The sequence below is a fragment of the Natator depressus genome, chromosome 3 (assembly GCF_965152275.1).
Source record: "Natator depressus isolate rNatDep1 chromosome 3, rNatDep2.hap1, whole genome shotgun sequence".
NCBI classification, from domain to species: domain Eukaryota; kingdom Metazoa; phylum Chordata; order Testudines; family Cheloniidae; genus Natator; species Natator depressus.
Window position 1 is genome coordinate 6,569,519 of NC_134236.1, and position 72,089 is coordinate 6,641,607.

Consider the following 72,089-nt stretch of genomic DNA (forward strand, 5'->3'; position numbering starts at 1 on the left):
AAGACTAACAGATTGAATTGGGCACAAGCTTTCGTGGGTAGGCTTTTCGTGGGGGTTTCTACCCACGAAAGCTTATGCCCAAAATAATGCTGCTTTCCCAAGCCCCCAACCTGACCGTTGGGTCCCAAAAACGAAGCGGTTTCAGGTGTGGGGCCTGTTTGCTTCATCAACAAGCTGGGAGTTGGTCAAAGAGGTATTTTTCATCCACCCCCCCACAAGTTACAATTTTAAAATTCTCCCCCATGTGTGCTCTGCACCCCTGGGTGCCCCTGGATTATTCCTGAGCCGTAGCAGGGGGTTTCACCCTCACACCTGCTCCCCGAGAGGCCAGAAGCAGTTTCCTCCAGGAGCAGATCCTTACCATCCTGCTGGTTTCACTGAGGTCTGGTCTCTGACCAAAGCAGGGCACCTGGGCTGTGGCTCCAGGTGAAGGGGGGCTGTGGTGTGTGGGGGGCTGTGCCCAGATGGGGCAGAAGAAGACGAGCAGTAGCGGGGCGTGGGGAGACCGTTCTCCTGACCTGCAAGAGCAGCGGAGAGCAGCCGCTGAGTCAGCCTGGCTGGGTGCAGTACCTGTTTGGGGAAATTTGTGTCTCTAAGATGCCACAAGTACTCCTGTTCCTTTTGCGGATACAGACGAACACGGCTGCGACTCTGAAACCTGTTTGGGGAAGTGTCTGGCCAGCAAAGCACCTCCCTCCTCCAGGCGAAGAAGGGCTAATGAGAAACCGCTCTCGCCTTGTCTCTGCAACCTGCCCCCTGCCCTCCTCTGAGCAAGCCAGACCCCAGGACACAGGGGGAACCATGGCAGATCTGATCTCTCAGACCCGGTGCCCCCCGGGCCAGCTGGAACCAAAGAGGGTGGACCAGCCACGCGCGGGGCCTCCCCAGGTGGCCGGCGTGTTAGCTCCAGGTCTGGCAGGAAGCAGATTGGCACCAGGCTCACGCCTCCTGCTGCCTCCAGGAGCCACCTAGGAAAGATACAGGACACGGACAGCTTGGGATCAGCCCACTGAATGGCTCAGTCCTGGAGTTCTGCTCATCCAATCAGGGAACAGAAGTCAAGTCATATGACCCGAGTGTCCAATCCACACACTGTGAGTTTTAACGAGCAAACTGATTCCTGAATAAGAATTATTCATTGAACTCACCCCGTGATGATGTTTGAAATGGGGATAAATTTGCGTACCTTGTAAGCTTCTTACGGAGAATTTCTGAAGAGGAAAACGGGACGGATTCACAGCCTAAATTATCCCCCAGGAATTATTTGCTTGGCTGTAAAGAGAAGTGTTTCCAAACCCCCCAGACATCGCCAAGTAAAGCCGACCCAATTCATTCCAGCATCACAAGTCAGGCCTCCCAAATCAGGAGATTTTAAAATGATCTGGGGGATTCTCTTTATTTGCCTTCTACTTTTTGAACCTTGCGGGGGGGGGTCACATTTTCAAGCATGACGGGCGAGATATTTCCTATTTTTCAAATGAAAGTGGAGATTCTTGTCGGCTCGGGGGCGGCCCCACTCTGGGGTGCTCCCTCCGCACCGGCCCTTCCCTGAGCCCTGGTCAGTGCATTGAGTTCACACCAAAGACAATGTATTAAACAGCAACGGTGAGGAGAATAAGGAAAAATGGAAGAGGGTGAAGAGGAACAAGGGACCCGCCCTGTGGCCTCGGGGGCACCACCACCGGCGTCTCCGGGACGTAGGGAAAGTTCACCGGCTCTTCCTCACACCCCCAGCCTCCCTCCCAGGCCCGGGCTGGGCGCGGTGACACCGCGGGTGGCACCCGGCTCTGGCGCTGGCCACGGGCCCTCAGGCGCGAGCTGGCCGGGCCCCCCGACGGCGCGGCTGGTCTGCACGGCCCCAGCCCCCGGCTGCCCCGGCTCCCCAGCTCTGGCCCCGCTCCGGCTGCTGCTCTGCCCTTAGCTCGGCCCCACTCGCCCCCGCAGCTCCCCTCACACGCAGGACGGGACCCCGGGCTCCGGCTCCCTCGTGGGCTGGCCTGCCCTGTCAGTCGGGCTGAGCTGGAGCGTTGGCATCTCCCCATTGGCCCTGGGGACTGTCAGTCTCAGGACCCTGATTTCTCTTCCTCCATTCCCCTTTCTTTGGGGACTGGGAGAGGCCAGCCAGAAACCCCTCTGAGGGTCAGTGGGGGCCAGCAGCCCCCTCCCGCCGGCCTAGAGCCGATCTCCAGAGCAGGCCCCGTGGACTGAACCGGAAATCGGGTTCAAAACTCACACAGGGAGCCCCTGACGCTTGGAGCTCCAAACAGTCCTTAGATCTGGCGGAGGTTCCCCCCTTCCAAGCTCTTCATCCACCCACCCTCCAGTCCCTCTTCCAACTGCACGGGAAGCCCGGGGCTGCCCTGACAAAACCTTCAGCACATCTGCCAGGGACCGGGTTGGAACGGTTCCCATCCCATACAGCTTGATATCAGTCTGTTTGCCCCGGGGGCCTCGGTCTGTGTGGTGGTTTTGCTTCACTGTGGAAACCAATGCAGATTGCCCCAGCGCCTCCTGTCTGCAGCTCAGGCTCCCCTGGGACATGGGGTTTACTGCAGGCGAAGGGGGGATGCCCCTCGATCACACAGTGGCCCAGACTCCCTGACTGGACGCCTAGGCACTACCACAGTGGGCTCTATCCAGAGCTAGAGCTGGGCACATAATGGATATTTCCGTTCAGTGGCACTTATGAGAAATACATTCTTTTGTTTGGGGTCAAACTGAATGTGAAGCTTTTCAGTGACTCAAGGACAGGCTGTGGTGGGTCTATTCCAGAGCAGAGATTTGAACTGCTGTCTTTTACAGCGAGGGGAAATGCACCCGAACCACTGGACTAAAGACAGAGCAGTTGCAACAACACCAGGAGCACCACCTTTCTCCTTCTCTCCTGGCCCTTTTGGGACTGGCCAAAACTGTGTGTGTCAAATGCGCTATTCATTTCAGGTCACTCAGAAGTGCGTTTTTCATGTAATAATCCTCCTCATCCAAAGAATGTCACCCAGTTTTACACAGAACACCAAAAGCTAAATTCACAACGGACTGAGGTGCGGTGACACTGAACGTCACCATGCCGATCTTTTGGATGATTCACAAACCCTGCGTTGGTGCCTGGGCTCCCTGTAGAACAAGTGGGGAGAGACAGACACCTGAGAAAGGGAATCACAAAAGCTGGCAATGGAGAAGACTCCAGGTTCAAGTCCCACCCTCTAGCTGAGGGGAGAAGAATTTGAATGGGGATCTGCCACCTGTCAGGTGAACACAGTGGGCTTTGGGACAGCCTGACAGGGGCTCCCTCAATCACTCCCTGTCAAGGTTCCTTCCCCACTCTGAACTCTAGGGTACAGATGTGGGGACCTGCATGAAAACATCCTAAGCTTACTTTTACCAGCTTAGGTTAAAACTTCCCCAACGTACAAACTAATTTTACCCTTTGCCCTTGGACTTCCACTGCCACCACCAAACTTTATCTGGGTTCCTGAAAAAAACGTAGTTTGTAAACGTCTTTCCCCCCCAAAATCCTCCCAACCCTTGCACCCCACTTCCTGGGGAAGGTTTGGTAAAAATCCTCACCAATTTGCGTAGGTGACCACAGACCCAAACCCTTGGATCTTAGAACAATGAAAAAAGCATTCAGTTTTCCTACAAGAAGACTTTTAATAGAAGTAAAAAAGTATCACCTCTGTAAAATCAGGATGGTAAATACCTTACAGGGTAGTTAGATTCAAAACATAGAGAATCCCGCTAGGCAAAACCTTAAGTTACAAAAAAAACACACACACAGGAATATTCATTCTATTCAGCACAGCTATTTTCTCAGCCATTTAAAGAAATCATAATCTAACACATACCTAGCTAGATTACTTACTAAGTTCTAAGACTCCATTCCTATTCTATCCCCGACCAAAGCATCATACAGACAGACACAGACCCTTTGTTTTTCTCCCTCCTCCCAGCTTTTGAAAATATCTTGTCTCCTCATTGGTCATTTTGGTCACGAGGTTACCTTTAGCTTCTTAACCCTTTCCAGGTGAGAGGATTTTTCCTCTGGCCAAGAGGGATTTTAAAGGGGTTTACCCTTCCCTTTATATTTATGACACTCCCGCTGAAGCTATTCTATCGTGGGGGAAATAACTACAAAAAACCATTGGTGCAGGGAGATTGGACATTGGGTCTTCCACCTCCCCATCCTTCCTTCAACCTATGTAAGCTCCCTTAGAGGAGCCTGATTGGGTCCCACAGCCAAGTTAGGTGGCAAACTCCTACCATCCCTGGTGTGGGGGCTGCAGGGTGCATGCTCAGAAACACAGATGCCCTGTGAACTTTTACTACAAAAAATGTTTAGGACGCTGCAATAGTGAGCAGCAGCTGAGCGGGGGGTTGGAAATCCCAGTGGGGCCTGATTCTGGCAGTTAGGTGCCTAAACGAAAAGTTAGGCACTTAAGCCCTTTGGTGAATCTGGCCCCAAGAAGGAGGCAGAGCTGGGAAGAGATATGAGCTCATCGGAAGAAGAAATCACAACTGGGATGGGCTCAAGAAGGTTAGGGGCTTACTACCCGGTATCCCCTCGGAGCCATTCCCATCTTTTGGAAAGCAAAGAAGTTCCTCCTAGACTTTAAGGCCAGGAGGGACCATTGTGATCATTTAGTCTGACCTCCTTCACCATGCAAGCCAAAGAACCTCACCCATCCCCTCCTTTAATAGACCCATAACCTGCCCGGGCCCTTATGTCTTGGGGCAAACCAACCAGGACTTGGTTTTGTCATCAGTTGATCTCATCAGGTTCCTTGGGCTAGATACCACAATAATTCCCAGGCTTGAGAAGCTCCTTGTAGAGGTATCAGCTACAAGCTACAAGCTCCTTGTAGAGGTATCACCTTCCCTGGGCCCTAGTGCCACCCCATCCAGCCTCTCCCCACGCCCACTGATGCTGAGGATTGCTAGCCACTGGGTTTCTTGTACTTGAGGTTTGTATCCCTTTAAGACCGGAGAGTCCTGCTGTAATAGTACCTGCCTCTCTCAGAGGGTTAGCAGAACCTTATCTCCAGCCACTTGTCTGCTCCCAGATACCAGGTAGATGGCCCACGTTCAGCTCTCCAAACCTTGGCCTTGCTATGTCCCTGTGTTGCAGGTAATTGAGCCCAGGAAGCTCAGCTAACATGTGCAATGCAGGCACAGTTGCAGGGCACCTCATTTATCCAAGCCTCAGCTCTTGAGATCTCTGTTTTCCACAGCTTGGCCGTGGCCATTCATTATGCTCAAGCTCCCTTTAATTATTGGTATCTATCTCCCCCGCTCCGACACCCCAGGCCCATGACATCTCAGCTCTTGGAAGGTGTGATGTAGAGAGGGGAAATGGGGGTTGGTCATCACTCCAGGTGGATGGCAGTCCCCTCAGGTCTGTGGCCGATCTCTCCTTCTTTCTCTCTTTGGTTCAAGGACCTCACTTCCTGCCTACCCCAGTCCCTCCCTTGGGTTTTGGGTCTGCCACCTTGGAAATTCCAAACTCTGTCTTTCCATCACCCCAGGAAAGACCTGCCCTTTATCACCCAGTAAGTTTCTCTTCTGAGCCCTGTGCAATCTAAGTGCCCCATGGAGTCCCCTGCTTTCCACGAGTAAAACATCTCTGGGGCTTTTCCCCCCACTGCCACCACCCTTCCATGTCTAGCACCAGGTCAGTTTCTTAAAACTTGGAGGGTTTGCTCTTATCCTCCTCCATGGATTGTTGGCTTTTCTTCACACTTGTGGCCAAAACATCTGAAAGGACAAGACTTATCCCATGAATCTGCAAAGGAATGATTTATTCTCAAACTAAATGAGGTAAAGTAACAAATCCAGTGAGCTATTCACACCCTCAGTCTCATCCAACCCCAGGCCTGCCTTTCACCTTGGAATCTGGGGTTAAACGTCATACCCCAAGGACAGTCTCTTATACACCGGTCTCTGTGTCCCAGGACAACATGCAATTGTTCTCAGCCACTTTGGTCCATGCTTACCAGGCCCGCTGGATGCGAGGGAGATGGTGGAATTTGTGGGCCCCTTCTGTGAGTGGGAATGCTGGCAGGGTGGGATTCAGTAATATGGAAACTGGAAGTAGTAGAAGGGCCCTACTGTCAAACAAACCCTAACCCCGCCCCTTGTCCCCTGAAACCCCGCCCCTTAACCCCTTAAGCCCCGACCACCTGTCACTGGAAGTCCCACCAATGGGGAATATTACTACCGGGATGAAGGCGGACATATGACCGGATGCAAAATGTGTCATGTGACCCCTCTAAGAACTCCTCCCACTGCCCTCTACCAGTCAGGATGGGTTTCACCCCGATACGCCCGCTGCAAGAGGAGATTTGACCAATCAGTGGTGTTCCAGGGCAGGGTGACCCATCTGGAAGTGGTTCGTGTGACCCCTCTAAGACCTCCTCCCACCGCCCTCTACCAGTCGCGATAGGTTTCAGCCGCATAGGACCACCCCGAGAGCAGATGTGACCAATCAGGGGTGTACAGGGGCGGGTGACCCGCACCGAAGAGGGCCACGTGACCCTTCAAAGAACTCATCCCAGCGCGCTCTGCCAATCAGAGCACAGCACCATCACCCCATAAGTCCCAGCGCAGGGGCAGAAGAGGGCACCTTTTACCAAGAATGCGTGCTTTAGAAATCGTGGAAAGATGGACTCCTTCAGCACCCCCGTGAGAACTTTGGAGTTTGTTTTAGCCTCGAGGGCCTTTGGACCTATGTGGAGAAAGCACTACATCAGGGACAGGTCCGACGACGGCCCTTTGACTCACCCGTTGATGGATACGCCAGAACCTGAAACCCAAACTCTTCTGAGGCACCCCGAGGATCATGATGGTCTCTCATTGTCAGCCCCCCGAGAGGTGGAAGGCAAACGTAGCTCGGGGGAGTCACCGGAGGACAAGGTGAATGGAAAAGACGTCGCTCAGGAAATGAATGATTAAGAAGTGATGGCTGATGATGGGGTGTAATGGGGTTAGGAACCGGGGGGCTGTGTAAATCTAAAAACAAGCAGTGGGGTGCTTACACTGTTTCTTTTCTGAAAATCTCTCAACAGCTCGACGATGCCTTTCTAGAGGCCTTTGAGAACTTCTACAGCGGTTGCCCCGTGGGAGTAAATATTTCATGCATCCACTGGTTTTGCTCATGTCTGAGACACAGATCTCAAGAGGAAAATCCAGAAAAGGACAAAATGGAAGAATCACTCCCTTATGGTAGGGGTCATGGTGTCCATTTTTACAGGGGGCTGTAAAAGGTCATGTTAAACCAGGCGATTAATAACACTTTGTTAAATGTGTCAATATGAATGTGTTCCCCTTCATATTTGTGTGAGTAAAAGACGGTACCAGTAAGAGTCATGTCTACACAAGCAGCTCTGTGTAAGAAAATATATTTGACCCCCCCGGGGAAGTTGGGAGCTTCGGCAGGGTGAACCCTCTTTTTCAAGTGGCCAAAAAGCAGAGTAAAACTTTAAATGAAGACGGGTAAGAGCTTGGCTTTCAGACCAGGATGCTTACACTTGACACAAACCGGCTCGAATATGTTTTAAAAGAAATAAGACCATTGTTTCAGGTGTGGATGTGTAATGGCAGGCAGATTTGATGGATATGCACCGGTCCTCCAAACGCAACAGTGGTTTTAAGTCCATCTTAACAGTCGTAGACATTCTATCCAAATATGCCTGGGCCTTCGGCCTAAAAGACAAGATGAGCGGTGAGGTATCCAAGGCCTTTAAAGCTATTTTCAACAAAGGTCGCGTGCCTCAAAAATTAGATTCCAATCGGGGGAAAGAATTTTTAAACAAACCTTGAAGGAGACTGTTAAAGCGGCATGGAGTTCACCATATTGTTACTAATACTGAAGTCAAAGCAGGGGTTGTAGAGCGATTGAAGAAAACTTGAAAAACTAGGATGTGGAGATATTTTACGAGGGTGAGACAGTTACTGGATCTTTTTACCCTGAAGAATTACAAAAAGTAAACCCCAAACGAGACAGGATTTACAGGGTTGAAAAAGTGCGAGCGGCGAAAGGAAAAGGGAGAAAAAAGCAGCTACTGGTGAAATGGTTGGGGTGGCCCGATGAGTTTAACAGCTAGGTGAAAGCTTTCCAACTCTGTGACATTTAGAGCCAAACAGAGAGAGAGAGAGGGAGAGAGAGAGAGAAATGAGGGATGGCGGGTTTTACATTACTTTGCCCAGCAATGCCAGCTCTGCAGCTTTTCCTCAAAACACCAGCTCCAAGGTTACAATAGGACTAATTAAGCCCTTGGATCTCCCGGGTGCCTGGGAGGTGGGGTTAGTGGAAAGACAGTACCCGCACAGCTGGAACACTATCCATGAAGACACCCCTTTCAAAATCACCTTTGGAGATATGAGGTGGAATTTCATCCTACGACGAGGTTATTACTCGACCATACCCGAATTACTGGATCATATGAACAGCACCGTGGCTCGTCATTCTGCACCACCTGAGGTGGTCATGAACTACGACCCTGTGGGTATGAAATTGAGACTTAAATCTGCCAATTTTACGTCCATGTTTTCTACCAGCGGGGAGCTAGCTAACATTCTGGGTTTGGGCCCCAAGCGCAGCGCCCCAAAATTTCCCATCACGGCAGACATCACAGGGGGTTTCAACTCCTTGTATCTGTACACAGATATCATACAACACCAGTTTGTGGGGGACTTTTCTGTTGCCCTGTTATGCTGCGTCCCCGTCCGAGGAAGGAACAACGAGTTTCTCACCATCACTTATGATAAACCTCACTACGTCGCTGTCAGTAAAGACCACATTGACACCATCACCACTGAACTAAAGACAGATCAGAACAGACGCGTCTCATTTTGCTTCGGCAAGGTGATCGTGAATCTGCGTCCGCGGAGAGAGCGAGGTTTCTAAAAAGCAAACTACTATTTTGGCGATCCTAAAAAATTACGGTGACCCCGCAATCAACAGGAACTATTACAAAGCCCAGGCTGGATACGCCCTTCCTGGATGTCATGGGGCCCCCGTGATATACGGGGTTGGTGTGGGTGGAAGATTTCGTAGCCTCTTTTGAAAAGCTGTACCACTTTTGAGGAGGGGGCTAGAGATTATTAAAGTCCACGTAAAAACCGTCGCTCAAAACATAGCTACAGACGTGGTAGGTCATGTCTCCCACGCTGTTCTGGAGAAAGTGGGGAATACAGTTTCACAGGAAGGATTGGGGCTGATGTACATTAAAAGGAGCAAGAGCACGAGAAATGTGTCATACCCGCAATGCTCAGGTCCCCCAAAACCCTTTAAAAGAAGGTCTTTGACCCGCAGGGCCAGCCACAAGTGAAAGTCCAAGAGGAAGCCTGGGTGAAAGAGGAGATGCTATCTGCCTGGTGAAAGAGATATATTTGAATTAACATGGCTTTTGTTCACTGCGGGTCTGAAGAGTGGACCACATCCGAACTAGACTTGTTCCAAATAGCCCCTACGCAGACCAGCATTGAGAAAAGCATCTACATCGAGGTGCCGCCTCTGTCGGTCATTATGGAGTCTGCCCCCATTGACTTTTTTATAGCAGGGAATGGTGTAGATTGTATGGATTTAAACAACCCGCTGCTGGAGCTGTGTTGCAAGATTGTAAAAGGAGACGAAACTGAACTCACCGTGGATGCCAAGTTGGGCCTGGTGAATTACCCCATGGCCTCTATTTTTAGTCAGTGCGATGTCACGCTGGGAGACCGCCTTGTAAGCCAAAGCAACAACTGTTACCCTTACAGGGCCTTTATAGAATTCGTGCTCAATTACAGTGACAAAACCCTCGCCACGCAGTTTTCCACCGGCCTGTTTTACAAAGACACTGCCGGACAACAGGAAGAAACTCGAGTTGGACCGAGGGAATCTAGGGTTTGTGAGGTGCGCAGAGCTGATGGCCCAGAGCAGGACAGTAGAGCTGCTGGGTCATCTGCACAGCGACCTGTTTTTTCAAGAAAAACTTTTGTTGAACAGAGTGGATGTGAAAATTAAACTGACGCGCAGTAAAGACGCTTTCTGTTTAATGGGCAGTGCTGCTGAAGGCTTTAAACTGTGCATTGTATCACTGTATCATTGTATCAGTGTCCCTTTTTGAAGGAAGTACGGGTGTCCCCGAGTGTCGCATTTGCCGAGCGAGTGTCGAGATTTGTAATTTATCCCTGGGGTTTTTGAACAGAACCATGTACTTTGTGTTTAGGTTAATCTTGCGACTCTTTTTCCCCTGACAAAATAGGCTTTGAACTGCTAACATAATGCTCTGGTTTCTGTGATGCACGTACTTGGTAAAGCCTTTCTCGATTTCAGCGCTTTCACAAGCAGAGTTCATCAGATGGTTCATCAGACAATCATCTTTACTTTACTGGTAGGAAACAAACGGTCATCGTCACAAGCATCAGGCAGCCCCTCCACAAAATTGATAAAGGGATATTTACAGAGCAATTCTGTATACAGAGGTTGCCAACAACTGTAACACCACACGATATTCTCAGGCACAACAGACAGCGTTTGTTGGGCATTATCCAACATATTTTTTATAAAGTAACTTTTCTGGCAGTTGCTAGGCCCCGTGAGAATTGCAGAAAAGGGGTGTTTCGAAATTATCCATTTTTAAAAACCATGGGGCAGGGTTTTAAACCCTCTCCTTGACCTTCTTGTTGTAAACGACTTTCTGTGTTTGTTTTCTGAAGGGTTTTTGTCGCTATTTGCCACTGATTTTTGTTCCTTACGACAGAGGGCTGCTGCACCTCTGTCTTTTTTGAGGTGCTTTCTCGCAGGCCCGTGCAATAGTCCAGAACTCGATCTTTCATACTGTCAAAGTTGATCTTTTCACAGTTTGCTACGTTCAGGGTAATACCTTTGACTTTCCTAAGGCCTTTCCTCCCGACAGCTTATACCCATATGTTTTTGGGCCTTCCGACACAAAGTCGGTGATGTGTGGATCAGGCGGGATCTTGCTTGTGAGGTCCCCTAAATAACCCCCCAGAGAGGGATTCTAGTCACGCTCCCTTTTCACAAATGTCACCAAGTCAGTGTCGTGGTACAGACACCGCTCTTGCAACCTGTCTAGGAGGTTGTATAGTTCTAAGTGGGCATAAGCGGTGGTGAAACAGGCTATGAAGACTGGTATTGCCAGAGACAGAGTGCAGGTCTTTTGCGTGCTTCCAAGACACACACGCGGTTTCATCCTCGATAAACTCGCAGGATGAAACCTCGTAATTGGGGGAAAACAGGTTCTGAAAGAGTTTGTCAGGATCTCTCACGATGCTGGTGTTGGGTAGGTTTGTTCTTTGTCCAAACTGACCCCACAGAGATTTTAAAAACAGTTTAGTGATTTGGCATTTAGCGGAGTTTTAGACAGGCATTTGACTCGCTTTTTCGATGCACAGTCGACGTGTCTGTCTAAACGACAATACAGTCTAGAGCTAGGACACCTCAGCAGCACGCCCACGCTGTCCAAGCACGTTACGCTCAAAAGGAGCCGGCAACGATACCTGCAAGAGTGGTCCTGACTGTACCCTGTGTGGCAAAACTCACAATAATTTTTCTCACCAAACAACTTTTTCACGTCCAGAACCCCATAGTAATGTTCATCGTGCAAGAGGATGAAAAAAGTCTTGGGGTACATGGCCCCCACCCCGCCCATTTTAAAGAAGCCCCGTCCGCCTTTCGCCGCAGACAGCACCACCTGTATGGTGACTCCTCAACGCTCTTCCAACGTTGCTACGGCACTGAGCAGAACCGTTTTTCGATCTGACCACCCCAGTTTCCCATGCAACTTTCTCGCCCCCGCTAACGATTCCGCGTCCGTAGGTTTACGGTCGGACAAAACGGCCAAGAGCCCACCCGCAAAACCGGTGTAAGTCAGGACTACTAAGCATTGTCTCTTTATATGCATGATTTGACTACTGAGGATAGAATTTAAAACTCTATGAGCGCCGCCACCCCTGTTTGTTCCAATTGTCACAACGTCCCATCAAGATGCAACTCTCTCTTGCTCTGTAGCAGCTTTGAGGCCTGATTTAAAAAATCCTTAGCAGACAGCTCATCCCTAGTTCTTCTGACCGCAAACAAAGGGTTAGTTAAATTTCGCCTCTCTAAATGTAACTGAACAGAATCATCAGGGCCTACCCTACCATTAACCTCATCCAGAACTAACTCTATTCCACTGTGTATGGCTTCAACAACCTGCTGAGCTGAATTTATTCACTCAAGATTGACAAAACTTGAGTGAAACAAAATATTCCTCACAATATACTGACCCCTCAAATCTGGGTAATTCACGTTGCCAACTTCTCACTCTCTCCATCTACACCTCTGCATTTTCAGGGTTACTTGGGGGCTTCCTCTACGGGACCATCAGCGGTATCTTCTACATCAGAGGCTATTTGAGAGTCAGACTCCGAGGAGCCTCCGGGAGGGTCATCAGGATAGACGGGGACCCTTCTAGAGAGCCCTCTGGGGAATTTTCTAAATCAGACTCTGCCTGAGAGTCGGGTTCTGCCTCCCCATTTTCAGACAAGCCAGTTTGAGAGCCTCCAGGAGGGGGCATCTCTTTCTGGTTCTTTTTCCTCATTACCTCTTTAGCCTTTTTAAAACATTTTACAGTGACCGTGGCCTGGAACTCTTTGGCAGCCATTTGTTTGTCCACCAAGAGCGGGCCCCCTTTTTCTGAACACCTGAGCTGATGTGTACCCTTGAGGGTGCCCTTTTTACCCAGGCCCCTTTCCACAGCTACTCACAACTGCTCAGAGCCACCTTTTGGAAAAATTGAAGTATTTTTCAAAAAGTCACCATCGCCAGAGCTTTTGCATTTTGATGTCGTTTCCAGCCCTCCTTTCTTTTAGGCCCCCGAGGATAGAGCAGCCACCAGTATTCTGAACAAAGCCTCATATTTCCCCCAAATCTTCATCATTTTTTGAATGTAGCATCATACTTTTCCCAAATACTAGAATATGGGGGAGGTGTGATGAGCTTATGGTGTTGGGAGAATGGTTTGTCAGTCCCGAGTTTTTATTCACAACCCTTAGAGCGCGTGCTCCGGGTTTGTGAATGTGGACGTTTTCGCTCACAGTTTTCTCAGGGCTTGGTGTGGTGGTGGCCTCTGAGGAACTGGAGGGGTGTTTGCGTGGTTGGTTTTTGTTTTGTCCTTGGGTTTGACGTCTAGGAGGTTTCGACTGCCCTGATGCTTCATCTGCACCCTTGTGCTGTTTTGCGTTAGCCTTCTTAAAGGTCTCAAAGCAGATTCCTGGTTCTTTGGCCGTTCTGGTGGACGTGTCCCTGTCGCTTCGACTACAGCATTGCCAGGAAAGCTGCCCATGCCTATGTGGCGGGGAAAGACATTTTACAAAACCGAACGTTACCATCTTTCTCACCCACACCTATGTATATACTTCAAATACAAAACCTCATAAAACAACCAAACCAATAAGCAAAATATATTTACTGGGCTTCATCCATCCTTCAGTCACTGACGCTGGTCAATTTTCCTTTTCAGCTGGCTCTTTTCCTTTGTCTTTTCTGCTTGTTTACCCTCTCATGTTTTGACCGCACTGTGAAGCAAACAACATTATAATAAAACACATGGAACTGTCTTGTAAACTTAAACAAATAAAATATTCATTCGGATGTTTTTCTATTTAAAAAGTCACAGCTTTAAAGCAAAATAATCCCTTTCAGGCTGTACAACAAACACAGGTTTAGAGTTGATTTCTACCAATTGAAACAACTAACCCACAAACATTTTTTTAAAATACATCTCATTTTGCAAAATAAAAATCAAACTGCTTTTAAAATCCATTCTAAAACCCATTTTGCACAAAAACCCTTGTTAGTTTTAAAAACACCATTACCATCAGTTTGCAACCAAATACTTTTGAAAAAAACTACCCCATCTCTCTCTCTCACACACACACACACACACACACACACACAGCAGCTTCATAAACACATCAAACCAGGTTTGCAACCAAAAACTCAGACACACACACACACACACTCCAGCAGTTGAAAAACACCAACAGTTTGCAATCAAATACTTTTCAGTAAACCCACATGCATTTAAAAGGCACATGGTTGTTCTGTTTCCCCGCCCCGCCCCGATGTGTGTTTGGGCCTTCAGGTTAAAGAACAAGCAAAAATGTTAAGTTAGGATTACTCTCTATACAACCTGTGTAATACCTGAAGTTTGTTTTTTGTCTGTTTGTTTTTTCTGTTTTTTTAATATAACAGTATTAAGCACAACTATAGTTAAAATGGTTTTTACCTTGGCCTGGTGGTGAAATGCAGCTTAAAGTTACCGGTTCCACGCTAAACAGATCACACTGCAAGAGAGATAGGCACCATTATTTACGAAGACAGCATGGCCAAAGAATGGCCTTATAGAATATATTTTTTTCAGAGTTAAAAACAGGGAGCATACCTCCTCTTGCAGTCCAGCAGCAATTCAAGAGAGTTTCTGTTGAAAGAGACAGTCTCCAAGCTACCTGAGGCTTTTATACCATCCTAACTCTTTGTTTCAAAATAACTAGCAGGGTGATTGGATCCCCCCTCCCTAGCATTCCCTTTTGTGATCTGGGGTGGGGGAATAAGTTGTCTGCACAACTGGGCTGCTTTTCTTTTCTTTTCTTTTCTTTTCTTTTCTTTTCTTTTCTTTTCTTTTCTTTAAAAGACATACAGCTCCGTGAAAAGAAACCAAGGGCCAGAGACCTTCTAACAGAAACACAGATAGTCACAAAGCCCTTTTTTTCTTTTTTTTTTTCAATTTACAGCTACCAAGTTTTATGTTGCTGTTTGACCCCTCACCATTTTCTAACTTAATCCTTTTTGATTTCTTACAACTGGTCTTTTTCTGAAGCAGGGTTCTGTAACTTTTTGTGCAGACCAGACGGTCAATGTAACGCTGGAAGCAGCATCTTCCGGTTTGCTCATTTTCTTTCAAACACGGTCAGGGTCTGCACTAAATTGCACAGCATTTATCAAGGTCACCCCGTGCGCTAAATGGTCACCCCGTGCGCTAAATGGGTGAGGCACAGACATTGCACAGCATTTATCAAGGTCACCTCGTGCGCTAAATGGTCACCCCGTGCGCTAAATGGGTGAGGCACAGACATTGCACAGCTTAACCTATGGCAAGAACAGTGTTTAATAGGCTTTCCAAACACAGCTCAGCACACCGGCCCCGGAGCTGGCAGTTTATATCCACTGAAGTCCAAATCACACAGCCATGGTGACGTTGGGCTGGCGCATCCATGACACAGCCCTCACATCTTCAAACAGCTTTTCCCGAAGGCAGCGATTGAGGACAGCAGAAACAGCAACCCGTACAATAGTCCGCATGACTTTTTTACACTCACGACGTGGCACTGGCTCAGTCGGTTCCATGCCAAACCTCCTCCTAAACGCCTCCTATCCGTCATCCTCGGAGTCCTCTTCAACAATTTGGATCAGCGCTGAGCAAAAACAAGGTGGGCCTTGTTCATCTTCGATGCTTGATGCGACGCTGTCTGGGGCCTCCGGGGCCTCTGGAAAGACATCGTCGAGCTGTCGAGAGATTTTCAGAAAAGAAACAGTGTAAGTTCCCACTGCTTGTTTTTAAATTTACAAAACTCCCCTGCCCCTCCGGTTCCTAACCCCATTTCACCCCATCATCAACCGCCACTTCTTAATCATTCATTTACCTGAGCCATGTCTTTTCCGTTCACCTTGTTCTCTGGTGACTCTCCCAAGCTTCGTTCGCCTTCCTCCTCCAGGGGGGTGGACAACAAGAGGCCACCACGCTCATCGGGGTGTCTCCACACAAGTCCAAAGGCCTTTGGGGCTAAAACAAAGTCCCAAGTTCTCACGGGGGTGGTGAAGGAGTCCATGTTTCCACGATTTCTAAAGCACGCGTTCTTGGTAAAAGATGGCCTCTTCTGCTCCGGTGCTGGGACTTATGGGGTGATGGTGCTGCACTCTGACTGGCAGAGGGCACTGCGAGTAGTTCTTAGAGGGGTAACACAACCCTCTTCTGGGCGGGTCACCCCACCACGGAACACCCCCGAAAGGTCAAATCTGCTCTCAGGGAGGTCCTATGCAGCCAAAACCCATTGCGATTGGTAGAGGATGGTGGGAGGAGGTCTTAGTGGGGTCACACGAACCACTTCCGGATGGGTCACCCTGCTCTGGAACACACCCAATTGGTCAAATCTCCTCTCGGGGTGGTCCTATGCGCCTGAAACCCCTCCTGATTTGTAGAGAGCGGTGGGATGAGTTCTTAGTGGGGTCACACGAACCACTTCCGGATTGGTCAGCCCGCCCTGGAACACCCCCAATTGGTCAAATCTGCTCTCAGGGCAGTTCTATGAGGCTGAAACCTCTCCTGATTGGTCGAGGGCAGTGGGAAGTTTCTTTGAGTGGTCACACAAACTACTTCCGGGTGGGACACACCACCCTGGAACACCCCCGATTGCTCAAATCTCCTCTCGGAGAGGCCTATAGGGGCAAAACTGAGCCTCATTGCTAGAGGGCATTGGGAGGAGTTCTTCAAGGGGGTCACATGAGACACTTTGCTTCCAGTCATGTGTCCGCCTTGACTCCGGAAGTAATACCCCCCATGGGTGGGACTTCTGGTGACAGGGGTCGGGGTTTAAGGGCTCAAGGGGCAGAGTTTAAGGGGTAAAGAGGCGGGCTTAGGGTTTCCTTGACGGTAGGTCCCTTATACTACTACCAGACACCCTTAGAGGCCCTTGCCTTTCAAAAGGGTGGCTTTGTAAATTTAGGATCAGGTGTTCTTGAACGAGAGTCCTTGGACATTTGGGACTTCACTTTCTTTTGAAGCTTGGAGAAGGTTTCCTTCAGGCACACTAAGATCCGTTTGAGAACTGGAACTTTGTTCCTTGAAGGGGATGATGTCCTAGCTCTGGAGGCCTTTGGTGGCTTTGGAGGAGAAGCGTCAGGACTCCCAGTTGCTTTCTCCCCTGCTTGCGAAAGCCCTGTTGTACTTGTCGCAATGGACACCATCTTCAGTTGCTTGGGGGGAGCCCTTTTCCCCATTCCATCCTGCCTCTTGCTCCTGTCTGCTAGAAGGAGCCACACCACTGGCATCTTGTTGTGGTTGGATGATGCCGTAGAGTCCCCTGGAGTCCATCGCTGGGGAATTCCATGGGACGTTCTGGGCAAGTCTGCACCTGCAGAGCCAGCTGGTCTCTTCTGTAGAACCTTTCCACACTTCTTGCAGACTCTGATAGGCTGCTGGTCCCTGAAGAGCTTTGAATTCACAGTTCCATCGAACCCATGTGGAGCCGGGATGTCTCGAAGACCATGCAGCTCAGCAGATTCTTGTGTCTCCTCCTGAGTTTTCTTACCCTTCATCTTTCCTCGAAGTGCCTTGCGGCACAGCTGGCAGACTGAGACATGGCCCGCCAAGGGGCGGGAGCTGCTCAACATTTCCATCAGGTGCTTGATCTTCAGGTCGTGTGCAGCCTGCCCAGCAATGAGAGAGTCAAGAATGGATCTTGGTAGCTGCCCAGAGCCTGGTGCCTCTGGGGCAACCTGATGGCATTGGGTCCTGGGAAGATCTGTCCTGCTCTCACCAGCCTGTGCCTCTGGCCTCAGGCAGGAGCCTTCTCTGGAGATAACCTTCCCCTCCATGTGCAGCTCCAGCTTCTCTTCAGTCCCTTTGGTGTCACTCAAACTGGGAAGGGGCTTTCTCAACTCACTCCTATCAACATAGAGTATCGCAGCGAGCGTCTCTCTTAATGCGGTTCCTGGAGGCGGCGATGTCAGATCCACCCCTGCTGGCAGAGTGCAGCGATCAGGGTTAGTCTGGTTTCCTGCCGTGCCATCACTGCTGCCCGTCTCCATGGTGGTATCTTCCACTGGCGTTGGAGGACGTGTGGAACAAGAGGAGCTTGTGCTTTGCTTCCCTGTCTGCAATGCGCTGTGATGGTCTGGGCTCCCTTTTGATGCTACTGCCACAGGATGCTTCCAGGAGTAAGACCTGGCCATTTGCTGCCTTCTGTCAGTGGGTAGAGCATGTCCATCCTCCAGCCATCTCTTACTGGGGGCCCTTAGAGGCAACTGAATAGATGGAGCCTTCTTGGAGCACAGCTGAAACGGTGACAGGTAGGGAGTCGCTGTGCCCCCACACGTAGGGTGAGAGATCCGGCCTCTCTCCTCTGGGGAAGGAGACATGAAACTCCTTCGGGAATCCTGGATCCTCATGGGCAGTCCCCATCTTTGCTGCACTTGCATCTTTATAATGTGGAACGCCAGCTGCTTCTTAACGTCCCCTCCAAGGAAGGGCAGCTCCCCAAGGATGGGAACCACCTCAACCTCGGGCATTGCCTTCAGGGAGGACAGCTTGGGAACCGGGGGTAGGAAAGCCCTCAGGGATTGACACACGGCATCCGGCAAACCCCACTCCTGCTGCAGCTTCTTCCGCTGCAAATGCCAGCCCAAGTTCTCCCTGACCTCATCAAGCAGGAAATAAGTCTGCATCTCGCTGAACTCTACACCAGCTCCCATGGCTGGGATGGCATGAGGCAGGTTTTCCGGGGACTCTGGGTCCAGGGTGAGCAGCCCCCACTGCATGACGAGATGCTTAGGGCTCAGGTGGAGTTCCATGGGGTGGGCAGGTTGTTGTCCCAGTGTTGGGAATGCCGCTGGCCTGTGCTTCCCTGGCTCCCCAGGGGGGCAGAGTGGCCCAGGCAGGGCAGTCTCTCTCAGGAGGGGAGCATTTCTGGGTGACTCTCTCACGATCTTAGGAAATGCCTTCATTTGCATCTCCAAGCATTTCTGAGCCACATGATCCTGCAGCTTGACCACCGCTGTGGGCACAAGCCTGGCCAGGATGGCATCAGGGGATTTTCTGATGCTAGGGGCATTTTGGGGCAGGGATCCCGAGGGGCACACACATGGCTCCTGGATCTCCTCTGCACACTGAGGGCTGGCATCAGATCTCATGGGCTTTGGGACCTTTGCTGGAAATCCACATCTGGGCTGATCTGGGCTTAATTCCCATTGCTGCTTGGTCTCATGCTCACCCAGCAATGGCTCCCCCGGGATGCGGATTTGTGGAGTTGGAGGCAGAAGAGCTGTGTGAGGTTTCTGGGGGGTGAGGGGTAAGCCCTGCTCATGCTGGAGTCTCTTTGTGTGGCAGTGACAGTAAAGCTCCTCCCGGACTTCAAGGCTTCGGAAAGGGACCCTGCTCACATTGAACTTCACCCTGGGGCCTCTGTCTGGTGGGCGCAGAGCAGTGGCATTAGGGATCGCCCTGGCCAGCCACTCTGTGTATGCGGTAGGTGCCCCCAGTTGACTCTGCAGATGATTCTGTCTAATGTTGAAGTCTAAGGCATGGGCTGACGTCTGGTCCAGACCCGTGATTCGCTCTCGCCGGTCTCGTCTGCTGTGGACAGCAGGCCTGGGGAGAGGCTGGTCTTGGATGGGATGAGTGGATCCTTCCCAGCTCGTGACAGCCATGATCTCCCTTGTGTGGTAGAGGGGCTCAGACCGAGCCACGGAGGCTTCTCTCAGGGAAAAGGAGGTGGAGATCCGGAGGAAAGAGGTGATGGAATCCACAGAGGAATAGGAGAACTGGCTCACGGAAAATGTCATCACACATGGCCTGTGGGAGAGAGCAGACAGGGACAGATGGGACATGGCCCTGCTGAGCAAAGGCAAGCCTTGGGAACAGCCTTCCAACTGTACTGCAATGGGGCAGTGTCTAGGCATGCATGGCACACCACGCTCTGACACAAGGACATCAACTGGAGAATGAAGGACTGCGAGGGGGAGCTGGCACTCATTTTATCGACAACAATTACCCCTTCATCGCACGCACAGGTGCAGCACCTAGCACAATGGGGCTTGAGCATGATTGGGGACCGAGTGCTCTTTTAATAGAAAGATTAGCTAAGAAAAATTGGTTTGGGTGAGGAAGATGTGAGCATGTGTATGTTACCCTTGCCAGAGGATGTTGTGAAGGCCAAGACCATAAACAGGGTTCAAAAAAGAACTAGATCAATTCCCCAATGGTTATTAGCCAGGATGGGCAGGGATGGTGTCCCTAGTCTCTCCCTGAAGCTGGGAATGGGTGAGAAGGGATGGATAACTTGATAATTACCTGTTCTGTTCATTCCCTCTGAAGCACTTGGCATTGGCCACTGTCGGAAGACAGGATACTGGGCTAGATGGATCTTTGATCTGATCCAGTATGGCCGTCCCTAAGTTCTTATGTTCTAACCCCCTGGAAAACTGTCCTCATCGAGTGGCTGATGCACTAGAGGATAACCACCTACTACTGATACCAGTTAATGGAGTTTCTTCTGTAGCTCCAGTGGTGAAGGTCTGTGCTATTGTCCTGAAAGTCCTGGGTTTGAACTTGATGACTCAAGTTTGGGGTGTGTCACTGGGTGCACCGCTCACTTCTTGTCTAGTACCTCCTCCTGGTCACTCCGGGGATTAGCGCTCGAGCTCAACGCCCCTCCCCATTGCCACACGTGATCACATCATCTCCCTCTCGGGTCTATAACCCCTCTCTCTTCCCCGACTGCAGTGTCTTCTTCTTGACTCAGCCACGTGACTTGGCCATTCAGCATTTCCCCCTCTTCCAGGGTACAGTCCTTCAATTGCCTCTCACTCCCACCGTGACCCAGACCGTCTTCCTTTTCACTGCCCCACCCATCTATGCCATGCCCTCGGTGGCTGGCAGGGAAACCTGGGCCCACACTTTTCACCTGGTTCCAGGCCAGGGACCCTCAACCCAGCAGTTCTGGGCTTTCCTCTCCCAGCCCTCACCACTTCTTCCCTGGACTGCTTCCTGTTACTCCTCATTCCCCTGCTGGGTGTACAAGCTCCAAACACTCCCCCCTCTTCCCAGGGAAGGACTGCCCTTTCCCAGGGGCAGCCCCTGTCTGTTGCCAGCTTCCTGGCTATATAGGCCTGGCCTATTCCTGCCCAGCTGAGCCTGCTTGCCATCAATTCCCTGCTCCCTGACTCTTCCTCCAGATGCAGCCTGTGGAGTTAATAGGGCTAGCTGCCCACCTTAACCCCTTCCAGTCCTATGTAGGGTGGACACCCCATCACAGGGTGTCATTTGATTGCTTTTTCTTTCAAACATAGCAGGGAAAGGTTCTAAACAGTCGTCTGCTGGGAGATATTGCCGTACAGAAGGCTTTTCCCTGTTATTTTAGGATCCTGGAGTGTCTGGTTTTCTCTGCTCCCTCCTCTCTACATTCATTATCCCCTCCCACCCAGCCCCCAGTCTGGTGCCCCCCGTTCAGTTGCCTTACGGTATCAGAACTTCATCCAGCTGTCTGGCCACGTACTGTATCCTCCTCTCAACCAGCCTGAGGCTGTCAGCCAAGGTGAGCCTCTCCAGGGGCACGGGGCAGCTGCGGAACAGAGAGAGCAGATAGTTGAGGGCAGGCCCTGCCCTCAGGCCCTCTTTCACCCAGGGGTGCGGCACTGACAGGCTCCCTGTCCCATTCTCCACTGAGGCAACCTCCTCCCATGCAATACCCAGGCCTTGGATGTTCTGGTTTGGGGTTAGCTGGATTGTTCGGTGATCCCTGTGCAGTGCTGAGACAGTGAGAGTGTGTCCTGCTGGCAGAGTGTGTGTCATGCACCTTCCGCAGAAGCTAATCAACATGGAGGATAACTGCCTGTGACAGCTACCAACTAATGCAGCTCCCTCTTGGACTCTAAGGGGTGCTTTATGCTGCAGGACTGAAGGTCCAAGGTTGAAGTCCAACTGGGAACCCATGCTGGGAGACTGGAGGTGGGGGTGGTGGAGGGGCCATTACAGAAGTGCTGCCGGATCCCTTTCACCCTACTCACCCTCCCAGAAAGGCCAGCCTTCCTCCCTGAACTCTCCATCTCACCTCCGAGGTGTGCACGGGGCTGCTCCCAGAAAGCATTTTCTCCCCCTCTTGGGAGGGGAGGATGGTCCACTCCAGTCAACACAATCTACCATCCCCCGCTCCCCCCCCCCCCAGATTAAATGAGCTTCATGATGCTAGAGAAAGGGAATGGCCCACTGTAGGATGCATGGGTGGCTTAGAGATGGCAACTTCTGCTGGGTGAGAATGAATTGCATGATTCTAAAGGAGAATAGGTTTTAGAGTCGCAGCCGTGTTAGTCTGTATTTGCAAAAAGAAAAGAAGTATCATAGAATCATAGAATACCAGGGTTGGAAGGGACCTCAGGAGGTCATCTAGTCCAACCCCCTGCTCAAAGCAGGACCAATCCCAATTTAAATCATCCCAGCCAGGGCTTTGTCAAGCCTGACCTTAAAAACTTCTAAGGAAGGAGATTCTACCACCTCCCTAGGTAACAGATTCCAGTGTTTCACCACCCTCTTGATGAAAAAGTTCCAGACCCCTAATCATTTTTGTTGCCCTTTGCTGGACTCTCTCTAATTTTTCCACATCCTTCTTGTAGTGTGGGGCCCAAAACTGGACACAGTACTCCAGATGAGGCCTCACCAATGTCGAATAGAGGGGAACGATCACGTCCCTCGATCTGCTGGCTATGCCCCTACTTATACATCCCAAAATGCCATTGGCCTTCTTGGCAACAAGGGCACACTGTTGACTCATATCCAGCTTCTCGTCCACTGTCACCCCAGGTCCCTTTCCGCAGAACTCCTGCCTAGCCATTCGGTCCCTAGTCTGTAGCGGTGCATTGGATTCTTCCGTCCTAAGTGCAGGACCCTTAGTACTTGTGGCACCTTAGAGACTAACAAATTTATTTGAACATAAGCTTTCCGTGAGCTACAGCTCACTTCATCGGATGCATTTCGATGCAGTGAGCTGTAGCTCACGAAAGCTTATGCTCAAATAAATTTGTAAGTCTCTAAGGTGCCACAAGTCCTCCTTTTCTTAAAGAAGAATAGTTACTTGCCTGGTATATAGGTTGGGGCAGGGGAGGGATTACTAGGGCTACTGCCCCAGGGTGGGTTATGAATCTATGAATGATTTTACACCTCTGGCATGTTCCCTCTTGAAGTAGTCCCAGTCTTTTCAATCTCTTTCTGTACAGAGGAGTCTTTCCAGGCCTTTCATCACTTTGGACCCTCCAATTTCAACACATGACAGGGTGCCCCACCCTTCCCCACTGCCCCCGGAAGAGGAGGTTAAAGTGCTTTGGAATGCAGGAAAAGTACCTTCCACAACCCAAAGGGATGGTCCCTGATGACAGCTGGGTCTGGGGAAGAAGCTTCTTAAAAGGAAGATTTTGAGCCAGGGGAGAAGTCCTTGCTCACAGAAAGGAGCACACTCAGTCTGGGCCTGGGTTGAGAATACTTGTCCTACAGAAAGGACCTAGAGCTGAGCAGACTGATGCTCTCTCATCTCAGGGTGTTTGGTCCTCTTAGCACTGTCATAACAGTCCCCGGTCAACCAGGGACACTTTGTTGTGAGTTAATGCCTCAAGAGGGTGAAATAAGACCTGCAGTGGGTATGTAGCGAAGTGGTTGAAGCCTGAAGTTGGCAGACCTTCATCAGCCCCATGGGGGCTGGCAGGTGTGGTGCCAAGAGTGGGATCTACAAGGCACCATATCCCAATGACTGCTGCTGTGGTGGGCAGAGAACCAGACCCAGCAACAGCACTGCTATTCCTTTGACAAATGGCATCTCGGCAGCCTCGGGGGGCATGGATCAATGTTCACATTGCACTCCCTGACCCCAGCAGTACCCAGGCCGGGCCGGGGAAGCCAATGATCCAACCAACAGACCAAATTCATTGATGAATCCTGGTCACGTGCCACTTGAGGCACGTTGTGCATACGCTAAGAAGAAGAAGCAGCAGCCTCAAATGTGAGATAGCAGCTTTCTCCAGCCTCCGGGTCAGACGCCACCCCTACCTGCAGGACTAGCCTAGGACTGGCCACCAGAACCAGCACCACTGACCCAAATGGTCCTGATCATGATCCTGAGGTCACCATCAAGAGCGCATCAGTGCTCAGCAGCTCCCAGGCAAGTGGGCTGAACTCACGCCAAACTGTTTTCTTTTGGTGTAAAACAGCTGCCGTTTCAGGATGATATCGGGGTTAAATGAGCACTTGTTTGGGAGGATTTCTATAACCCACTCCTGGCTTCACCACTCAGGAGTAGCATGGCCATCCCAAATGCATGCAGATGAAACCCCTATATCATGCATTCCCTAAATATGGAAACAGGAAACACTGTGGTCCAGATGTCGGATTTCTCCCCCAAGGTCTGAATTCGGGGACTGGTATCTGTGGTTCGTTGCATACCCTGCAGTCCTTAAATCTGCAGAGTTTTAGAAGCTCTGCAGGAGAGAAAACTTTGCAGGATCTCTCCTTCAATGCTGATAAACTCTGCAGGCTCCTACTACAAGCAATCCCTGTTTCTCCAACCCCTCGATGATTCCAGGGACCCCTGTTATGGGTTGTGCTGTGTTCCCTATATGGGCTGCATGATAGGAAAGCACAATGCCTACCCATGATTCCTCAGAGTGCAATACTCTCCCACAAGGAAAAACTTCCTCTGGCCCCACATGGCAATCCCCTCTGGCTCCTTGTTATCCCAGTTTTATTGAGGAGTTCTCTCTAACCCTGCTGCTTTTTCTGTGTGTGGCAGGCTTCTGAGAGGAAGACGAGGCACAGACACAAAAAGAAGGAACAGAAAGGTAAGCAGTCCCTGACCCCACAGCTGTGGTGGCAGACTCAGGCCCCATGCAAAGCAGAGAAATTGGGTCTCTTCCCCCACTTGCCTCCCCTCTTCCTGCGAAGGCACAGACAAGCCCAGAGTCCTGCAGAAGCACTGTCTGGGGCTCCGTTCACATGCTGCGCCTGAAATCTGGGGATCTGGGATGCTAGGAAGCAAAGGATGCCCAAGCAGCTCAATATCTCCTTTGCGTCTCACTTCTGGCAGATTTTGGACGCTGTGAGGAAGAGTTGGAGGAGGCTTCTGCATCCCAAGAGACATGCTCCCCTCTATAAATCTGCAGTGGGTCAGACCCCTCCTTTAGATTCAAAGTAACCCTTGCCACAGAATGGTGTGAAGGCCAAGACCATAAACAGGGTTCAAAAAAGAACTAGATCAATTCCTCAATTACTATTAGCCAAGATGGACAAGGATGGTGTCCCTAGTCTCTGCCTGAAGCTGGGAATGGGCGACAGGATGGATCACTTGATAATTACCTGTTCTGTTCATTCCCTCTGAAGCACCTGGCATTGGCCACTTTCGGAAGACAGGATACTGGGCTAAATGGATCTTTGGTCTGACCCAGTATGGCCGTCCTTAAATTCTGTGTTCTAACCCACTAGAAAACTGTCCTCGTCGAGTGGCTGATGCACTAGAGGATAACCACCTACTACGGTCTCCCACAGTATTCTTGTCAGCAAGTTAAAGAAGTATGGGCTGGATGAATGCACTATAAGGTGGGTAGAAAGCTGGCTAGATTGTCGGGCTCAACGGGTAGTGATAAATGGCTCCATGTCTAGTTGGCAGCCGGTGTCAAGTGGTCCTGGGGCCGGTTTTGTTCAATATCTTCATAAATGATCTGGAGGATGGTGTGGATTGCACTCTCAGCAAATTTGCAGATGATACTAAACTGGGAGGAGTGGTAGATACGCTGGAGGGGAGGGATAGGATACAGAAGGACCTAGACAAATTGGAGGATTGGGCCAAAAGAAATCTGATGAGGTTCAATAAGGATAAGTGCAGGGTCCTGCACTTAGGATGGAAGAATCCAATGCACCGCTACAGACTAGGGACCGAATGGCTAGGCAGCAGTTCTGCGGAAAAGGACCTAGGGGTGACAGTGGACGAGAAGCTGGATATGAGTCAACAGTGTGCCCTTGTTGCCAAGAAGGCCAATGGCATTTTGGGATGTATAAGTAGGGGCATAGCCAGCAGATCGAGGGATGTGATCGTTCCCCTCTATTCGACACTGGTGAGGCCTCATCTGGAGTACTGTGTCCAGTTTTGGGCCCCACACTACAAGAAGGATGTGGATAAATTGGAGAGAGTCCAGCGAAGGGCAACAAAAATGATTAGGGGTCTAGAGCACATGACTTATGAGGAGAGGCTGAGGGAGCTGGGATTGTTTAGTCTGCAGAAGAGAAGAATGAGGGGGGATTTGATAGCTGCTTTCAACTACCTGAAAGGGGGTTCCAAAGAGGATGGCTCTAGACTGTTCTCAATGGTAGCAGATGACAGAACGAGGAGTAATGGTCTCAAGTTGCAATGGGGGAGGTTTAGATTGGATATTAGGAAAAACTTTTTCACTAAGAGGGTGGTGAAACACTGGAATGCGTTACCTAGGGAGGTGGTAGAATCTCCTTCCTTAGAGGTTTTTAAGGTCAGGCTTGACAAAGCCCTGGCTGGGATGATTTAACTGGGAATTGGTCCTGCTTCGAGCAGGGGGTTGGACTAGATGACCTTCTGGGGTCCCTTCCAACCCTGATATTCTATGATTCTATACTGCTATCAGTTAATGGAGTTTCTTCTTTAGCTCCAGTGGTGGAGATCTGTGTATGGTCCTGAAAGTTCTGGGTTTGAACCCAGCTGATGACTCATGTTTGGGGCGTGTCACTGGGTGCACTGCTCACTGCTTGTCTGGTACCTCCTCCTGGTCACTCCGGGGATTAGCACTCGAGGTAAATGCCCCTTCCCATTCTCACACGTGGTCATATCATCTATCTCTTGGGTCTGCAGCTCCTCTCTCGTTCCGAGAACTACAATCTTCATGACTCAGCCCGCTGGCCCTTTCACTCAGCGTTTCTCCCCTTTGGGGTACAGTCCTTCAATCTCTATCACTCTCACAGTGACCCAGTCAGGCTTCCCATTCATTGTCCTGCCAGTCTATGCCACTCCCTCAGTAGCTGGTAGGGGAACCTGGGCCTGCCCTCTACTCCGGGTTCCAGTCCAGGGACCCTCCATCCAGGAGTTCTGGGCTTTCCTCTCCCAGCCGTCTCCGCTTCTTCCCTGCACTGCTTCCTATCACTCCTGGTTCCCCTGCTGGGTGTACAACCTCCCAACACTCCCCCATCTTCCCAGGGAGGGACTGCCCTTTCCCAGCGGCAGCCCCTGTCTGTTGCCAGCTTCCTGGCTTTTTGGCCTGACCTATTCCTGCCCAACTGAGCCTGCTTCCAATCAATTCCCTGCTCCCTGACTCTTCCTCCAGATGCAGCCTGTGGAATTAACAGGGCTAGCTGCCCACCTTAACCTCTTCCAGACCTATGTAGGGTGGACACCCCATCACAGGGTGTCATTTGATTGCTTTTTCTTTCAAACATAGCAGGAGAAGGTTCTAGACAGTCGTCTGCTGGGAGATATTGCCGTACAGAAGGATTTGATCCGACTCCCAACCCCAGTTTGTAGTCTCTGCATTTAATTTCTGATAAGCCCTCACCTCACTTTCACTGGTATCTCACCTTGGAAGCTAAAGTCTCTTAGTGGCTTTTTCCCTGTTATTTTAGGATCCTGGAGTGTCTGGCTTTCTCTGCTCCCCCTCTCTACATTCACTGTCCCCTCACACCCAGCCCCACGTCTGGTGCCCCCCGTTCAGTTGCCTTACGGTATCAGAACTTCATCCAGGTATCTGGCCACGTCCTGTACCCTCCTCTCAACGAGGCTGAGTCTTTGAGCCAAGGTGAGCGTCTCCAGGGGCACGTGGCAGCTGTGGAATAGAGAGAGCAGATAGTTGAGGGCAGGCCCTGCTCTCAGGCCCTCTTTCACCCAGAGGTGCGGCACTGACAGGCTCCGTGTCCCATTCTCCACTGAGGCAACCTCCTTCCCTGCAATATCCAGGCCTTGGATGTTCTGGTTTTGGGTTAGCTGGATTGTTCGGTGATACCTGTGCAGTGCTGAGAAGGTGGGAGTGTGTCCTGCTGGCAGCGTGTGGGTCATGTGACTTCTGCACAAGCTAATCAACAAGTAGGATAACGGCCTACTCCAGCTACCAACTAATGGAGCTCCCTCTTTCGCTCGAAGGGGTGCTTTATGCTGCAGAGCCGAAGGTCCAGGGTTCATATCCTCCTGGGAACCCATGTTGGGGGACTGGAGGTGGGGGTGGAGGAGGGGCCATTACACAAGTGCTGCCGGATCCCTTTCACCCTACTCACCATCCCAGAAAGGCCAGCCTTCTTCCCTAACTGGTGGACACCCCATCACAGGGTGTCATTTGATTGCTTTTTCTTTCAAACATAGCAGGGGAAGGTTCTAGACAGTCGCCTGCTGGGAGATATTGCCGTACAGAAGGATTTGATCTGACTCCCAACCGCAGTTTGTAGTCTCTGCATTCAATTTCTGATAATCCCTCACCTCACTTTCACTGGTGTCTCACCATGGAAGCTAAAACCTCTTAGAGGCTTTTTCCCTGTTATTTTGGGATCCTGGAGTGTCTGGTTTTCTTTGCTCCCTCCTCTCTACATTCACTATCCCCTCCCACCCAGCCCCACGTCTGGTGCCCCCCGTTCAGTTGCCTTACGGTATCAGAACTTCATCCAGGTATCTGGCCACGTACTGTGTCCTCCTCTCAACCAGCCTGCGGCTGTGAGCCAAGGTGAGCTTCTCCAGGGGCACACGGCAGCTGTGGAACAGAGAGAGCAGATAGTTCAGTGCAGACCCTGCCCTCAGGCCCTCTTTCACCCAGAGGTGCGGCACTGACAGGCTCCCTGTCCCATTCTCCACTGAGGCAACCTCCTCCCCTGCAATACCCAGCCTTGGATGTTCTGGTTTTGGGTTAGCTGGATTGTGCGGTGATCCCTGTCTAGTGCTGAGAAGGTGGGAGTGTGTCCTCCTGGCAGCGTGTGGGTCATGTCCCTTCCGCACAAGCTAATCAACATATAGGATAACGGCCTACTCCAGCTACCAACTAATGGAGCTCCCTCTTTAGCTCAAAGGGGTGTTTTATGCTGCAGAGCTGAAGGTCCAGGCTTCAAATCCTCCTGGGAACCCATGCTGGGGGACTGGAGGCGGGGGGGGTGGAGGGGCCATGACACAAGTGCTGCCGGATCCCTTTCACCCTACTCACCGTCCCAGAAAGGCCAGCCTTCCTCCCTGAACTCTCCACCTCACCTCCCTGGTGTGCACGGGGCTGCTCCCAGAAAACGTTTTCTCCTCCTCTTAGGGGGGAGGATGGTTCAGTCCAGACGACACAATCTACCGCCCCTCCCCCCGCCAGGTTAAAGGAGCCGCATGATGCTAGAGGAAGGGAATGACCCACTGTATGATGCATGGGGGTGGATTAGAGATGGCAACTTCTGCTGGGTGAGAATGAAGTTCATGGGTCTAATGGAGAAGAGTTGATTGCCTGGTATACAGGTCGGGGTAGGGGAGGGATTAGTAGAGCTTCTACCCCTGTGGCAAGGGTTACTTTGAGTCGAAAGGAGGGGACTGACCCACTGCAGACTTATGGAGGGGGGCATTGCTTACCATGTCTCTAGCGATGCACAAGCCTCCTCCATCTCTTCCTCACAGCATCCTAAAGCTGCCAGAAGTAGACAGAAAGGAGACATTGAGCTGCTTGTGCACCCTTTGCTTCTCAGAACCCCAGAGCCCCAGATTTCAGGGGCACCATGTGACCGGAGCCCCAGCCAGTGCCTCTGCACGACTCTGGGCATGTCTGTGCCTTCGCGGGAAGAGGGGAGGCAAGTGGGGAATAGACCCGATTTCTCTGCTTTGCATGGGGCCCGAGTCTGCCACCACAGCTGTGGGGTCAGGGACTGCTTACCTTTCTTTTTCTTCTTTTTGTGTCTGTGCCTCGTCTTCCTCTCAGAAGGCTGCTACACACAGAAAAAGCAGCAGGGTTAGAGAGAACTCCTCAATAAAATTGGGATAACAAGGAGCCAGAGGGGATTGCCATGTGGGGCCAGAGGGAAGTGGGCTGAACTCATGCCAAACTGTTTTCTTTTGGTGTAAAACAGCTGCCGTTCAGGATGATATCGGGCTTAAATGAGCACTTGAGGCTGCTGCTGCTTCTTCTTAGCGTATGCACAACGTGCCTCAAGTGGCACATGACCAGGATTCATCAATGAGTTTGGTCTGTTGGTTGGATCATTGGCTTCCCCGGCCCGGCCTGGGTACTGCTGGGGTCAGGGAGTGCAATGTGAACATTGATCCATGCCCCCCGACGCTGCCGAGATGCCATTTGTCAAAGGAATAGCAGTGCTGTTGCTGGGTCTGGTTCTCTGCCCACCACAGCAGCAGTCATTGGGTTATGGTGCCTTGTAGATCCCACTCTTGGCACCACACCTGCCAGCCCCCATGGGGCTGATGAACGTCTGCCAACTTCAGGCTTCAAACACTTCGCTACATACCCACTGCAGGTCTTATTTCACCCTCTTGAGGGATTAACTCACAATAAAGTGTCCCTGGTTGACCGGGGACTGTTATGACAGTGCTAAGAGGACCAAGCACCCTGACTTCAGAGAGCATCACTCTGCTCAGCTCTAGGTCCTTTCTGTGGGACAAGTATTCTCAACCCAGGCCCAGACTGAGTGCGCTTCTTTCTGTGAACAAGGACTTCTCCCAAGTCTCAAAATCTTCCTTTTAAGGTGCTTCTACCCCAGACCCAGCTGTCATCAGGGACCATCCCTTTGGGGTATGGAAGATACTTTCCCTGCATTCCAAAGCACTTTAACCTCCCCTTCCGGGGGCAGTGGGGAAGGGTGGAGCACCCTGTCATGAGTTTTAATAGGAGGGTCCAAAATGATGAAAGGCCTGGAAAGACTCCTCTATACAGAGAGAGATTGAAAAGACTGGGACTATTTCAAGAGGGAACATGCTAGAGGTGTAAAATCATTCATAGATTCATAGCATTTAAGGCTAGAAGGGACCATTCGATCATCTTGTCTGACCTTGTGTATCACACAAGTCAGAAAATTTCATCCTGTATCGAGTCCTATCACTTGAGTTTGACTCAAAGAATGGTTTCGAGAAGGCACTCCCTATTCACCCTCGAGTACTGCAGGAATTCGGATATGAAATTGCAGAACTTCTAACTGTGGTATTTAAGCTATTGCTTAAATCATCCTCTGTATGAGATGTCTGAAGGGTAGCTAATGTAACGCTGATTTATAAAAAAGGTTCCAGAGACGATCCTGGCAATTACAGGCCAGTGAGCTTAGTTTCAGTACAAGGCAAATTGGTTGAAACTCTAGTAAAGAACAGAATTATCAAATACATCGATGAACACGATTTGTTGGGGAAGAGTCAACACGGCTTTTGAAAAGGGAAATCCTGCTCACCAGTCTCCTGGAATTCTTTGAGGGGGTTGTGATGGGTTGGACCCCCCATTGCGGGGTGCCACCTGATGTACTGGGGTCCCAATGAGCCCATCTCTTCCACCAGCCTGGGCTCCCTCACCCTGCCCTGCTACACACACAAACTGGCAGGGACACATCCACCTGCAGAATCACACAGAGTATGCTATCCGCTCTGTTTGGGAAGACTCAGCTCCGGGAGTGCCCAGCACCCTCTGGGGTGTAAACCCCAAATTATATTGTCTTGCGCTATACAGAGGTCTATACAATGTAAGCTCATGACATTCTCTCCCTCCCTCAATGTGCAGGAAGATATGCATAGCTGCCCCCAACCCCGCCAGTTATGAATTGCACAAACTGACTTTTAGAGGAAACCAAAAATAAGTTTATTAACTACAAAAGGTAAATGTTAAGAGATTAGAAGGGATAGCAAACAGATCAAAGCAGATTACTGAGCAAATAAAACAAAACACACCACCTAAACTTAATACGCGAAATTAACTGCTTAATAGAAAGTACATTCTCACCCTAAATGTTGTTTTGTGCAGTTGCAAAGTTTCTTGAAGGTAAACTGCACTGCTTGCAGCTTAAATATCCAGCTATTCCTTTCACAGGCTAGATCTTTCTCACCTGGGCTCAGCCCCTGCCCTCCTCCCCCCCAGTTTAGTTTCTTTCTTTCTCCAGGTGTTTTCAGCAGTCTTCCTTTTTGAGCAGGGAGGTGGTGGACAAGAACCCAGATTAACTCTAGTCCAAAAGTCTTAAATAGGATTTGGATAGGACAGGAATCCTTTCTCTTCCAGTTTGACCCCCCACTCCCTCCTAGTGGACAAATACCACCAGTCCATAATGATGCTCAGTACCGGGTGACATGATCACATGACCCTGCAGTGTCAAAGCAGCATCCCAGGAAACTTCTCAAGAAGGAGGAAGATTCGTATCTTCCAAGTCCTATTGTCCTTCCTAATGGCCCATCCAGGCTGTCTGCCTACTGTTTGGTGGGCATTCCCCTGGTGCAAGCACTTCTGTAATTGATACATAGCTCATATTCCTGACTTCAGATACAGAAATGATACATCCACACAAAAAGGATAATCACATTCAGTAAATCATAACCTTTCCAATGATATCTCACACGACCCATATTGCATAAAACATACCTTAGTTATGCCACATTCATCTAACAATATTTCTATGAAGAATATGGGGCGTCACAGGGGTGAAAAAGCATGTGGACAAGGGCGATCCAGTGGACCTAGTGGACCTCAATTTTCAGACAGTTTTTAAGCAAAATAAGTTGTTATGGGAGAAGAGGGAAGGTCTTCTCATGGACCAGTAACTGGTTTAAAGATAGGAAACAAAAGGTAGGAAGAAATTTTGAGTTTATAAAGAGAGATAAATAGCAAGGTCCCCCAAGGATCTGTACTGGGACCAGACTTGTTCAACATATTCACAAGTGATCTAGAAAAGGGGGGAAACAGGGAAGTGGCCAGACTGGCAGATGATACAAAACTAAAGCTAGTTCAATCCAAATCTGAATATGCCCTCCCTTTTCTAGATGTATAACTCTGTTTTGGGCTGTGTGAACATTCATTTTGTTTGAATGGGCCCCATTTGCCAAACAAACTCTCCAGAACTCTCTGTGTGACTGCCCTGTCCTCATCGTTATTCACCATTCTGCCAATCTTCGGGTCATCAGCAAATTTTTATCAGCAGCAATTTTATATTTACTTTCAAGTCATTGATAAAAATAGTGACTAGCATCAGACCGAGTACTGATCCCTGCAGAGCCCCATTAGAAACATCCACATTTGAGGAGCCCATTGACAATTACTTTTTGAGATCTGTCAGCTGGCCATTAGCCTGTACGCAATCCATTTAACCTGTGCTCCATTGATATTGTATAGTTCTAATTTTTTAATCCAAATGTCCTGTGGTACTTGAATGCATAAACAGGGGAATCTCAAGTTGGAGGAGAGAGGTTAGAATCCTGTGTCCAGTTCCGGTGTCTAACATTCAGAAAGGATGTTGCTAAATTGCAGAGGGTTCAGAGAAGAGCCAAAAGACTGATTAAAGGATTAGAAAACATGCCTTGTACTGATAGACTCTAGGAGCTCAGTCAATGTCGCTTAAAGAGGTTAAGGGTGGTTTGATTAAAAGGCTATAAATACCTACATGGGGAACAAATAATTACAAATGGGCTCTTCAGTCTAGCAGAGAAAGGTCTAACATGGTCCAACGGCTGGAACTTGAAACTAGACAAATTCACACTGGAAATAAGGCGTACATTTTTAACAGTGAGAGTAATTAACCTTTGGAACAATTTCCCAAGGTCCTGGTGGATGATTCTCCATCGCTGGCAATTTTTAAAATCAAGATTGGATATTTTGATAAAAGGTATGCTCTAGGAATTACGGTGGGGAAGATCTTTGGCCTGTGCTATGCAGGAGGGTCAGACTAGAAGATCACAATGGACCCATCTTGCCCTGGAATCTGTGAAAAACAACACCTTACAAAAGTCTAAGTTTGTCACATCTATGTTTGACATGGCCCATTTTCCATAAAACATTGTTCACCTGCTTTAAATATATTCCGGTCCTTTAATTCTTTAGCGATTGAATCCTGTATCGCTTTGCCCATTATTTCAGGCTAACTGGCCTATAATAAGCCGGGTCAACCTCCCGTACCTTTTTGAATATTGACAAAACATGAGCACACTTCTAGCCTTCTGGAATTCCCTCAGTAATCCTAAATTTGTACAAAATTAATGTCACTGGGCCAATAACCTCATGAACCAGCTCTTTGAGGACTCTTTGGTGTAGATGATCCAAGCCTGCTGATTTAAAAATACTTATGTTTGGTTCTGCATTCAGCTGGCATCAGTCCAGCCTTTCCCTCTCTCGAGGATTCTCACTTACCTCCGATGTGGCGAGGCTCATCACAGCATGAAAGGCAAGAAACAGCACCGTGCTTCTCAGGATCGTTAGGCAGGAGGCCCAGTTGAGATATAGGAGGAGTGAACTCATTTCCCAGGGCTCAGACACTAAAAACCACAGATACTCTCAAACCAGCAACAAGTACCCAGGCTACACCTGACTGCAGCTTGCTGCTCTGGCATCAGGCAGGCGCTGATGTCGTCTCTAGGTCAGAATGGGGCTGCCCTCCTGCAATCTCCCTCTCGCCTGTGAGCTGTCAATGCCGTACTTACATCAGGAGATAGGATGGGGCAACCGCCCCAGGGGGCTGAGCTGCTGAGCTCAGAATAAGGCAGGAGAGAGGGCATCCGATTTCCCAGGATAACCCCGGCTCTTTTCCGAGCTTTACGACTCTCAAGCCCCTAGGCAAGGGACGTTTTCCCCCTACTTGTGGGAACTCATAAAACCCCTGTGACTGAGGCAGAATCTCCCAGCCTGAAGTGAGAAGCAGCCCTGAAGTGATTATCTAGCGCTACGAGTGCAGACAAACTTTCACGGTATCGCCAGCCCAAGCATTCCCAAACCATGAGTTAGGCCCCACCAAAATCATGAGATTGGCTTCAAAATAATGAGCTCTTCCAAAAAAATTCCTCTTAGGAACTCTTCATTTGCCTGCTGGTGTCTAAGCCGCTAGGGTGCATTCAGTTCACGTCCTCCAGCTTCTCTTTGCAGCCATGAGGGCTTGAAAATGGTTAACAAATAAAATAAAAAGCAGAGATTCTCAAATAATTCACTTGACTCCAGGCCTGGAAGCTTTAGGAAAAGCACCCTCTATCATAAGATAATAAAGAGCCCTAGCTCTTATCTAACATGTTCAATCAGTAGATCTCAAAGCACTTTACAAAGGAGGCATGGAACATTAGCCCCCTTTTAGAGATGGGAAACTGAGCCACAGAGAAGAGCAGTGACTTGCCCAAGATCACCCAGCAAGACAGTAGCAGAGCCAGGACTAGCACTTAAGCCTTCTCAGTTCCATCTAGTGCTCTATCCACGAGGCCACAGTGCATTTCAAGTAAGGGGTCATAGTCAGTACATTCCTGTGGTGCTTAGTTTGGGCTCTTCCAATCACCATTGTTCTTGAAGTTACACGTTTTGACCTGTGACCTGTGCTGGCACAGGGGCATCATTATTAAAATGAGTTTCTCACAGCAGGTTGCATCTGAGTTCTTGTTCTGCCTGAACACAAGTTACCTGGACCATGTCTCCGATGTCCCCATGAGAAAGTTTAGAAGCCATTGAAGGCCTTGCAGTGCACTGACATACTGGGATTTTCAGAAAGCCTTTGACAAGGTCCCTCACCAAAGGCTCTTAAGCAACGGAAGCTGTCATGGGATAAGAGGGAGGGTCCTCTCATGGATCAGTAACTGGCTGAAACATAGGAAACAAAGGGTAGGAATAAAGAATCCATTTTCACAGTGGAGAGAGGAAAATAGTGGTGCCCCCAGGGATCTCTGCTGGGAACAGTACTGTTCAACAGATTCATAAACGATCCGGAAAAAGGGGTAAAGAGTGAGGTGGCAAAATTTGCAGATGATACAAAACTACTCAAACTAGTTGAGTCCAAAGCAGACTGCGAAGGGATCTCACAAGACTGGGTGACTGGGCAAGAAAATGGCAGATGAAATTCAAGATCGATAAATGCAAAGGAATGCACATTGGAAAGCATAATCCCAACTATACAGCTAAAATGATGGGGTTGATTAGCTGTTACCACTCAAATGGCCTTCCTAATGTCCTTCCTAATGGCCCATCCAGGCTGTCTGCCTACTGTTTGGTGGGCATTCCCCTGGTGCAAGCACTTCTGTAATTGATACATAGCTCATATTCCTGACTTCAGATACAGAAATGAAAACATCCACTCAATGTGCAGCGGCAGTGAAAAAAGAAAACAGAAAGTTGGGAATCATTAGGAAAAGGATAGATAACAAGACAGAAAATATCATCTTGCCCCTCTAAGAATCCATGGTACAGCCAGATCTTGACTACTGCATGCAGATGTGGTCTCCCCACCTCCAAAAAGATATATTGGCATTGGAAAAGGTTCAGAAAAGAGCTACACAAATGAGTAGGGGTATGGAACAGCTTGCATATGAGGAGAGATTAATAAGGCTGGGACTTTTCATCTTCGAAAAGACAAGTACAGGGGATATGATAGAGGTCTACCAAATCATGATTCGTGAGGAAAAAGTAAAGAAGGAAGTGTTATTTTCTCCTTCTCATAACACAAGAACTCAGGGTCACTACATGAAATTAAGAGGCAGCAGGTTGAAAACAAACAAAAGGAAGTATTTCTTCACACAATGCGCAGTCAACCCAAGGAACTCTTTCCCAGAGGCTCTTGGGAAGGCCAAGACTCAAATAGGGTTCAAAAAAGAACGAGATAATTTTAATTTCATGAAAGATAGGTCCATCAATGGCTCTTAGCCAAGATGGGCAGGGATGCCACACCACGCTCTGAGTGTCCCTAGGTTCTGTTTGCCAGAAGCTGGGAATGGGCGACAGGGGATGGATCACTTGATGATTCCCTGTTCTGTCCATTCCCTCTGAAACACCTGGCATTGGCCACTGTCGGAAGACCGGAGACTGGGCTCGATGGACCTTTGGTCTGACCCAGCGTGGCCGTTCTTCTGTTACAGCTCTTCAGTCTCCTTGATACCTGTGATGTCATAATTCTGCTCAGTTCTCCAGTCTTCCATGGAGTCTGGGTGGAAAGACAGGGGAGATGTCACCTCGTGAGCTGGGCCTGTAAGAGCAACCTGTGTTCAGGCAGAGAGGGGCTCCTGGGAGAGAGGAGCCAGTGCGCGGTTAAAGAGCCGGAGACAAGGGCCTGGCCTGAGTGAAACCCACCAAACTTTGATTACACCCGTACCCATAATAATTCCACTTTAGTGCAGGGCTAGTGAGCAGGTTCAGTCTGTTCTGACCGCAGAACTCCCACCTGTGGAGAACAACACAAATATGCCATTTGGGACAGTTGGGGATGCCAGTCACCTGAGTTGCTCCGATTTGGAGGAAAGACACCACAGTGTAGTAAAGCTGCTCAGACTAAACAAAAAAATCCTTCCCTTTTTAAGAAGACAATTTGTGGGTTAACTAAGACGCCTCATAAATCTAAACATGCTCTTATCATTACAGCAATACAGCACCTAGCGGTCAAAGAAAAATAATAATAACAGATTTCTTCAGTACTGAAAGGCACACGGGCCACTAAGCCTATGCATTTGAAGCATGCACTGCTTATTTGGCATTTATGTCCTCACGCCCTCCTGAGCTGAGGAAGCAGCAAGCACCCTGTTCTTTGAATGGGCTGGGATCCTTCTCCTGGCAGTTCTCTGCTTGCTGCAGGTAGTCAAAGCAGGCCTGCGAACATCAGCCCTCAGGGCAGGGATCTTCACCGCCCCTCCGGTACGGCTGTCTCCCTCTGGCGCTGGCTGAACTGGCGGAACAGGTTGGCACCCCCCTTTTTTTCAATTTGGGAGTGGAATTGGCCCTCCGCCCTTGGAGATGCCCTTCTGAGCATGTGTGACCCAAAGCAGCCCTCTATTCACACCCTACATGCTATGGTAAGAATCTTTGTACGAAATATGCCTTGTGAGGTACCATTTGAAAAGGAACAACTCTCTGGTCAATAAGATCATGATGCAACATCACATATAGAGTTAGGAGTTCCCCCTCTACGACATTACTTGTGAAAACTCGACAGCCCCTCCTTGGCAAACGCTGTGAAAGATGTCTGTCCTTAGCAAAGGAGTGGGGGTTTATACAAGCAGCAAACAGGGTCCTCAAGACAGCAGAGGAAGGAGATGGTGCAGAACAGAGCAATTTACATTTCAGCAAACACAAGTTGGGGCGGAAAGAAGAGCACATGTAACGTTGACAGACCCCGGTTATTGGCAGGCAGGATCAAACCTGGGACCTCTGGAGCTTAGTACAGGAGCCGCTACCGCATGAGCTCAGAGCCGACTGGCTGTTAGCTAAGGCTGTAGAGCAGACTCATTTCACTGTCTCTAAATGGTCTCGGTGCCACTCGATAGGACAGAACACCACACCCAGGAGGCGTGCGGGTTACATACTTCCCCTCGCTGAGGAAGCACGTCCCGAGCTCAGAGACTTCCCGGTGAAATCCCAGACGAGCCCCCACTTGTACCTTTGACAGACCCCTGTTGGCGGTGAGCGGGATTGAACCTAGGGCCTCTGGAACATACTGCATGAGTCTCTACCGCATGGGCTAAAAGCCGACTGGCTCTGAGCTGAGGCTGTAGCGCGGACTCATTTGATCTCTCGCTCAGTAAGTGGTCTTGGTGCCACTAGATGGGACAGGACACCTCACCCAGGAGCTGTGTGGGTTACACATGGAGCCTTCACCACCAGACTTCAGGTCGCCTTCCTCACAGCTTGGATAAACTTTCCTTTGAGGGGTGTACTGTAGAACAGTGGCTCTCAACCTTTTCCGTCTACTGTGCCCCTTTCCCGAGTCTGATTTGTCTTGTGTACCCCCAAGTTCCACCTCACTTCGAAACTACTTGGTTACAAAATCAGACATAAAATACAGATGTGTCACAGCACACTCTTACTGAAAAATTGCTGACTTTCTCCTTTTGTCTGTACGAAATGTTAGTTTGTACTTATTTCGCTCGTGCTTTTTATGTAGCCTGCTGGAAAACAAGGCAAATATCTGCAGGAGTTGCTGTATTCCCAAGCAGACCTCTGTCCACCCCGTACCCCTGTCTAAACTACTGCTTTGAAGAATCAACTTCCAAGAGTCAATGGACTATAAAAGGAAGGGGCAGACAACCCCACATTCTTTCACCTAAGAAAAGAAAAGCACCAGCACCTTTGGGCCCCTGGAAGAGAGCCTGAGCAAGGGGAGAGCCAGTCCCCATTTTGCCGCGGGACTGTGGATGAGAGAAACCATCTTGAACGGAGCCTGTGTCTAGCTAGACTAAGTTTCAGACCTTTAAAAGTGTTGCTTGTTTTGTTTTACCTGTAACTCTTCTATCTGCATTCCTTATACTTGACTTCGATGACTCCTATATAGGTTTTGTTAATAGACTCATTTCAGTTTTACCCTAAACTCAGGGCTGCGTTTCAAGGGAAGAGTCTAGTTACCCCCAGTTAAGTTAATAAGCTGTGAAGGGCTTTGGTGTCTTTAAAGGAAGAAACAAACCAAATGATTTGTCTGGACTGTCCACGGGTTGAGGAAAATCCAGGACTGGGTGCTTGATTTGGAGCCCTGCAGCACAAAACACCACCCCTTAAGCTAGAGCAGAACCTCCGTCAGCTGACACCAGGACAACACCCACACTTGTCTGCTTTGACCATGGTGGAGAAATAATATTTATCGCTATGTTAAAAGAGTAATAGGTAAAGCAAAGCGTCACTCCCCGAACTCCTGCTTTTAATACACTCCTCTGGAAACGACTAACCCTCTTTTAATTGGATTTGATTTTTGCAGAGACAGAATGATGTACAAACCCGGCTGAAAGGATCCCTTACCATGACTCTGAACAACCTTAGTCCTATGAATTAGGGGGTTTTAACCCCATTTGATGGCTCTTCCCCAACCTCAGATCTCAACTGTAGGGTCATCTCTTATTTCCGTATGTTGCTTTTTATTAAACCCCACACCTGGGGCTGGATATTTAGGTAGCCACATGAAATGGGTTGGAGGGTTTGGGGGACCAGGGAACCAGAGCCCCACTGTCTCCTCCCAGTTATTTGTGGGCTGAAGCCAGCCCCTGTAATCACGGGTCTCCCATCCCCAGAGCAGGAGCCGGGGGAGCAGCACCAGGACGATGGTGGGGGAGACATCTTCACAGCCTCCTGGACCCAAAAGAATGGCACCAAATTCTGCTTTCTACCTATGCACTCTGGAGACTCTTTCCTCTCTACTGATTAGCTGTTTGTGGCAACATCCTCTGAACCATCTCCCGCAGACAGTCTCACTCTCCTGCCCTCCCTGCTCCTCCCTCCTCCCTTCCCTCCTCATGACGGGGGGAAGGATAGCTCAGTGGTTTGAGCTTTGGCCTGCTAAACCCAGGGTTGGGAGTTCAATCCCTGAGGGGGCCATTTAGGGATATGGGAGAAAAATTGGGGATTGGTCCTGCTTTAAGCAGGGGGTTGGACTAGATGACCTCCTGAGGTCCCTTCCAACCCTGATATTCTATGATCCCCTGTCCCTATCCTGCCATGTCCCTTTCTTCCAGGGCTGGATTAACTTTTTGTGGGCCCGGCGCCAAACATATTTGTGAGCCCCCCCTGGGGAATGAAGAGGAATCAAGTTATGTTGAAAACTTTTCAGATGAGTTTTACAGCTATATCTTTGCACTGAGCTGAGGATGGGGGTGCAGGGTCTGGAAGGGAGTTAGGGTGCAGGAACAGGCTGGGGGTTGGGGTGCAGGGTCTGGCCAGGAGCTAGAATGAGGGAGGGGGTTCAGGGTTGGGGCAGGAGGTTGGCGTGTGGAGCGCTGTCCTGGGGCAGCTCCCATTCGGTGCAAGGGGTGCAGGTGGGTATGTGGGGGGGAGGTGGGAGAAGCTCCCGTTTGTTGCTCAGGGTGGGGGTGGAGATGTGGAGGGGGGTGCAGGAGTCAGGACTGCGGGCTGGGTGTGTGTGAGGGGGTGCAGGAATCAGGTCGTGGTGTTTGGGGTGGCTGGGTATGTCTGGCGATGCAGGAGACAGGGCTGGGGTTCTGGAGGCATGCAGGAGTCAGGGCAGAGGGCTGGGGGGCGTGGGGGGGACGGGAGACAGGACTGGGGGCTGGGGGTGCGGGAGGGGGTGCGGGAGTCAGGGTGGAGGGTGGGGCAGGGGGATGCTCCGAGACCCTGGCCCTGAGTGGCCCACGGCAGGGGGCTGGAAGGGATATGCCCCGATTCCACCCCCTTCCCAAAGCCCCCCGCTTCTCCTCCCTCACCCCACCTCGCGCGGGCATACAGCAGATCGGTGGCAGGAAGGGCGGGGGTCACAGTGCGCTGGGGGAAGAGACGGCGGGCGGGGGGAACTTGGCTGCCACGTAGCCTGCCCGGCTGTAGCAGGACAGAGCCCGGGGAGCCGTGGCACCATAAGAGCCCCCTATTCCAACCCCTTCCCCAAATCCCCTGCCCTGCCTCCTCCCCCGCGCCGTGCTGGGGGCCGCGTCTCCTTCCACTGCGCATTCGACACACACAGCTCGCGGAGAAGGAGAACAAGGGGGGAGAGAAAAATCAGACAAAGGAGACGTCCTCCCAGCCCAAGGCCGGGCAGACGAGACAGGCCTCAGCTGGAAACACGGCCTGTTCCAATCCTCACACCTGCGGATCAGCGTCCATCTCGAGCGCTGCCCTCCAGCGCTGCCTTTTCTCTTGCATGATGGGGAAGCTGGTTAATTCGCGCCAGGGTGGCCAGAGGCTTCCTGCTATGTCACAGAACAGCAGCTCCGCGGAGGAGGTCACTCTACGCGCTGACACTCACCTCTCCGGGCCCTTGGCGATCAGGTCTTAGGCATGACGGAGCAGCCCGGGACCCCGCTATGAAAAGAGGCTGCGGGGCAGCGTGGTTGGGTGTCTGGAGCCAGACCCTCCGTTGGTATAAAGCAGGAGAACTTCATTGGTGTCACTGGAGCTGGGCTGATTTACATCAGCTGAGGATCTGACCCATCGTTACCAGGCTGAGCGGTCTCTGGGCCGCTGGTTCTGACCCACGTTAGGCTGGCAGTGAAGGGAGTTTAGGCCCAACTCTTCCAAAGTGGCCCCTGGTTTGCGGGGGGCTCTTCTCTTTTCTATGCCCCGCTGAAATTCCTGCAGGCCACTTTTCCAAGGTGCTGAGCACCAGGGGCTGCCGTAGGAGCCCAGTGGAGTTGTGAGTTCTGAGTGCCCAGCACCTCTGCAGCTAGCTCCAAGGTGTAGCATGTTGGATGCCCAGAAACAGGGACGCCCACCAAGCGGGGGTCCTTGGGGGACATACAGGGCTGAGGGATTATCGGCTTCCTTCTGAGCACCCAGATTTCCTATTCGTTTCTCCTTTGAAGAAGAGGCCAGAGGATGTAGGATGACATATTTCTTTTAGTTCAGGCCACGGGGCTGTTTAGGAGCAGTCAGAGGTGACCAGGGAAACTGGGCGCCTGACCTGAGACCCTGATTCTCACCCTCACTCCAAAAATTAGATCCCTTTAAGGAGAGCCAATCTGGGCCCTCAGAAAATGGAGGCATCTGAAATCACTAGGCCCGGCTGAAGATCTTGGCTCGGAGGATGAGAGTTAACATCTTGTGAAGGCCCCAGAAGTCCTAGCATGTAGCACGCTGCAGGCCAAGAACGCGGGCGGGGGGATCTGCAAGCTAGTGCTCAGCACACGCCAACGCCAGCTGCTTTCGGGTACAGGGTTTCTGTGCGATCGGCCCAGAGCGACTTCTCCAGGCCCTGAGCAGAGCCGTTCTGGCTCCTGACAACTCACATGGGAAGCTCACCTGGCAGAGCCGCTACCTACAGGCTACGAGGATCCCAAGTGCTTTGGGAAACTGAAAAAAAAAGATCAGACCTCCCCCATGTATGCCTTGCTGACCTTTGGGAGATGCTTATAAACATAGTGATCTCTGGTGGTAACTGGCTGGTGGCCCACTGAACTGCCCTCCTCCTGTGGGAGAGGGCGGGTGCCTGCCTATCCCTGTTGGAATTGCTGTTCTGCCTTTCTGCCCCAAATGAGATCAAGAGCCCCCGGTGCATCCGCATAGCGAGCGACTCAGTCATTGCCCCGCAGAGCTTGCAGTCTAAGTGTTGGGGAGCGGGGCGTGGGCAGTGTGGCCTAGTGGTCGCAGCAAGCATCAGGAGCAGGGAAATCAAACCCAGAGTCAGAACCAGAGTTAGAGGGCAGATGCCAGAGCCAAGGATCAAGCCAGAGACAGAACCTCAGGAATTGGAGCCCAGTGTCAGAACCGAAATCAGGGGTCAAATGCCAGGCCAAGGGCCAAGCCGAAGTCCGAGTCCGAGGCAGGGACTGGAGCTGCAGACCAGAATGGGGGTCCCTGGAGTCAGGGAAGGCAGGAGAAGGGCTGGGTCCAAGGCAGCAGCAGCAGCCCTCAGCTGGTCTCCTTAGAGCAGATCTGCTGATCCCCTCATCCTACAGGCGGTTTGGCCAATCAGGTGGCTCAACTGGGGCCCAGCTGGATTTGTTAGGCTGGAGAGTTTAAGCAGGCTGCTGTGGGTCCTTATTCCTGACACTAAACACACAGAATGGGCAACAGGCAGGAAGGCAACCAACCACAGGGAGAAGCAAAGTGACTTGCCCAAGGTCACAGAGCAAGTCAGTGGCGGAGCCAGGAAAACCCACTCCATCTCCTGCCTCTTCATCCACAAACCAGGCCGCTCTGCCACACACATATGATCAGAGTACCTCACAGCCATTAATTAATGCTCACATCCCCTCAGGTGGAACCCGTAACCCCTCCTGCATGCCGCACCCCATGGCTCCAGCCCGGAGACCCTTCCTGCACCCCAAACACCTCATCCCCGGCCTCACCCCAGAGCCTACACCCCTAAAAATTACTAGCACCCTGCCCTGGATATGCCCTATCTACAGTCCTTCCTTGCCTCCTGTGAGATGTGTGCCCACGCCAAGATGCCAAGCTACAAGCCTCCCAACCCGGCCACCTCAGACCTGTTGCAGCAGATTGGTGAGGCCCAGGAAGAAATGAAGAAGCACCTGGAAAAGGCAAGAGTGAATTATAAGCAGTATGCAGACAAGCATCAACAGCAAGGCCCCACCGATGCAGTGCGACAAAAGCTATGGCTCCCCACGGAGCATCTCTGCACGGGCAGACCTGCTCACCAGCTGGACTTTCGGTTCCTTGGCCCTTTTCAGATCCTGCGGCAGGTTAATCCAGTCATTTCTGAGCTCCAACCACCCCGCTCTCTGCAGGTCACCTGGTGCTTCACGTATCACTTTTGAAACCCTACCCAGAAAACCCTTTTCCTCACAGGACCCAGCCAACTCCTCCAGTGGTACAGGGCCACGAGGAATACATGGGCAACAAAATCCTGGACTCTAAAGGTGACCGTGGCAGGCTCGGGTGTCTTGTTGACTGGGAAAGGTATGGTCCTGAGGAGCGCACCTGGAAGCCTGTGGAAAACATAGATACTCCTACCTTTGTGCAAACGTTCCATAGGAATCACCCTGAAAAACCTGGTCCCACGTCACTCTGAGGGTGCCCCTCAGCAAGGGGCTGATGGCAGAGACTGTAGGTCTTGAACCCTTGTCTGTACAGGCCATAGGCACTAGTGTGGTCTAACCTGCCGTGCAGTGACCATCTAACAGCTGCTGGAATAGGAGCTGAACTCTGAGAGAGACTGTCAGTTCTGTCATCTGATTGACAGGACTCTGGGGATCCTGATTGGCGCACAGCTTCCATATAAACCCAGCAGAGGAGCAGGAAGTTATCCATGCAAGTGGGATCCACCTACCCCTGCCTGACTCCTGGTTTTGCCCTCTGGCCCACCTGGGGCTCTGACTTCCTGCTTGCTAATGTGGCCTGACTCCTGCTCTGATCACTAAGTTAGACGACCCATGCCCTGCTCATGACAACAAGTGGTCCATACTGGAGGGGGAGGGAACTGGCGTAGGGCAAAGGAGTGATCAAAGGCTTCACAGAAGAAGTGAGTTTTTGCTCTGCACATACAGCACCTAACACACTGGGGCCCTGATCCGTGACTAGGGCTCCTAAGTGCTACCAATATACAAATAATAATAATGCCTAGAATCCAGAGGTGCTGAAGGCAGAAAGGGCTACCCCACCTACTCCCAGTCTGAGCCTTGTCACCGAGAGCCCACTGATCAGGCAGGATGAGGGGCCGATGCAGACACAGCCAGGGGACAGTAACTCTTCATCCTTAGTTGAGCGATCTCTGCACAGTCTGCTCCCTAGAGCTGCTGTTCTTGTGAGAGCCGGGCTGCCTCATGGGTGCATCAAGCAGAGTCAAAAAGGGTAAAGTTTACAGTGTGAAGGGAGAGGAGGAACCCAGTGGTTCCTGGTCTTGTTGGCTGCCCCTGTTGCCGGCACCCAGTGCCGAGAGGCTAAACAACAGCTGAGGTTGGTTCGCTACCCGGTGTGCTACACCCAAGAATCACAACGGGGTGGAGAAGCAGAAAAGTTTATTTGCAGCTGCAAAAAGGTACAGGGAGAATAGAATCTCAAATCCTGCACCCAGAGCAGGAAGTTACACAGGCTTTTATACATCCTTTTTCCCAGCATACTTATCCAATAGCAAGCTGCCCTAAGTATCCATATAGCCAGCCAATCCAGTTCCCAGCTAGTTCCCTTCTTCTCTGTATCATTTGTTAAACCATACATAAAGCTGCTTTATTCAGCATTGTTCTTCCATATCTGCCCTGTTTGGCCTTGTTTAGTTTCAGGCAGTCTGACTCTGCAACATATTGTTGCAGATCCTCAGCATAACTGCTGCGAGTGCCTCCAGGTCGGGGGGCCAAGGACACTTGGGCCTAGTACGCAGAGCTGCTGCGAGTGCCTCCAGGCAGGGGGGGGGCAAGGATACTTGGGCCTAGTGCGAGGGGGCTTCATCGACACTCGTGGTCTTCCATCCCCTCGAGTTACCTAGTGGCCATGCCCCAGTGTCCCCAACACCCCCAAGGAAATCTTTCAGAGCGATTTCTGTGTGAACCTGTGTGGGTAACTCTCTGCCTTGCCCTGTTCCCTGGCTTTGCTTCTTACTTCACATCCACTTAGCCCCTGAGCCAGGCTGCTCCCCACCTGTCTCTTGCTCTGTGTTTGCCCAGCCCTGCGGCCCTTCCCTCCCTCCGCACCGGCCCTTCCCTGGCCCCTGGTCAGTGCATTGAGTTCACACCAAAGACAATGTATTAAACAGCAACGGTGAGGAGAATAAGGAAAAATGGAAGAGGGTGAAGGGGAACAAGGGTCCCGCCCTGTGGGCTCGGGAGCACCACCACCGGCGTCTCCGGGACGTAGGGAAAGTTCACCGGCTCTTCCTCACACCCCCAGCCTCCCTCCCAGGCCCGGGCTGGGCGTGGTGACACTGCGGGTGGCACCCGGCTCTGGCGCTGGCCACGGGCCCTCAGGCGCGAGCTGGCCGGGCCCCCCGACGGCGCGGCTGGTCTGCACGGCCCCAGCTCCCGGCTGCCCCGGCTCCCCCAGCTCTGGCCCCGCTCCGGCTACTGCTCTGCCCTTAGCTCGGCCCCGCTCGCCCCCGTAGCTCCCCTCACACGCAGGACGGGACCCCGGGCTCCGGCTCCCTCGTGGGCTGGCCTGCCCTGTCAGTCGGGCTGAGCTGGAGCGTTGGCGTCTCCCCGTTGGCCCTGCGGACTGTCAGTCTCAGGACCCTGATTTCTCTCCCTCCATTCCCCTTTCTTTGGGGACTGGGAGAGGCCAGCCAGAAACCCCTCTGAGTGTCAGTGGGGGCCAGCAGCCCCCTCCCGCCGGCCTGGAGCCGTTCTCCAGAGCAGGCCCCGTGGACTGAACCAGAAATCGGGTTCAAAACGCACACAGGGAGCCCCTGACGCTTGGAGCTCCAAACAGTCCTTCGATCTGGCGGAGTTTCCCCCCTTCCAAGCTCTTCATCCACCCACCCTCCAGTCCCTCTTCCGACTGCACGGGAAGCCCGGGGCGGCCCTGAAAAACCTTCAGCACATCTGCCAGGGACCGGGTTGGAACGGTTCCCATCCCATACAGCTTGATATCAGTCTGTTTGTCCCGGGGGCCTCTGTCTGGGTTCGGTTATAGTGGTTTTGCTTCACTGTGGAAACCAATGCAGAGTGCCCCAGCGCCTCCTGTCTGCAGCTCAGGCTCCCCTGGGACATGGGGTTTACTGCAGGCGAAGGGGGGATGCCCCTCGATCACACAGTGGCCCAGACTCCCTGACTGGACGCCTAGGCACTACCACAGTGGGCTCTATCCAGAGCTAGAGCTGGGCAAATAATGGATATTTCCGTTCAGTGCCACTTATGAGAAATACATTCTTTTGTTTGGGTCAAACTGAATGTGAAACTTTTCAGTGACTCAAGGACAGGCTGTGGTGGGTCTATTCCAGAGCAGAGATTTGAACTGCTGTCTTTTACAGCGAGGGGAAATGCACCCGAACCACTGGATTAAAGACAGAGCAGTTGTAACAACACCAGGAGCACCACCTTTCTCCTTCTCTCCTGACCCTTTTGGGACTGGCCAAAACTGTGTGTGTCAAATGCGCTATTCATTTCAGGTCACTCAGAAGTGCATTTTTCATGTAATAATCCTCCTCATCCAAAGAATGTCACCCAGTTTTACACAGAACAACAAGAGCTAAATTCACAATGGACTGAGGTGCGGTGACACTGAACGTCACCATGCCGATCTTTTGGATGATTCACAGACCCTGCGTTGGTGCCTGGGCTCCCTGTAGAACAACTGGGGAGAGACAGACACCTGAGAAAGGGATTCACAAAAGCTGGCATTGGAGAAGACTCCAGGTTCAAGTCCCACCCTCTAGCTGAGGGGAGAAGAATTTGAATGGGGATCTGCCACCTGTCAGGTGAACACACTGGGCTTGGGACAGCCTGACAGGGGCTCCCTCAATCACTCTAGTTGTATCTGGTCCATAGTGGGGAGAATAATTAAAAAATCTTGGGTGCAGGGAGACTGGACATTGGGTCTTCCACCTCCCCATCCTTCCCTCACCCTCTGTAAGCTCACGTAGAGGAACCTGATTGGGCCCCACAGCCAAGTTAGGTGGCAAACTCCTACCGTCCCTGGTGTGGGTGCTGCAGGGTGCATGCTCAGAAACACAGATGCCCTGTGAACTTTTACTACAAAATATGTCAGTGTCAAGTGAGTTTAGGACCCTGCAGTGGTGAGCAGCAGCTGGGCGGAGGGTTGGGAATCCCAGTGGGGCCTGGTTTTGGCAGTTACGTGCCTAAACCAGCAGTTAGACACTTAAGCCCTTTGGTGAATCTGACCCCAAGAGGGAGGCAGAGCTGGGAAGGGATATGAGCACATAAGAAGAAGGAATCACAACTGGGAGGGTCTCAAGAAGTTTAGGGGCTTACTACCTGGGATCCCCTCGGAGCCATTCCCATCTCTTGGAAAGCAAAGAAGTTCCTCATAGACTTTAAGGCCAGGAGGGACCATTGCGATCATCTAATCTGACCTCCTTCACCTTGCAGACCAAAGAACCTCACCCATCCCCTCCTTTAATAGACTCAAAACCTGCCCGGGCCTTTATGGCTTGGGGCAAACGAACCAGTACTTGGTTTTGTCATCAATTGATCTCATCAGGTTCCTTGGGCTAGATACCACAATAATTCCCAGGCTTGAGAAGCTCCTTGTACAGGTATCAGCTACGACACCTTCCCTGGGCCCTAGTGCCACCCCATCCAGCCTCTCCCCACGCCCAGTGATGCTGGGGGTGGCTAGCCACTGGGTTGCTTGTACTTGAGGTTTGTATCCCTTTAAGACCGGAGAGTCCTGCTGTAATAGTACCTGCCTCTCTCAGAGGGTTAGCAGAACCTTATCTCCAGCCACTTGTCTGCTCCCAGACACCAGGTAGATGGCCCACGTTCTGCTCTCCAAACCTCGGCCTTGCTATGTCCCTGTGCTGCAGGTCATTGAGCCCAGGAAGCTCAGCTAACATGTGCAATGCAGGCACAATGGACTGGGGTTTAAGTTGCAGGGCACCTCAATTATCCAAGCCTCAGTTCTTGAGATCTCTGTTTTCCACAGTTTGGCCGTGGCCATTCATTATGCTAAAACCCCCTTTAATTATTGGTATCTTCTTCCCCAGCTCCGACACCCCAGCCCCATGACATCTCAGCTCTTGGACGGTGTGCTGTATAGAAGGGAAATGGGGGGTAGTCACCCTCTAGTATAAACATCTCTGGGGCATTTCCCCCAGCCCCCACTCGCTGCCACCCTTCCATGTCTAGCACCCAGTCAGTTTCTGAAAACTTAGAGGCTTTGCTGTTATCCTCCTCCATGGATTGTCGGCCATTCGTTATGCTAAAGCCTCCTTTAATTATTAATATCTACCTCCCCAGCTCCAACACCCCAGCCCCATGACATCTCAGCTCTTGGATGGTGTGCTGTAGAGAGGGGAAATGGGGGTTAGTCATACTCCATTTGGATGGCACTCCCCTCAGGTCTGTGGCTGCTCTCTCCTTCTTTCAAGGGCCTCACTTTGGTTCAAGGGCCTCACTTCCTTCCTGCTGCAGCCCCTCCCTCGGGTTTTGGGTCTGCCACCTTGGAAATTCCAAACTCTGTCTTTCCATCACCCCAGGAAAGCCCTGCCCTTTATCTCCCAGTAAGTTTCTCTTCTGAGCCCTGTGCAATCCAAGTGCCCCATGGAGTCCCCTGCTTTCCACCCTCTAGCATAAACATCTCTGGGGCTTTTCCCCCCACTGCTACCACCCTTCCATGTCTAGCACCAGGTCAGTTTCTGAAAACTTTGAGGGTTTCCTCCATGGATTGTTTGCTTTTAGTCACAAATGTTGCGAAAACATCTGTAAGGACGAGACTTTGGCCATGAATCTGCAAAGGAAGGATTTATTCTTGAACTAGATGAGGAAAAGTAACAAATCCAGTGAGCTATTCACACCCTCAGTCTCATCCAAGCCCCAGGCCTGCTTTTCACCTTGGAATCTGGGGTTAAACATCATACCCCAAGGAGAGTCTCTTATACATCAGTCTCTGTGTCCCAGGACAACATGCAATTGTTCTCAGCCACTTTGGTCCATGCTTAGCAGGCCCGCTGATGCGAGGGAGATGGTAGAATTTGTGGGCCCCTTCTGTAAATGGGAATGCTGTCAGGGTGGGATTCAGTAGTATGGAAACTGGAAGTAGTATAAGGGTGCTACCGTCAAACAAACCCTAACCCCGCCACTTGACCCCTTAAACCTCAAACATTGACCCCTCATGCCCCGACCACCTGTCAGTGGAAGTCCTACCCATGGGGAATATTACTTCCGGGGTGAAGGCGGACACATGACCGAATGCAAAATGTGTCATGTGACCCATCTAAGAACTCCTCGCACTGCTCTCTACCAATCAGGATGATTTTCACCCCCATAGGCCCACTTTGAGAGGAGATTTGACCAATCGGTTGTGTTCCAGGGTGTGTTCCTGTCTGGAAGTGGTTCGTGTGACCCCTCTAAGACCTCCTCCCACCGCCCTCTACCAGTTGCGATGGGTTTCAGCTGCATAGGACCGCACCGAGAGCAGATTTGACCAATCAAGGGTGTTCTGGGGCGGGTGACCCACACCGAAGAAGGCCATGTGATCCCTCAAAGAACTCATCCCAGCACCCTCTGCCAATCAGAGCGCAGCACCAGCACCCCACAAGTCCCATCGCAGGGGCAGAAGAGGCCACCTTTTACCAAGAACGTGTGCTTTAGAAATCGTGAAAACATGGACTCCTTCACCATCCCCGTGAGAACTTCAGACTTTGTTTTAGCCCCGAGGGCCTTTGGACTTGTGTGGAGAAAGTGCTCCATCAGCGACAGTTCCGACGAGGGCCCTTTGACACAGCCGTTGATGGATACCACGGAACGGGAAATCCAAACCCTCGTGAGGCACCCCGAGGAGCATGACGGCCTCTTGTTGTCAGCCCCCCAAGAGGTGGAAGGCAAACGCAGCTCGGGGGAGTCACCGGAGGACAAGGTGAATGGAAAAGACGTCGCTCAGGTAAATGAATGATTAAGAAGTGAGAGCTGATGATGGGATGTAATGGGGTTAGGAACCAGGGAGGCTGTGTAAATCTAAAAACAAGCAGTGGGGTACTTACACTGTTTCTTTTCTGAAAATCTCTCAACAGCTCGATGATGCCTTTCTAGAGGCCTTTGAGAACTTCTACATCGGTTACCCCGTAGGAGTAAATATATCATGCATCCGCTGTTTTTACTCATGTCTGAGACACAGATCTGAGGAGGAAAATCCAGAAAAGGACAAAATGGAAGAATCACTCCCTTATGGTAGGGGTCATGGCATCCATTTTTACAGGCGGCTGTAAAAGGTCGTGTTAAACCAGGCAATTAGTAAAACTTATTTAAATACGTCAATATGAATGTGTCCCCCTTCATATTTGTGTGAGTAAAAGACGGTACCGGTAAGAGTCATGTCTACACAGGCAGCTCTGTGAAAGAAAATATATTTGACCCCCGGGGAAGTTGGGAGCTTCAGCAGGGTGAACCCTCTTTTTTAAGTGGCCAAAAAGCAGAGTAAAACTTTAAATAGAAGACAGGTAACAGCTTTGCTTTCACACCAGGACGCTTACACTTGACACAAACAGGCTCAAATATGTTTTAAAAGAAACAAGACCATTGTTTCAGATGTGTATGCATAATGGCAGGCAGATTTGATGGATATGCACCGCCTCTCCAAATGCAACAGCAGTTTTAAGTACACATCTTAACAGTCATAGACATTCTATCCAAATATCATAGAATCATAGAATATCAGGGTTGGAAGGGACCTCAGGAGGTCATCTAGTCCAACCCCCTGCTCAAAGCAGGACCAATTAAATCATCCCAGCCAGGGCTTTGTCAAGCCTGACCTTAAAAATTTCTAAGGAAGGAGATTCTACCACCTCCCTAGGTAACCCATTCCAGTGTTTCACCACCCTCCTAGTGAAAAAGTTTTTCCTAATATCCTACCTAAACCTCCCCCACTACAACTTGAGACCATTACTCCTTGTCCTGTCATCTTCTACCACTGAGAATAGCCTAGAACCATCCTCTTTGGAACCACCTCTCAGGTAGTTGAAAGCAGCTATCAAATCCCCCCTCATTCTTCTCTTCTGCAGACTAAACAATCCCAGTTCCCTCAGTCTCTCCTCATAAGTCATGTGTTCCAGACCCCTAATCATTTTTGTTGCCCTTCGCTGCACTCTCTCCAATTTATCCACATCCTTCTTGTAGTGTGGGGCCCAAAACTGGACGCAGTACTCCAGATGAGGCCTCACCAATGTCGAATAGAGGGGAACGATCACGTCCCTCGATCTGCTGGCTACTTATACATCCCAAAATGCCATTGGCCTTCTTGGCAACAAGGGCACACTGTTGACTCATATCCAGCTTCTCGCCCACTGTTACCCCTAGGTCCTTTTCCGCAGAACTGCTGCCTAGCCACTCGGTCCCTAGTCTGTAGCGATGCATTGGGTTCTTCCATCCTAAGGCAGAATATGCCTGGGCCTTCGGCCTAAAAGACAAGACGAGTGGTGAGGTATCCAAGGCCTTTAAAGCTATTTTCAGCAAAGGTCACATGCCTCAAAAACTACATACCGATAGGGGGAAAAAATTTTTAAACAAACCTTTCAGGAGATTGTTAAAGCGGCATGGAGTTCACCATTTTGTTACTAATAATGAAGTCAAAGCAGGGGTTGTAGAGCGATTTAAGAAAACTTTAAAAACTAGGATGTAGAGAAATTTTACAGCCCATAACACCTTTCGCTACATTGACGTGTTACCTGATTTTATAAAGAGTTACAACCAGAGCTTTCACAGAACGATACTCACCAGACCCGCTGATGTTAACCCTTCAAATTCTTTGAAGGTATGGAAAACGGTTTAGGGAGATGATTTTAAAATAAAACCAGTTGTTGCCCCTTTTAGAAAAGGCGACCACATGAGACTAAAACCAAAGGAGCTTATGAAAAAGGTTATGAACAGTCATTTACCGATGAGATATTCATCGTGGATGAAGCGTTAACCAGGGTCCAGAGACCTGTATACCAATTAAAAGGTTACGAGGGTGAGACAGTTACTGAATCTTTTTACCCTGAAGAATTACAAAAAGTAAACCCCAAACAAGACAGGATTTACAGGGTTGAAAAAGTTCAAGCAGCGAAAGGGAAAGGGAGTAAAAACAGCTACTGGTGAAATGGTTGGGGTGGCCCGATGAGTTTAACAGCTAGGTGAAAGCTTTTCAGTTCTGTGACATTTAGACCCAAACGGAGAGAGAGAGAGAGAGAGAGAGAGAGAGAGAGAGAGAGAGAGAGAGAAATGAGGGACGGCGGGTTTTACATTATTTTGCCCAGCAATGCCAGCTCTGCAGCTTTTCCTCAAAACACCAGCTCTAAGGTTACAATAGGACTAATTAAGCCCTTGGATCTCCCGGGTGCCTGGGAGGTGGGGTTAGTGGAAACACGGTACCCGCACAGCTGGAACACTATCCAGGAAGACACCCCTTTCAAAATCACCTTTGGAGATATGAGGTGGAATTTCATCCTGCGACAAGGTTATTACTCGACCATACCCGAATTACTGGATCATATGAACAGCACTGTGGCTCGTCATTCTGCACCACCTGAGGTGGTCATGAACTACGACCCTGTGGGTAGAAAAGTGAGTCTTAAATCTGCCAATTTTACGTATATGTTTTCGACCAGCAGGGAGCTAGCTAACATTCTGGGTTTGGGCCCCAAGCGCAGCGTCCAAAAATTTCCCATCTCGGCAGACATCACAGGGGGTTTCAACTCCTTGTATCTGTACACGCAAATCATACAACACCCGTTTATAGGGGACTTTTCTGTTGCCCTGTTATGCTGCGTCCCTGTCCGAGGAAGGAACAACGAGTTTGTCACCATCACCTACGGTAAACCTCACTACGTCCCTGTCAGTAAACACCACATTGACACAATCACCACTGAACTAAAGACAGATCAGAACAGACACGTCTCATTTTGCTTCAGCAAGGTGATCATCAAGCTGCACCTGCGACCGTGGACAGAGCGAGGTTTCTAAAAAGAAAAACACTATATGGCGATCCTAAAAAATTACAGTGACCCCACCATCTACAGGAACTATTACAAAGCCCAGGCTGGATACGCCCTTCCTGGATGTCATGGGGCCCCCGTGATACACGGGGCTGGTGTGGGTGGAAGATTTCACACCCTTTTTTGAAAAGCTGTACCACTTTTGAGGAGGGGGCTAGAGATTATTAAAGTCCACGTAAAAACCGTCGCTCAAAACATAGCTACAGACGTGGTAGGTCATGTCTCCCACACTGTTCTGGAGAAAGTGGGGAATACAGTTTCACAGGAAGGATTGGGGCTGATGTACATTAAAAGGAGGAAGAGCACGAGAAATGTGTCATACCCGCAATGCTCAGGTCCCCCAAAACCCTTAAAAAGAAGGGCTTTGACCCGCAGGGCCAGCCACAAGTGAAAGTCCAAGAGGAAGCCTGGGTGAAAGAGGAGATGCTCTCTGCCTGGTGAAAGAGATATATTTGAATCAACATGGTTTTTGTTCACTGCGGGTCTGAAGAGAGGACCACATCCGAACTAGACTTGTTCCAAATAGCCCCTACTCAGACCAGCATTGAGAAAGGCATCTACATCGAGGTGCCGCCTCTGTCGGCCATTACGGAGTCTGCCCCATTGACTTTTTTATAGCATAGATGGAAATGGCGTAGATTATATGGTTTTAAACAACATGCTGCTGGACCTGTGTTGCAAGATTGTAAAAGGAGACAGAACTGAACTCGCCGTGGACACCGAGGTGGGCCTGGTGAATTACCCCGTGGCCTCTATTTTTAGTCAGTGCGATGTCACGCTGGGAGACCGCCTCATAAGCCAAAGCAACAACTGTTACCCTTACAGGGCCTTTATAGAATCGGTGCTCAATTACAGCGACGACACCCTCGCCACGCAATTTTCCACCGGCCTGTTTTACAAAGACACTGCCGGACAACACGAAGAAACTAGAGTTGGACAGAAGGAATCTAGGGTTTGTGAGGCGTGCAAAGCTGACAGCCCAGAGCAGGACAGTAGAGCTGCTGGGTCATCTGCACAGCGACCTGTTTTTTCAAGAAAAACTTTTGTTGAACAGAGTGGATGTGAAAATTAAACTGACGCGCAGTAAAGACGCTTTCTGTTTAACGGGCAGTGCTGCTGAAGGCTTTAAACTGCGCATTGTATCACTGTATCATTGTATCAGCGATCCTTTTTGAAGAAAGTACGGGTGTCCCCGAGGGTCGAATTTGCCGAGCGAGTGTAGCGATTTGTAATTTATCCCTGGGGTTTTTGAACAGAACCATGTACTTTGTGTTTAGGTTAATCTTGCGACTCGTTTTCCCCTGACAAATTATGCTTTGAACTGTAAACATAATGCTCTGGTTTCTGTGATGCACGTACTTGGTAAAGCCTTCCTCGATTTCAGCGCTTTCACAAGCAGAGTTCATCAGATGGTTCATCAGATAATCGTCTTTACTTTACTGGTAGGAAACAAACGGTCATCGTCAAAAGCATCAGGCAGCCCCTCCACAAAATTGATAAAGGGATATTTACAGAGCAATTCTGTATACAGAGGTTGCCAACAACTGTAACACCACACGATATTCTCAGGCATAACAGACAGCGTTTGTTGGGCATTATCCAACACATTTTTTATAAAGTAACTTTTCTGGCAGTTGCTAGGCCCCGCGAGAATTGCAGAAAAGGGGTGTTTCGAAATTATCCATTTTTAAAAACCGTAGGGCAGGGTTTTAAACCCTCTCCTTGGACCTTCTTGTTGTAAACAACTTTCTGTGTTTGTTTTCTGAAGAGTTTTTGTCGCTATTTGCCACTGATTTTTGTTCCTTACGATAGAGGGCTGCTGCACCTCTCTCTTTTTTGAGGTGTTTTCTCGCAGGCCCGTGCAATAGTCCAGAACTCAGTCTTCCATACTGTCAAAGTTAATCTTTTCACAGTTTGCTACTTTCAGGATAATACCTTTGACCTTCCTAAGGGCTTTCCTCCCGACAGCTTATACCCATATGTTTTTGGGCCTGCCGACACAAACTCGGAGATATGTTGATCAGGCGGGATCTCGCTCGTGAGGTCCTCTAAATAATCCCGCAGAGGGGGATTCCGGTCACCCTCCCTTTTCACAAATGTCTCCGAGTCAGTGTCGTGGTACAGACACCACTCTTGTAATCTGTCTTTGAGGTTGTATAGTTCTAAGCGGGCATAAGCGGTGGTGAAACAGGCTATGAAGACTGGTATTGCCAGAGACAGAGTGCTGGTCTTTTGCATGCTTCCAAGACACACACGCGGTTTCATCCTCCATAAACTCGCAGGATGAATCCTCCTAATTGGGGGAAAACAGGTTCTGAAAGAGTTCGTCAGGATCTCTCACGATGCTGGTGTTGGGTAGGTTTGCTCTTTGGCCAAATTTACCCCACAGAGAGTTTAAAAACAGTGATTCGGCATTTAGCGGGGTTCGACCTGACCTCGTGTTGGCATAAAAGCACACCTACTTGCTGGTAGAAATCGTTAACGTATTTATTTTGTTTTTCTTCCTTTGTGCACCAGCTGGGACATCCTTAAGCCTCTTGTTTTTGGCAGAGGTGTAATTTTATGTACTCTGAAAAGAGTTCATCAGATTTTTCATTAAAATGCCAGATTTCATAGATTTTAGCCACCGCGTACTCCTTCGCTATGGCCGCGTTCAATTCCACCGTGCACCAAGTCCCCAGGATGGCCCTCTCCTCGTCAGTGTGGGTGCACATCTCCTGCTGCTCGGTTTCCACACAGGTTCAGTATAGCGGGAACAGAAGCTTGCCACCCACTCTGACAGGTATCAATGGGACAAAGAGGCTTCGCAGGGGGTACACTTTAACTTTTGCAATTCCAAAATAATTTGCAAGGGGTCCAAATTTATCGTAAATTATATCGGGGTGTCCGATGGGGTATTCTTTGGTTTTGTTTACGAAAGGGTACAGGCTGGTAAAATCATAAGAGTGGATTTCTTCCCCAGGGTTAGGTTTGTAATACAGACGGAAAGCATTTGTCCTCCCCCCGTAAAGTGCATCCTTTGGCATGAGAGGCTGGGGCAACTTGGCTCGGTTTAAAAGATCTGCAAGTTCCCTCTCTGTTTCTTTCATCACCTCCCACTCCTGCTCCCAGAGAGTCACCACTACAAAACCAAGTCTTTTCACATAGTCAGTCTTGAGCTGCGTCTTGTAATAAAGAAACCCAAAAGTTGTCCCCATCATAGGATTTTGTGCTTTTTCACAATAATAGGTGACACTACCGCAGACAAAACACCCATGAAACTCAAAGGCCACGCTTACCCCATCAACATTGGCATAACCGTCTAAAAAGTAGGGGCCTACCTGTAGTTCCCCACCCTGTAAAGCCTGCCGAATCTGTATATTTTCTTTGTGAGAGGTATACAACAGCCACTGAATAGATGGGGTTGAATATCTCTTTTTCTACCTGTGATCATTGTCTGGAGGGAGAAGAGCTACCGTGTTAGGCTCCAAAAACAAAATCCTGTACATAGCCATGGAGACAGATGCCAGCGTTATGTACCGAAATGGATCTATACACAGTTTTATCTCGGTGAATTTACCAGGTTCTTTCTCTACTATATCTCCCATTTCCGTCATTTTCATAATCTCTTTTCCATATAGGATACAAGCCTGTCTCAAAATTTTGACATCCTGCTGACAGGAATACGCGAGCTCATTCTGCAAGTCAAACGTCTCATATCTGTGGTCCCGATACCAGTCAAGAAACTCTGCTTTCTCCCTGGGCATCATGCTTTCCACACCAGAGTGCTCCACACCGGGCATAGGCCCCGTGTAATTTTGATTTTCTAAAGTGTTAAAAAAGGTGGAAAATACACTTTGCACCCTTCAAACCCCGTCGCCTGCAGGAGCTTGCTGAGCTTCATGGGCAAGAAGTTTGAAAAGAGTCTACCAAATGAATGCCCAGGGCTTTCACTTCCACACACATTAGTTTACTACCCTGAGTGATCAGTTCTATGCACATCTTTTCCCTCAGTAACTGTCTCGCGATGAAGTATGCATCGTAACCTTTGGAACTGTGCGCTAGGAACGTGTAATCCCAGAACTATTTGCCAACAAAGGTCTAAACAAACAGAGAAAGACACTTGTTGCCCTTAAATTCCCAGGATTTCTCAGGCTTTAGGGACATAGCAAAAATGTAACTGGGCGTGTGAAACCCAATCTCCTGCGTACATTCAAAATCATAAAAAAAAAATATACTTTTCCGAGGATTCAGGCTTTCTAATGCTCTCCAGAAAACACAGGTGACTGTCTACATCACCAGCGATCAAACCCTGACCTTGCTTACAGTGCCTCCCTTCACACCTGTGCCGCTTGTCCACACAAGACTGACATTTATCACACAAAGTTTTAGACAGGCATTCGACTCGCTTTTTCGATGCACAGTCGACATGTCTGTCTAAACGCCCTTTGGACCAACAATACAGTCTACAGCTAGGAGACCTCAGCTGCACGCCCATGCTGTCCAAGCACATTACGCTCAAACAGAGATGGCAACGATACCTGCAAGAGTGGTCCTGACTGTACCCTGTGTGGCAAAACTCACAATAATTTTTCGCACCAAACAACTTTTTCACGTCCAGAACCCCATAGTAATGCTCATCATGCAAGAGGATGAAAAAAGTCTTGGGGTACATGTGTCCCCCCGTTTTAAAGAAGCCCCATCTGCCTTTTGCCGCAGACAGCACCACCTGTATGGTGACTCCTCAACGCTCTTCCAACGTTGCTACGGCACTGAGCAGAACCGTTTTTGGATCTGACCAGCCCAGTTTCCTATGCAACTTTCTCGCCCCCGGTAACGATTCCGCGTCCGTACATTCACAGTCGGACAAACCAGCCAAGAGCCCACCCGCAAAACCGGTGTAAGTCACGTCTACACTAAGCATTGTCTCTTTATATGCATGATTTGACTACTGAGGATAGAATTTAAAACTCTACGAGCGCCACCACCTCTGTTAGTTCCAACTGTCACAACGTCCCATCGAGATGCAACTCTGTTTTGCTCTGTAGCAGCTTTGAGGCCTGATTTAAGAAATCCTCAGCAGACAGCTCATCCCTAGTTCTTCTGACCGCAAACAAAGGGTTAGTTAAATTTCGCCTCTCTAAATGTAACTGAACAGAATCATCAGGGCCTACCCGACCATCAACGTCGTCCAAAACGAACTGTATTCCCCTGTGTATGGCTTCAACAACCTGCTGAGCTGAATTTATTTGCTCATGATTGACAAAACGAAATTCCTCACAATATACCGACTCCCCAAATCTAGGTAATTCACGTTGCCAACTTCTCACTCTCTCCATATACACCTCTGCATTTTCAGAGTTACTTGGGGGTTCCTGTATGGGATCATCAGCGGCATCTTCTACATCAGAGGCTATTTGAGAGTCAGAGTCCAAGGGGCCTCCGTGAGGGTCATCAGGAGTAGATCGGGACCCTTCTAGAAAGCCCCCTGGGGTATTTTCTAAATCAGACTCTGCGTGAGAGTCGGGTTCTGCTTCCCCATTTTCAGGCAAGCCAGTTAGAGAGCCTCCAGTAGGGGGCATCTCTTTTTGTTTTTTTTCCTCATTGCCTCTTTAGCCTTTTCAAAAAATTTTACAGCAATTCTGGCCTGGAACTTTTTGGCAGCCCTTTGTTTGTCCACCAAGAGTTGTCCCCGCTTTTGTTTACACCTGAGCTGATGTGTATCCGTGAGGGTGCCCTTTTTACCCAGGCCCCTTTCCACGGCTAGTCACGCCTGCTCAGAGCCACCTTTTGGAAAAATTGAAGTATTTTTCAAAAGTCACCCGCCAGACCTTTTCCATTTTTGATGTCGTTTCCAGCCCTCCTTTCTTTTAGGCCCCCTGAGGATAGAGCAGTCACCAGTATACTGAACAAAGCGTCATATTTCCCCCAAATCTTCATCAGTTTTCTGAATGCAGCATAATTCTTTTCCCAAATACTAGAATATGGGGGAGCTGTGACGAGCTTATGGTGTTGGGAGAATGGTTTGTCAGCCTTGGTTTTTTATTCACAGCCATGGTGCTGTTGGGCTGGTGCAACCATGATACAGCCCTCACAATCTTCAAACAGCTTTTCCCGAAGGCAGCAATTAAGGACAGCAGAAACAGCAACGCGTACAATAGTCCGCATGACTTTTTTACGCTCACGACGTGGCACTGGCTCAGTGGGTTCCATGTCAAACCTCCTCCTAAACTCCTCCTAGCCCTCATCTTCGGAGTCCTCTTCAACAATTTGGATCGGCTCTGAGCAAAAACAAGGTGGACCCGGTTCACCTTCGCTGCTTGATGCGACGCTGTCTGGGGCCTCCGGGGCCTCTGGAAAGGCATCTTCGAGCTGTTGAGAGATTTACAGAAAAGAAACAGTGTAAGTTCCCACTGCTTGTTTTTAAGTTTACAAAACTCCACTCCCCACCCTCCAGTTCCTAACCCCATTTCACCCCATCATCAACCGCCACTTCATTCATTTACCTGAGCGACGTCTTTTCCATTCACCTTGTTCTCCGGTGACTCCCCCAAGCTTCGTTCACCTTCCTCCTCCAGGGGGGTGGACGTCAAGAGGCCACCATGCTCATCGGGGTGTCTCCACACAAGTCCAAAGGCCCTCAGGGCTAAAACAAAGTCCAAATTCTCACGGGGGTGCTGAAGGAGTCCATCTTTCCACGATTTCTAAAGCACGCGTTCTGGGTAAAAGATGGCCTCTTCTGCCCTGGTGCTGGGACTTATGCGGTGATGGTGCTACACTCTGGTTGGCAGAGGGCACTGGGAGTAGTTCTTAGAGGGGTCACACAACCCTCTTCTGGGTGGGTCACCCCACCACGGAACACCCCCGATGGGTCAAATCTGCTCTCAGAGCAGTCCTATGCAGCCAAAACCCATTGCGATTGGTAGAGGGAGGTGGGAGGAAGTCTTAGAGGGGTCACATGAACCACTTCCGGATGGGTCACCGCGCCCTAGAACACCTCTGATTGGTCAAATCTCCTCACTGGGCAGTCCTATGTGGCTGAAACCCCTCCTCATTGGCAGAAGGGAGGTGGGTGGAGTTCTTAGAAGGCTCCGATGAACCACTTCCAGAGGGTCACCCTTCCCTGGAACTCCCCCGGATTAGTCAGATCTCCTGTCGGGGAGGCCTACGGAGGTGAAACTGAGCCTGATTAGTAGAAGGCAGTGGGAGGAGTTCTTCAAGGGGGTCACATGACACACTTTGCTTCCAGTCATGTGTCCGCCTTGACTCTGGAAGTAATACCCCCATGAGTGGGACTTCCGGTGACAGGTGGTCGGGGTTGAAGGGGTCAAGGGGTGGGATTTAAGGGGTAAAGAGGAGGGGTGAGGGTTTGATTGACGGTAGGTCCCTTATACTACTACCAGACACCCTTAGAGGCCCTTGCCTTTCGAAAGGCTAGCTTTGTAAATTTAGGACCAGTTGTTCTTGAACGAGAATCCTTGGACATTTGGGACTTCACTTTGTTTTGAAGCTTGGAGAAGGTTTGCTTCAGGCACATTAAGATCCGTTTGAGAACTGGAACTTTGTTCCTTGAAGGGGATGATGTCCTAGCTCTGGAGGCCTTTGGTGGCTTTGGAGGAGAAGCGTCAGGACTCCCAGTTGCTTTCTCCCCTGCTTGCAAAAGCCCTGTTGTACTTGTCGCAATGGACACCATCTTCGGTTGCTTGGGGGGAGCCCTTTTCCCCATTCCATCCTGCCTCTTGCTCCTGTCTGCTGGAAGGAGCCACACCACTGGCATCTTGTTGTGGTTGGATGATGCTGCAGAGTCTCCTGGAGTCCATCGCTGGGGAATTCCATGGGACGTTCTGGGCAAGTCAGCACCTGCAGAGCCAGCTGGTCTCTTCTGTAGAACCTTTCCACACTTCTTGCAGACTCTGATTGGTGGCTGATCCCTGAAGAGCTTTGAATTCACAGTTCCTTCGAACCCATGTGGAGCCGGGATGTCTCGAAGACCATGCAGCTCAGCAGATTCTTGTGTCTCCTCCCGAGTTTTCTTACCCTTCATTTTTCCTGGCTGTGTCTTGCAGCAGAGCTGGCATACTGAGATATGGCCTGCCAAGGGGCAGGAGCTGCTCAAAATTTCCATCACGTCCTTGATCTGCTTGTCATGTGCAGCCTGCCCAGCAATGAGAGAGTCAAGAATGGATCTTGGTAACTGCCCAGAGCCTGGTGCCTCTGGGGCAACCTGATGGCATTGGGTCCTGGGAAGATCTGCCCTGCTCTCACCAGCCTGTGCCCCTGGCCTCAGGCAGGAGCCTTCTCCGGAGATAACCTTCCTCTCCATGTGCAGCTCCAGCTTCTCTTCAGTCCCTTTGGTGTCACACAAACTGGGAAGGGGCTTTCTCAGCTCGCTTCTATCAATGAGGAGTGTCACAGCGAGCGTCTTCTCTGTTATTACGGTTCCTGGAGGTGGCGATGTCAGATCCACCCCTGCTGGCAGAGTGCAGCGATCCGGGTTAGTCTGCTTTCCTGCCGTGCCATCACTCCTGCCCATCTCCATGGTGGTATCTTCCACTGGCGTTTGAGGACGTGTGGAAAAAGAGGAGCTTGTGCTTTGCTTCCCTGTCTCTGATGCGCTGCGATGGTCTGAGCTTTCTTTCCCTTTTGATGCTACTGCTCCGGGATGCTTCAAGGAGTAAGACCTGGCCATTTGCTGCCTTCTGTCTGTGGGTAGGGCATGTCCATCCTCCAGCCATCTCTTACTGGGGGCCCTTAGAGGCAACAGAAGAGCTGTGTGAGGTTTCTGCGGGGAGAGGGGTAAGCCCTGCTCATGCTGCAGTCTCTTTGTGTGCAAGTGACAGTCCAACTCCTCCCGGACATCAGGGCTTAGGAAAGGGACCCTGCTTATGTTGAACTTCACCCTGGGGTCTCTGTCTGGTGGGCGCAGAGCAGGGGCATTAGGGATCATCTTGGCCAGTGACTCTGTGTATGGGGTAGGTGCCCCCAGTTGGCTCTGCAGATGCTTCTGTCGGATGTTGAAGTCTAAGCCATGGGCTGACATCTGGTCCAGACCCATGATCTGCTCTCGCCGGTCTCGTCTGCTGTGGACAGCAGGCCTGGGGAGAAGATGGTCTTGGATGGTATGAGCGGATCCTTCCCAGCCCGTGACACCCATGATCTCCCTTGTGTGGTAGAGGGGCTCTGACCGAGCCACGGAGGCTTCTCTCAGGGAAAAGGAGCTGGAATTCCAGGGGAAAGAGGTGATGGATTCCATGGAGGAATCAGAGAACCGGCTCATGGCAAATGTCATCACACTCGGCCTGTGGGAGAGAGCAGACAGGGACAGATGGGACATGGCCCTGCTGAGCAAAGGCAAGCCTTGGGAACAGCCTTCCAACTGTACTGCAATGGGGCAGTGCCTAGGCATGCATGGCACACCACGCTCTGACACAAGGACATCAACTGGATAATGAAGGACTGTGAGGGGGAGCTGGCACCCATTTTATCTTTAACGATAACCCCTTTGTCACACGCACAGGTGCAGCACCTAGCACAATGGGGCCTTGAGCATGATTGGGGACTGAGTGCTATTTTAATAGACAGATTAGCTAACAAAAATTGGTTTGGGTGAGGAAGATGTGAGCATGTGTATGTAACCCTTGTCAGAGGATGTTGTGAAGGCCAAGACCAGAAACAGGGTTCAAAAAAGAACTAGATAAATTCATCAATGACTATTAGCCAGGATGGGCAGGGATGGTGTCCCTAGTCTCTGCCTGAAGCTGGGAATGGGCGACAGGGGATGCATCACTTGATAATTACCTGTTCTGTTCATTCCCTCTGAAGCACCTGGCATTGGTCACTGTCGGAAGACAGGATACTGAGCGAGATGGATGTTTGGTCTGACCCAGTATGGCCGTCCTTAAGTTCTTATGTTCTAACCCACTGGAAAACTGTGCTCTTCTTGTGTCTGATGCACTAGAGGATAACCACCTACTACTGCTACCAGTTAATGGAGTTTCTTCTTTAGCTCCAGTGGTGGAGGTCTGTGCTCTGGTCCTGAAAGTCCTGGGTTTGAACCCAGCTGATGACTCATATTTGGGGTGTATCATTCCATGCACCTCTCACTGCTTGTCTGGTACCTCCTCCTGGTGACTCCGGGAATTAGCATTTGAGGTTAATGCCCCTTCCCATTGTCACACGTGGTCACATCGTCTCTCTCTCGGGTCTGCAACTCCTCTCTCGTTCCGGGAACTGTAGTGTCCTCTTCTTGACTCAGCCCCGTGGCTCGGCCACTCAGCGTTTCCCCCTCTTCCAGAGTACAGCCCTTCAATTATCTCTCACTCCCACAGTGACCCAGACCGTCTTCCTTTTCACTGCCCCACCCATATATGCCGTGCCCTCGGTGGCCGGTCGGGAAACCCAAGCCCGCAATTTACACCTGATTCCAGGCCAGGGACCCTCAACGCAGGAGTTTTGGGCTTTCCTCTCCCAGCCTTCACTGCTACTTCCCTGGACTGCTTCCTACTACTCCTGGTTCCCCTCCTTGCTCTGGGTGTACCAGCTCCAAACTGGGTGTACCAGCTCCAAACTGGTACTTCCCCCTCTTCCCAGGGAGGGACTGGCCTTTCCCAGCAGTAGCCCCTATCTCTTGCCAGCTTCCTGGCTCTATAGGCCCCACCTATTCCTGCACAGCTGAGTCTGCTTGCAATCAATTCACTGCTCCCTGTCTCTTCCTCCAGGTGCACCCTGTAGAGTTCATACGTCTGCCTGGCCACCTTAGCCCCTTCCAGTCCTGGTGGGGTGGACAGCTCATCACAGAGCCTCCCTCTCAAGACTGCTCCTCATAGGGGGAGGAGAGGAAGGTAGCACTTCCCCTGCCTCTCGTGCAGCCAAGTGTACAGACTTTCCCTCTCTTTCTTTATGTCACCCACCATGAGTAGTTTCCCTTTCTCCCCCGTGCCGTCTCTCCGTCTCTGCTGCTGAGATTCCAGGTCTTGCACAACCTCTTGCAGGGTCTGCGCTGCAGCTACTAGCCTCCCCTACAGCTGCTTCATCTGCCCCACCGAGTCCTCCAGCACCCTCGCTCTCAGGGTCTCAGTCCCCACTGTCTTGTGGGTCACCTCGGCATTAATTCCTACCTGCTTCAGCTTCCTCCCCTGGGGGGTCTCTCTGCTCCCCCCAGTCTCACCTGCCTTTTGGCTTTCACCACAACATCTACAGGTTCACTAGGGGCCTCTCTTTCTCCTTTTCTTTTCTTTCTTCGGGCCTTTGCCTTTTTCTTGACTGTCTTTCTTTCCCCAATTTAGATCTGATCCCTTGCATCAGGGGCGACTGTCAGGTACAGTCTCTCTCACAGTCCCCTTTCATCAGGGTGACTGTCTCATACAACGCTTCACTCGGTCTACAGTCCTCTGCACAATCCCTTTCCCACAGAGGTGACCGAGTACCCGCATTTCCCACCACATTGTCACGGGGGACACCCCTCATTGCTTCTCTGGTGCCTCCTCCTGGTCACTCCGAGGATTAGCACTCGAGGTCAATACCCCGCACACCATCACTCCGTCTCTCTCTTGGGTGTGCAGCTCCTCTCTCGTTTCAGGAACCTCAGTCTTCATGACTCAGCCCGCTGGCCCTGTCACTCAGCGTTTCTCCCCTTTGGGGTACAGTCCTTCAATTCTCTATCACTCTCACAGTGACCCAGGCAGGCTTCCCATTCATTGTCTCGCCAGTCTCTGCCACGCCCTCAGTAGCTGGTAGGGGAACCTGGGCCTGCCGTCTACTCCGGGTTCCAGTCCAGGGACCCTCCATCCAGGAGTTCTGGGTTTTCCTCTCCCAGCCTCACCACTTCTTCCCTGCACTGCTTCCTGTTACTCCTCATTCCCCTGCTGGGTGTACAAGCTCCAAACACTCCCCCCTCTTCCCAGGGAGGGACTGCCCTTTCCCAGCGGCAGCCCCTGTCTGTTGCCAGCTTCCTGGCTGTATAGGCCTGGCCTCTTGCTGCCCAGCTGAGCCTGCCTGCAATCAATTCCCTGCTCTCTGACTCTTCCTCCAGATGCAGCCTGTGGAGTTAATAGGGCTAGCTGCCCACCTTAACCCCTTCCAGTCCTATGTAGGCTGGACACCCCATCACAGGGTGTCATTTGATTGCTTTTTCTTTCAAACATAGCAGGGGAAGATTCTAGACAGTCGTCTGCTGGGAGATATTGCCATACAGAAGGATTTGTTCCTACTCACAACCCCATCTTGTAGTCTCTGCATTTAATTTCTGACAATCCCTCACCTCGCTTTCACTGGTACCTCACCTTTGAAGCGAAACCCTCTTAGTCGCTTTTTCCCTGTTATTTTAGGATCCTGGAGTGTCTGGTTTTCTCTGCTCCCTCCTCTCTACATTCACTATCCCCTCCCACGCAGACCCCAGTCTGGTGCCCCCCATTCAGTTGCCTTACGGTATCAGAACTTCATCCAGGTATCTGGCCACGTACTCTGTCCTCCTCTCAACCAGCCTGAGGCTGTCAGCCAAGGTGAGCTTCTCCAGGGGCACACGGCAGCTGCGGAACAGAGAGAGCAGATAGTTGAGGGCAGGCCCTGCCCTCAGGCCCTCTTTCACCCAGGGGTGCGGCACTGAAAGGCTCCCTGTCCCATGCTCCACTGAGGCAACCTCCTCCCCTGCAATACCCAGCCTTGGATGTTCTGGTTTTGGGTTAGCTTTAAAAAAGGGAAGAAGGAGGATCCTGGGAACTACAGGCCGGTCAGCCTCACCTCAGTCCCCGGAAAAATCATGGAGCAGGTCCTCAAGGAATCAATCCTGAAGCACTTAGAGGAGAGTAAAGTGATCAGGAACAGTCAGCATGGATTCACCAAGGGAAGGTCATGCCTGACTAATCTAATCGCCTTCTATGATGAGATTACTGATTCTGTGGATGAAGGGAAAGCAGTGGATGTATTGTTTCTTGACTTTAGCAAAGCTTTTGACACTGTCTCCCACAGTATTCTTGTCAGCAAGTTAAAGAAGTATGGGCTGGATGAATGTACTATAAGGTGGGTAGAAAGTTGGCTAGATTGTCGGGCTCAATGGGTAGTGATCAATGGCTCCATGTCTAGTTGGCAGCCGGTGTCAAGTGGAGTGCCCCAGGGGTCGGTCCTGGGGCCGGTTTTGTTCAATATCTTCATAAATGATCTGGAGGATGGTGTGGATTGCACTCTCAGCAAATTTGCGGATGATACTAAACTGGGAGGAGTGGTAGATACGTTGGAGGGCAGAGATAGGATACAGAGGGACCTGGACAAATTGGAGGATTGGGCCAAAAGAAACCTGATGAGGTTCAATAAGGATAAGTGCAGGGTCCTGCACTTAGGACGGAAGAACCCAATGCACAGCTACAGACTAGGGACCGAATGGCTAGGCAGCAGTTCTGCGGAAAAGGACCTAGGGGTTACAGTGGGCGAGAAGCTGGATATGAGTCAGCAGTGTGCCCTTGTTGCCAAGAAGGCCAATGGCATTTTGGGATGTATAAGTAGGGGCATAGCGAGCAGATCGAGGGACGTGATCGTTCCCCTCTATTCGACATTGGTGAGGCCTCATCTGGAGTACTGTGTCCAGTTTTGGGCCCCACACTACAAGAAGGATGTGGATAAATTGGAGAGAGTCCAGTGAAGGGCAACAAAAATGATTAGGGGTCTGGAACACATGACTTATGAGGAGAGGCTGAGGGAACTGGGATTGTTTAGTCTGCAGAAGAGAAGAATGAGGGGGGATTTGATAGCTGCTTTCAACTACCTGAGAGGTGGTTCCAGAGAGGATGGTTCTAGACTATTCTCAGTGGTAGAAGATGACAGGACAAGGAGTAATGGTCTCAAGTTGCAGTGGGGGAGGTTTAGGTTGGATAGTAGGAAAAACTTTTTCACTAGGAGGGTGGTGAAACACTGGAATGCGTTACCTAGGGAGGTGGTAGAATCTCCTTCCTTAGAAGTTTTTAAGGTCAGGCTTGACAAAGCCCTGGCTGGGATGATTTAATTGGGGATTGGTCCTGCTTTGAGCAGGGGGTTGGACTAGATGACCTCCTGAGGTCCCTTCCAACCCTGATATTCTATGATTCTATGATTAGGTGATCCCTGTCTAGTGCTGAGAAGGTGAGAGTGTGTCCTGCTGGCAGCGTGTGGGTCATGTCCCTTCCGCACAAGCTAATCAACATATAGGATAACGGCCTACTCCAGCTACCAACTAATGCAGCTACCTCTTTAGCTCAAAGGGGTGTTTTATGCTGCAGAGCTGAAGGTCCAGGGTTCATATCCTACTGGGAACCCATGCTGGGGGACTGGAGTCGGGGGGTGGAGGAGGGACCATTACACAAGTGCTGCCGGATCCCTTTCACCCTACTCACTGTTCCAGAAAGCCCAGCCTTCCTCAGTGAACTCTCCCCTCCCTGGTGTACATGGGGCTGCTCCCATAAAATGTTTTCTCCCCCTCTTGGGAGGGGAGGATGGTCCAGTCCAGTCGACACAATCTACCGCCCCGCCCCCACCCCAGGTTAAATGAGCCCCATGATGCTAGAGGAAGGGAATGACCCGCTGTAGGATGCATGGAGGTGGATTAGAGAGGGCAACTTCTGCTGGGTGAGAATGAATTGCATTATTCTAAAGGAGAATAGTTGCTTGCCTGGTATATAGGTTGGGGCAGGGGAGGGATTACTAGGGCTACTGCCCCTGGGTGGGGATGAATTGTGTGATGGTAAAGGAGGGGACTGACCCCCTGCAGATTTATGGAGGGGGGCATTGCTTACCATGTCTCTAGGGATGCACAAGCCTCTTCCAACTCTTTGTAACGACTTCCAAAAGCTGCCAGAAGTGAGACATCAAGGAGACATTGAGCTGCTTGGGCACCCTTTGCTTCCTAGCACCCCAAAGCCCCAGATTTCAGGGGCAGCATGTGAATGGAGCCCCAGCCAGTGCTTCTGCACGACTCTGGGCATGTCTGTGCCTTCGCAGGAAGAGGAGAGGCAAGTGGGGGAATAGACCCGATTTCTCTGCTTTGCATGGGGCCCGAGTCTGCCACCACAGCTGTGGGGTCAGGGACTGCTTACCTTTCTTTTTCTTCTTTTTGTGTCTGTGCCTCATCTTCCTCTGAGAAGCCTGCCACACACAGAAAAAGCAGCAGGGTAAGAGAGAACTCCTCAATAAAACTGGGATAACAAGGAGCCAGAGGGGATTGCCATGTGGGGCCAGAGGGAAGTTTTTCCTTGTGGGAGAGTATTGCACTCTGAGGCATCATGGGTAGGCATTCAGCTTTCCTATGATTCAGCCCATATAGGGCACACAGCACAACCCATCACAGGGGTCACTGGAATCATCGAGGGGTGGAGAAACAGGGATTGCTGGTACCAGGAGAGTTAAACCTGCAGAGTTTATCAGCGTTGAAGGAGAGAGCCTGCGAAGTTTTCTTTCCTGCAGAGCTTCTAAAACTCTGCAGGTTTAAGGACTGCAGGGTATGCAACGAACCACAGATACCAGCCCCTGAATTCAGACCATGGGGGAGAAATCCGACATCTGGACAACAGTGTTTCCTATTTCCATATTTAGGGAATGGATGATATAGGGGTTTTATCTGCATGCTTTTGGGATGGCCATGCTACTCCTGAGTGGTGAAGCCAGGAGTGGGTTATAGAAATCCTCCCAAACAAGTGCTGATATAACCCCGATATCATCCTGAAACGGCAGCTGTTTTACACCAAAAGAAAACAGTTTGGCGTGAGTTCAGCCCACTTGCCTGGGAGCTGCTAAGCACTGATGCGCTTTTGATGGTGACCTCAGGATCACGATCAGGACCATTTGGGTCAGTGGTGCTGGTTCTGGTGGCCAGTCCTAGGCTAGTCCTGCAGGTTGGGGTGTCATCTGACCCGGAGGCTGGAGAAAGCTGCTATCTCACATTTAAGGCTGCTGCTCCTTCTTCTTAGAGTATGCACAACGTGACTGAAGTGGCACGTGACCAGGATTCATCAATGAATTTGGTCTGTTGGTTGGATCATTGGCTTCCCCGGCCCGGCCTGGGTACTGCTGGGGTCAGGGAGTGCAATGTGAACATTGATCCATGCCCCCCGACGCTGCCGAGATGCCATTTGTCAAAGGAATAACAGTGCTGTTGCTGGGTCTGGTTCTCTGCCCAGCACAGCAGCAGTCATTGGGATATGGTGCCTTGTAGATCCCACTCTTGGCACCACACCTGCCAGCCCCCACAGGGCTGATGAAGGTCTGCCAACTTCAGGGTTCAAACACTTCGCTACATACCCACTGCAGGTCTTATTTCACCCTCTTGAGGCATTAACTCACAACAAAGTGTCCCTGGTTGACCGGGGACTGTTAAGACAGTGCTAAGAGGACCAAGCACCCTGACTTCAGAGAGCATCACTCTGCTCAGCTCTGGGTCCTTTCTGTAGGACAAGTATTCTCAACCCAGGCCCAGACTGAGTGCGCTTCTTTCTGTGAGCAAGGACTTCTCCCATGGCTCAAAATCTTCCTTCTGTCGTAAATATAAAGGGAAGGGTAAACCCCTTTAAAATCCCTCCTGGCCAGAGGAAAAATCCTCTCACCTGGAAAGGGTTAAGAAGCTAAAGGTAACCTCGCTGGCACCTGACCAAAATGACCAATGAGGAGACAAGATACTTCCAAAAGCTGGGAGGAGGGAGAAAAACAAAGGGTCTGTGTCTGTCTGTATGATGCTTTGGCCGGGGATAGAACAGGAATGGAGTCTTAGAACTTAGTAAGTAATCTAGCTAGGTATGTGTTAGATTATGATTTCTTTAAATGGCTGAGAAAATAGCTGTGCTGAAAAGAATGAATATTCCTGTGTGTGTGTCTTTTTTGTAACTTAAGGTTTTGCCTAGAGGGATTCTCTATGTTTTGAATCTAATTACCCTGTAAGGTATTTACCATCCTGTTTTTACAGAGATGATTCTTTTTTACTTCTATTAAAAGTCTTCTTGTAAGGAAACTGAATGCTTTTTTCATTGTTCTAAGATCCAAGGGTTTGGGTCTGTGGTCACCTATGCAAATTGGTGAGGATTTTTACCAAACCTTCCCCAGGAAGTGGGGTGCAAGGGTTGGGAGGATTTTGGGGGGAAAGACGTGTCCAAACTAGGTTTCCCAGTAAACCCAGATAAAGTTTGGTGGTGGCAGTGAAAATCCAAGAGTAAAATAATTTTGTATCTTGGGGAAGTTTTAACCTAAGCTGGTAAAAGTAAGCTTAGGAGGTTTTCATACAGGTCCCCACATCTGTACCCTAGAGTTCAGGGTGGGGAAGGAACCTTGACACCTTCCTAATAGCCCATCCAGGCTGACTGCCTACTATTTGGTGGGCATTCCCCTGGTGCAAGCACTTCTGTAATTGATACATAGCCCATGTTCCTGACTTCAGATACAGAAATGATACATCCATACAAATAGGATAATCACATTTAGTAAATCATAACCTTTCCAATGATATCTATCTCACATGACCCATCTTGCATAAAACATATCTTACTTATGCCATATTCATATAACAATATTTCTATGAAGAATATGGGACTTAATGTCACGGGGTGAACAAGCATGTGGACAAGGGTGATCCAGTGGATATAGTGGACGTGAACTTTCAGAAAGCCTTGAACAAGATCCCTTAAGCAAAGTAAGTTGGTTATCATGGAATAAGAGGGAAGATCTTCTCATGGACCAGTAACTGGTTTAAAGATAGGAAACAAAAGGTAGGAAGAAATGGTGAGTTTATGAAGAGAGATAAATAGCAAGATCCCCCAAGGATCTGTATTGGGAACAGAGTTGTTGAACATATTCATAAATGATCTAGAAAAGGGGGGAAACAGTGAAGTGGCCAAATTAGCAGATGATACACAACTAAAGCTAGTTAAATGCAAAGCTGAATATGCCGTCCTTGTTCCTAGATGTGTAACTCTGTGTTGGGCTGTATGAAAACACATTTTGTTTGAATGGGCCCCATTTTTCAAACAAACTCTCCAGAACTCTCTGTGTGACTGCCCTGTCCTCATCGTTATTGACCATCCTGCCAATCTTCGGCTCATCGGCAAATTTTTATCAGCAGCAATTTTATATTTACTTCCAAGCCATTGATAAAAATAGTGAGTAGCATCAGACCGAGTACTGATCCCTGCAGAGCCACATTACAAACACCCACATTCAAGGAGCTCATTGACA